Genomic DNA, 72,089 nt, shown 5'->3' on the forward strand with positions numbered 1-72,089 from the left:
AACTATAATAGTGCAGCAAGTTCATACTGGTAATAGGTCTATAGGAAGTTATACACGCTGCCAGGGTTTGTCTTCTGTTCAGATACAGAACAGCCTGAGAAGAATATCTGTGTCCTTACCGGAAAGGAGAAGACACTGTAGTTTTTATTTATAAAAATACCCAAACTTTAAAACAAAACAGATGAAACCAGCACCGAGAGCGAATGGACGGGTTCAAATGATGGGCAGAAAGAACGGATTCCAATGGTGCCATCTTTTAGTGAGATCTCTGAATTCATTCCAGCTGGCACTGATAAAAATCAAAGTGGTTGCTATGGATCCTTAGAACCCACCTGTGAGGAACTCCAGGCATTTGATAGAGATGTGGATAGAAAAGCAAAGGATCTCAGCCTTTCTTCCACATGCCTAGTTGCTGCTGTTCCCTTAGGGAGTTCCTTCCTAGAGCACAGCAGTGTTGGGCCAGGTAGCTGCCTTGAGTTTTTAACGGGGGGCCACTAGCCTCCGTTTCCGGATACACTCCCAGATCCAGTCAGGAGAGACGCGCTTGGCTCCAAGGTTCTCATCAACATCCCCTATTACATGTGTTGCTGAGGCAGTGTCGAACTCTTGCACAAGGTCTCCATCATATGCCACAAAGTACCGGCGGATTTTGCTGAAGTCCTCCACGGAGGGCGGTAGGTACAGCTTCACCCCTGTAAATATGTCCAGCAGCATCTGCATATTGTGGGGAAATAGAAAAAGATAGTGAGGAGAAATAAGATTGGGAAAGAGACTAGAGTGGTCTGGGTGCTTTACTAGATTAAGCGCTCTTTAGGCATGGACTCTCACTACATACAGCTCCCAGCGCAAGGGGGCTGACAGAGGTCTCTGGGTGCTACTTGTGAAAGTAGAATGAATTATATTGAAATTATAATTCATTAAAGAAATGTTGCTTGAAGGGTTTGTTGAAATATGGTTGTCAGGAAGAGAAACATTAAGGAGTGTGAGACAATAGGCCCTCAAACTAATTAACTTAGAGCTCCTACTGAGCTAGGAGATTGGTAAACATTAGTATGCAAATAAGATATGTATGTATATATATTTGTCAGTTTCTGCTTCCTTTTGTCTCCTACGTTAAATTGGCTTTCCCTTATCTGTTTAAATAAGTTAGCTTGAGCTTTTGCAGGAGGCTCACATATCTGGGTGCACTGGCAAAGCGCTTTGCTAATAAACAGAGTGGTCTGACAAATTCAGTGAGTCTTGAATCTGACTTTGACATACTGCAACACAAATAAGGATGCAGCTTATTTAATACAAGCTTTGGGAACAGACTCTCTTTCCTCCATGCTGAAAATGTTCAGTATAGTTTCAAATGGGACCTCCCAGCAGGAGGTGAACAGGGAGCACACTGAGGAAGCAAGATGCTCCCCAAACTCAGATGGGTAGGAAGCACAGGGCGTTACCTTCTGTGTTGCCACTGTGCAGTGTGAAAGCTACACAACTCTTCTGAGACACGTAGTGGTGGATTAGCAGGTGGTGCTGTAGGTAGGGGTTAATAGAGCCAACCCCTTACCCACTCTGCAGCAATGCCTGCTAAGAACCCAGCAGGACCCCCCCAAGCAGACACTGTCAAACTGAATAAACGCCCTCCAGCTCCCCAATCTCAGTTCTTTGAAAGCATTCAGCAGGTTCCAAGCACAAGCCCCTCAAGTACAGAGTCCTGTGCGCTCAGAAGAGGGGGCTGCAAACCAAGAGGATCCTGTTCTAATCCCAGTTCAGAGGCTGTCTTACCATTGTAAATCCCTCACTCTTTGGGCTTCAGTTAATCCATCTGCACTGGGACCTCTCTCACACAGACACACTCCTGTGAAAGTCAGATACTGCAGCTGAACTCTACGTCCATAGCTAAGTGCCTTACCAAGAGCTACAGGGACACGATTAGCCCCAACGGCTACCTCTCGCCGGCTGCTCTCGGGGCCCAGCGACCAAAACATGTCTGCTGCTGAGGCTATGTCTACCCTAGACACTTCAAAGCGCTGCCACGGGAGCCCTCCAGTGGCCGCACGTTGAAGTGCGAGCGTGGTCACATGCGAGCGCTGGGAGAGAGCTCTCCCAGCGCTCCACCTCCACGTGCTGGGAGTGTTGTTTCTAGCGCTCGGAGCCTGGCCACACGAGCGCTTTGAAGCGCTCCAACTTGCTGCGCTCAGGGGGGTGATTTTTCACACCGCTGAGCCAGCATGTTAGAGTGCTATAAAATGCAAGTGTAGCCAAGCCCGGAGATGCCCGGTGACTTTGGCAGTTGGTGTTTTTCAGTTTATCTAGTGCAGCACGGTAGCCCTGAGAGTTCGCACTTGCTATCCCCATCAGGAGTGTTCCAGCCGACACTAACCCAGGGACTGCTCCCACAGGTTTCTATGTATCTGGTCCCGCACCCCACCCACAGCTCATACAGAGCGAAGCAGAGGCGTTGCGCTTTCTCCCTCTCTCCACGCAAAGGCCACAAAGCTCAAACCTTCCACAAAGAGCTCAGCAGGGCCAGCACAGCCTGCTACAGGAGCCAATGCACTTGCTCGTTGAAGGATTTATTGCTGATTGGCATAGCAAAGCCCAATTTTTCCAGCCCCTGTTCCTCATCTACTGTGTCACATGAAAGCTCCTTGTCCTCACCTGCAAGTTCCTGATCAGCTCTGCCTGCGTCTCCTGTCGTACTGTCCCCACTGCCAGTCTGTCCAGGGCATCTCATGGGTGGCTGTGCATTCCTCCACACCATGCTCTCTGCATGGAACACCTCCCCAGACTCATCCATGTTGCGATCGCTCTCCTTCTGCAGAGCCACCTGGCCTATGATTCCTACTGGCAGTCACCCAACTAATGGCTAGGGCTGAAGATCAGTTGATTTATTTTAAACCCCCAAACTCTACAATCCTTTCGGGGGCCTAGGCCATATAGCCATGTGACTTTATCCTCCCAATGATGAATCACTTACGTAAGCCGCACAGGTACACTCGTTAATGCAGAAACTGGAATGGCTCAGAGGCTTCATACTGCAGACACAAGGTGATCCCCAGCTGGGATCAGGACAGATAATTCCTCCCCGTGCAACCCGACCGCTTCCACACACAGCACTGCACCAGCGACCAGGTGCAGTAACAGTAGCCGTGCCTTCCGTCACAACATCTAGTCCAGCCCACTGCTGGAGTCAGGACGATGGGCACCGAGCTGCTCTGGGTTGACAAGCCCCGTTATCTCAGCCACTCTGTACTCAGCGTGACAGAAGGGGGGGAGGCAGAGGCTCAGCCGGAGGAGCTTGCTGCTACCAATTCTGCTTTTACCTATCACCAAACTCAGACTGGCTTACAACCGATCCAGTGGGCAAATACTGAGCCATCACTGCTTTGCCCAGGATGGAGGGCAGAGGCGGACTGAGAATGCACACTGCGTAACAGTGCTCCCTGGAAGAGAGCTAGGCTCTTGAATGAGCCAACATGCCTGCTCACCGCATCTACGAGAAGCCACAGCCATTTCCTGCAAACCCCAGCTGCAGTGCAACACATCAGCGGGCTCTTTCGCGACAGAAAAATCCAGTCAGTTCGTTTCAGTCTTTAATGACTAGCTAACAGGCTGCTCTACGAGTGTGCCTGGGAAAGGCTCTAGCTCTTCTACATGCTGATCTGCTAGCACCTTCCTGGGTGCCCAGCTCACCTTCTGGTTCTCTCTCCAGGTCTGCTCTGCAACAACAAACAACAGCCCCTCTGAGGAGCAGTTCTGCTTGCTCCGAGTCTCCTTCCTAGCCAAGACTTGGGTCTGCATGTGCCTGGGGGTTCGAGGCCCCAGCTCCCCTGGAGTAACTCACTCACAGCACATTCAGATTCCTTCCTCCTGGCTCCTTCCCCCCACCCTCCTCTCTCTGACTGGCTTCTCCAGAAGACTGAATGTACCTCCTCCTAGCCTGAATGGACTGTTGGCTTGGCCCAGAGATTGGGTACGGTTCTGGCAGATCTTCCTCCACTGGGTGCAGTAGCCAAGGGCAACCTGATGCTCAGGTTGAGGCAGGGAGGCTTAAAGCACCCACCTGCACATGCCAGGCCTCACGAACTGCAGCATAGCAACCCTTGTTTTCCAGACAGCTGGCTGCTGCCATGCCGGGGAATGTGTCCCAAAGCAACGGACTCCACTCTGCTGCTCCCTGGTGAGCCCACTGTACTGTGCGGAGAGCGAGCAGACCCCGCAATGCTGAGTTAGAGGACGTGCCTCCTTTCTCTCCCAATCTCTGGATCAACTGCACAGGGGGCAGCTCTGGAGCCCAGTCTCCCTGAGGTGGGGCTCTGGGTCTCCACAGCTCCTTGGGCTGGATGCAAGGCGGCAAAGCTGGAAGTGAACCGATGATGGTGGCGCCCCCACTTGGCAGTGGCATGCTCCAGGCCAACCCTTAGCCCTTTTCCCCAGGGCATGGCTGGCTATTGCTTGCTGCTGGGCCATGCTGAATTTGACCTGCTGGGAACAGCTGCTTTACTGCTCACCTGAGAATACTACTGCTACCCAAGGTTCAGGGGAAGGTTACATCAGGCCCATAGACTCCAGTATGGCAGACACCTTAGCAGCCTAGCTGCCCCCTGCACAGCACATGGCCTCTGCTTCAGATCTGTTCCGAAACACTAATGCGTTTAATGTTTTCCCTGTCTCTTAACTGCCCCGCAGCTCCCGCACTGCTCTGAAGCCAGCCCCACCCAGCCCTCCATACCTTCTTTCTGTTTTCGTCCGGCTCAGCTGCTTTCCGTTTCTCCCCTCGCTTCTCCTCCGCCTTCTTTGCGGGAGATCTAACAACTGCTTTGCTGCCTGTCAACAGGAATGGCCTGGGTTAGTGCATTTTGCAGAGACAGGTGTGTTTTAAAGCAGGTTTTGATGCGCAGAGGGAGAGAGCAGAATAAGTTCCCTGCTCTAACCACTGTATCAGGGAGTGCTTTTATTATTGACCAGTGTGTCTCAATACTGGGCTGTAGGACCACATCAGCCGGGCTTCCACGTCCTCTCACTCCCAGTAGGCCTCAGAGCCACAGCCACTCACTTTACACTGTGAATTGCCACGCCCAAACCGCAGGCACTCACACCTTTGCACAGTGCAACTGACACGAACGTTAGGTACACGGTGCTGCAACACATACACCAGTGTTAGCTGAAGGCAAACGAAAGCCCAGCCACCAAACCCAAATCCCCAGAGGCCCTTAGACTCTGTGGAGGGCACTCTTACCTTCTGGCTTCTTGGCTTTTGCAGGTGACTTGCTTGGGGGTGTCTTAGCAATTTTGTGGGGTGTGGAAGACCTAGAATTTCCCTCATTCTCACCACTGCTGCTGGCTGTGGACCCCTCCTCCTCTGCTACGATATTGAAATCGGACTTCTCCTTGGAGAGCTGGTATAGCTCCTGCCCCGCAAGGAAACAAATACTGCCCGTTAGCCACAGTGGAATTCCCTGACATCAGACATGAAATGCCCAGAGAAACGAGACACAAGTGATAAAACCAGGCACCCCCTTGGGATCCTCTCTCCAGTACCTGCTCCACATCCTCCACCCTCTCCTAAATTCCTAGCAGCTGCTCCACACAAGACACTAGGAGAACATAAAGGGTCATGATTAAACACCGAACGGCAATGGTGAGGCTGAGAACAGAGCTGACCAACGGATGACTAGTGAAGGCAACCAAGAACCCATTTCCATCAGTCAAGGAAGTGACAAGTACAAAGACACAGTCAGCTTGTGGCTCAAGGCTCTTGGCAGATAGTCTGACAGCGAGGTCAGACTGGCAATGATCGCCCCCCCTTACAGTCAATTCCCAGATGTCTCCCCATCCTTCACTGGGCATTGGTTGAATGTGGTAAGACTAGCAGAACTCAGGGGTTGGAGGTTACCCCTTTCCAGAAAAAAGTCTTCCTCCATCATCATGGCTGTTACAAGAGCTAATGCAACTTGTTGCCAAATATTTCCCAACAGTACACAAATGCTCTAGTAACTCGTATCCAAAAGCTCAGGAAAGCCTATTGCTGTCCAGTATTATTATTAATCAGATTTATTATGGTAGTGCCTAAGCCAACCAAGAACAGGGCTCCACGGTGCTAGGCGCCGTACAAACAGAAGCACATGGTCCCTGTCCCATATAGCTCACAATCTAAATAACCAAACCAATCCCAGAAGCAGTGCAAAAATGCAGCCTACCACCACGAACACAACTTCCAGCAAATGTCTTTGTACACACAATGCAATCTGAATTTGCCTGCAACTTTATGAAGGGGTTTTCCTTTGGATTGATGTCCTTACTATGCTGCACCTGGGAATATATTACAAGTCTCACCTTGAGCTGAGGGAGGTTGGTGGCCGTCTTCCAGTCTTTGTCATCTCGGATCCGGGTGCAGCGAGGGAAGCGGATGGAGATCCCATCTGCAGTGTGGGCTTCTGCTTTAGAGAACTCAGCACCTGTGATCTCCCACACTGGGGCTTTCTAGACCGAGAATATAGGAGATCCATCAGCAAGGAAGCCCTACATTATTTTCCTTTGTAATCCTCCCTCTCATCTACTAACTGAATGCGTGTCTGAGCCCTCCCCCCCCCCCCCCCACTACAAGAGATCAGGCCAAACAGAGCTAAATACACACAAGTTAATTCATTGAATGTTGCCATTAGATCTTCTAACAAACACCTACAGGCAGCCATATCTAGTAACTCTGTTGTGTTTTCAATTATATGACCAGAAGCATCACAGACTGGGTTTACGTGTGTGTCAACTTTGAGATAATAAATGTAGCAGATATGCATGGCACCGAAGCGGTCTGCAAAATTATGGAGTGACAGTAGCAACTTCATATTTAAGGTTGCAATTCAATTTTCACCAGCCCTTTAACTTCGTGAAGCTCCTTTCTGCCTGAGAGTTCATGTGAGGTCCCTCGCCAGGATGGATTTGTTGGGAAAAGTGAGTTTGCTAAGATCAGGGGTTTCAGAGAAACAGGATTTTTCCAGAAGTAAGCGAGTCCTCTAAAGCAGTGGTTTTCAAACTTTTTTCCTGGGGACCCAGTTGAAGAAAATTGTTGATGCCCACGACACAACGGAGCTGGGGCAGAGGGGTTTCGGGTGTGGGAGGGACTCTGGGCTGGGGCAGAGGATGGGGTGTGAGGGCTGCAGGGTGGGGCCGGGAATGAGAGGTTCAGGGTGCAGGAGGGGGCTCTGGGCTAGGGCAGGGGATTAGGGTGTGGAAGGGGGTCAGGGCTCTGGGCTGGGGGTGCAGGCTCTAGGGTGGGGCTGGGGATGAGGGGTTTGGGGTGCAGGGGGGGCTCTGGGCTTGGGGGGAGTGAGGGCTGGGGCAGGGGACTGGGGCACAGGGGTGGTGCTAAGGCAGGCTTCCTGCCTGTTCTGGCAGTGCAGACTCTGCTGCGCCCCAGAAGCGGCCAGCAGCAGGTCTGGCTCGTAGGTGGAGGTGCGCAAGTGGCTCCACGCAGCTCCTGCCCACAGGCACTTGTCCCGCCCCCCCCGCCCCCCAGCTCCCATTGGCTGGGAACTGGCCAATGGGAATGCAGAGCTGGTGCTCAGGGCAGGGGCGGTGCACGGAATCCCATGGCCCCCCGCCTAGAATCATAGAATATCAGGGTTGGAAGGGACCCCAGAAGGTCATCTAGTCCAACCCTCTGCTTGAAGCAGGACCAATTCCCAGTTAAATCATCCCAGCCAGGGCTTTGTCAAGCCTGACCTTAAAAACCTCTAAGGAAGGAGATTCTACCACCTCCCTAGGTAACGCATTCCAGTGTTTCACCACCCTCTTAGTGAAAAAGTTTTTCCTAATATCCAATCTAAACCTCCGGCCTAGGAGCCGGACCTGCTGCTGGCTGCTTCCGGGGCACAGTGCGCTGTCGGAACAGGTAGGGACTAGCCTGCCTTAGCCGGGCAGCACTGCCAACGGGACTTCTAATGGCCCGGTCAGTGGTGCTGACCAGAGCGACCCAGTGCCTGACATTCCACGACCCAGCACTAGGTCTCAACCTACAGTTTGAAAACCACTGATATAAAGGTTTTTGTCAATTCCTCTCTTAACAGCAGCTTGGGCTGGAAACCTCAATTTTAAAATATTTTAATCTTAGATGAGGTTTGATGCACCGGAATATTTTTCCCAAGAAAGGCTGCAAATGCAACATTAAGAACTTATGCTTCCTCTCAGTGCCCCACCACAGAAACTACTCTGTAGCACAGAAAACCTCTACCTTTACTAAGAGATTAGTGCATTGCCGCATGCCACCCCTGGAAAGCATGATCTGTCCATGGAAGCACTTGCCTTTGGGTCTGGAACAATGAAGTCTGGATAATAGATCTTGTTAATTTTCAGCCAGCTTGGAATTTTACTGGGATCCTAGAAGTCCAAGAGGACAGGATCAAACATAGGAAGGGTGATTATTACAACAACATGCCTGTTAAAATACGAACCTGCTCCAACAGCAAATATGTGTTGAAGGGAGGTTAGCCCTTACCCTGGTTCTTGTCATGCAGACAGAAAGCAGAAGACCAGAAGTCCAAAGTGCAGACAATGTGATGTTTATTGGGGTTAATCAGGCAAGCATATCCATAGCACTGCATACCGGCAGAGCCTTTATCCCAGTGTCCCCCCTTTCCCCTTCCTTAGCAGGCATAATTATAAAGGTCCCACCCCTTACAATTTATGGTCATGTTCGGTTTTGAAGGGTCTTGGGACTTCGGCACCACTTCTTTTGTATCCCATGGGAAGGCTAAGGAGTGAGGTTGTGCTTCGGTCAGAGACAGGCATTTCTTTGGCCTTTTAGTGTTTCTTATACCTTTCCCCCCCACCCTCCTTGCCCCTCCCGACTGGTTGCTTGACCTTATCTCAAGAGAGGAGTTTGAGGCAGGACTGTCCTTCAAGTGTGCGTTCGTATATTACACTCCCATTCTGCCCAGCAACACTTTAACTCTCTCTCTTGTTCCCCCCTAATCTGCTTGTGGGCAGATGTAAGTGTCTTTGTTTACACATTAGTAAGAATATAAAAATATCAAAAATCAAATGGGCACACAAGACCCAAAATTCTATCTCAGGCAAATATACAGGCCTGAATATGACATCATCATCACCAACACTAGCACTTGGTAGATTAGCAACAGCTCACTGCATCTCCACACAAGGGATCTCTACCACTAAGAGCCCAAGGTACTCCCTCATGCCCCAAGAAAGCAGGTACTGGGAGGCAGTGTATCCTTTAGATCTGCAGCAACCCCTCTCCTGATTTGGGAGAATTGGCTTCCATCTGTATGTTCATCCCATGTGAACCAAATCAGAGCCAGGTAAAATTAAGCGTTTCCCCGAACAGTTTAACTCGCTATAAACAGATTTTAGTCTACACAGATTTGCCAGGCAAAATGAATTCTCAACCTTCTAAAATACGAGGTAAATGCTCTAAGCCCAGTATTTGCAAACTTTCTACACCTAGATGAGACTTAAAGTGGCCTGAGATATTGGATTTCAGCATCAAAGGCACTTGCGTTTGAAAGTCAGGCCTTGGTGTTTCTGAAGTAACGCTCCCCTCTAGCGGCTAGTGAGGTAAAGCACACCACACCAACTGCCATTTGCTGCTGCTCATCGGAATGTCTAGTAGCCTAAATGGGAATCGAATGGCGAGTAGCCTCCCACGCTGAGCTTGGATCCAAATATAAGATGTGCCCACCCAGGCACATGCCAGAGCCCCCCTCACCTTGCTGATCTTCACCATGTCCAGCTCCTTCTGCAGGCGAGCCAGGGTGGCATCATCGTGCCCACCCGCGCACTTTGTCACCGTGCACCATTTCTGGCTCTTGGGGTCATAGCAGCCCATGAGGAAAATGGACATCATCCCACCTGGAACAGGGAGCAGGGGTTTCAGCATCGGAGTGCCAGGAGGAGCCCACCACTTCACGGCACACAAAGAGCCATCAAGCTGAACAGTGGGTCCCAGTCTCTGTGATTCTTGGGACTTTAGGCTTGTGACTGGGATTCCAGCCAGGCAAACCCCAACCCACAAAGCTTAACAATGAGCATCTGTACATTGGGCCACAGTGCGCCAGCTGCCAACTCATTCGGCTCTGCGCACTCTAGCTCACAATGGAGCCGGGCTGCTAGCTGTATTATGGGTTACAGTACACCCACCCACACAGAGGAAGTGGCAGGCAACAGCTGGTACAGCCAAATCTTAGCCAAGTAAGAGCACAGTAGCCTGGAAACCAACGAGCCAGAGATTTTTCTCCCACCTGAAGCATAGGCAAGTTATCGACTCACGTTAGTTCGAGGAGACACACCTTTACTGCCTTGTCCATAGAAAGCTCCCAGAACCACCAAGTCTGCCGTGTCAGCCATGGCACCTTCATTCAGATAATCCTTTTTCACTTTTAGCCAGTGACGTTTACCAGGCTCGTACGTACTCTGCAAACAAGCAAAAACACTGAATCAGAAAGGAGCCTATTCAGATTTCTGTGGGGAACCATTTAAAAAAGTGGCCCAGGACTTCTATTTGGCCACACTGTACTTGAGCTGTGTTTCCACGACTGGTCTTTGGACTGGGCTGGTCCCTGAGATCTCCCTGACACAATTTAGGAATGCAGCAAGTCAGTCCCTGGTATCCAAAAGGTTGAGAAACATTGTACTAGAGCACTTTGATACTCCAGTTCACGGGGAAAGGGGAAAGGCTTCCAGTGTTCATGAAACCAGCACCTACCAAAATCCAGCATGACATGACACTTCAAAACACAAGCTAATAATAAATGACACGTAGTGTTTTCATCCATAGGTCTCAAATCACTTTCAAAGGGGATTAAAGTATCATCATCCACATTTTACAAAGGGGGAAACTGAGGCACGGGGAAATGTAGTGACATGCCTATCGTCACAGAGCCACAACTAGAACCCATGTTTCCTGACTCCCAGTTCAGTGCCCTAGCCACTGGACTACACTGCTACAGGCACATGAGCGCAATACAGCCCTGCTGCAGGGACATCAAACGCATTTAGAAAACCAGGAGACCAGATGGCAGGAAAACAATATGCGAGCGGGGAAGGAAGTGAGAAGTGGTTTAGGTAAGAAGCAGTGACAGTAATCTGGAGCTCAAATGAAATCGACTGTAAGGCATTCTCGGCATAGTTCAAAGGCTTTTATCTACTTAAGAGTAGAGTTCAAGGTAAGATTAGATTAAAACAATTTAACATTACATATAGTGAAATCTTATCCTGAGAAATTGTTACTCCAAGATTCCAGAGAAAGTCTAAGCAAGGAAAGACCACGACCATAAGCAGACTTGCCTTTATATCTTTCAGCACCAGTCCTTCCAGCCCCTCACGGATGACTCGATTGATCATATCTGCCAGATCTGAAGCTTTCTGGAAGAGAAAGGAAACGGTTGTGTTAAGATTACCCTACCAGATGGGGCTATGTTCATGGACATTCCTGTGCCGACCGTTACAGCTCTCAGGCAGGAGCAGAAATGCATAAAGAATACGAAGTGACTGCAAGGGAAATGAACAAGAAGCTAGTTTCAGCAGGTGATTTTCAGAGCGAACAGTCCCACTTTTGCTTTTGTCTACTGTCTGTGCATGCAATGACGACTGCCACCAATGTCTCTAAACACAAAGAACTGTCATTGACCTTACAGTCAATGTGGTTATTCTAGATGCGTCATCCAAATGGATTCCAATTCTGGTGCACACGACTCCACACATGCGAGAGCAGATTCTTTTGGCTGGCAGTGTCTTTTGGGGCTTTACCTAAGTCTTTGACATCCTTGTGCTCCTCACCTACGGGCATAAGACGGTGGAGCAGACCCAACTGTCCCTCAGTTCCTTCACCATACAGCATCCAGATGATATAAGACTCTGTTGTAGAGGAAGAGGAGGAAGGCTGGTTGTGGAATCCATGTGGACTACAGAGTCACTGAGGTAAGTAACTGTTCTTTTGTCAAGTGATTGTCCATATGGATTCCACTTCTGGTGACTAAAAGGCAGTAATCTCATTCAGGAGGTTGATATTAGGAGTCCTATTTAAATAATGACAGCAGGACAACTCTACCAAAGCAGGCATCAGACCTTGATGCCTCAGCTAAGGTATAGATAGTGCGGTGTGAAAGCATGGACGGACCTCCACCTGTTGAGACATCTCAAATCTAGAATCAGGTGCTAGCTTCCCTTCTTCTTGGGGATTAGATAACATCAGTAAAACCTCTTCCCTCTGAGTTCCAAATGCACCTCCTTCCACTGCTCCAAGATTTCGAAGGAAATCCACTTTTTTAACAGTTGCGACAGGGAATGAGGTGGGAAGGAAGAAACTGAAATGGGATGGAATATCCTTTGTTATAATTTCTAAGAACCATTAATCCGAGTCCAGGTCTCCCAAAAATAAAAAAGATGGTTGCCAAAGGGGGAGAAAAAATGGGGCATAAATCTTGGAATGGTTCTGATTGGCTCTCAACGATGGTGACCAACTTGCTGTGAGGTAGACACAGGGTGTGCAGTTGGTGAAAAAGAGGCACAGGGCCTCCTGTGCTGGAACCCGTTTGTCCCTCAGTGGCTCCGATGTCCTTTATGGCTTGTAGCAATAAGCAGAAGGTCACTGCTTCCTCCTAGGAGCTGGTGTGCAAATGCCCAGTGAGTGGTTCTTGAATCTTTCGAAGCATGCAGGGATTCATCAGTAAATCCATTGAACAGATCACAACCTTCAAATGGAAGGTCCCCAATCGTCATTTGGACCCCTCTCTTTCAGTATTTCCAAAGATTAGAGCCATGAAGCACCGCTTATGTTGATGGAAGGGGACACTGACCGAGCTGCTGTATCTGAAGCATCTAATGCAGCCAGTAATGATGTTTGGACTACTAAAGATCCCTCACTCACAATGGATTTCAGCTGCTCCCTATGTTCTTGCAGGAGCTTTTCTAACTATACTATTAACTAGCCTACGAAAAATTGCACAGTGCACAGAGTAAGCAGACACTACAAAGGTTCCATATTGCTGCCACAGATAGTAAGAAGTTAAAGAAATGATGAGCCCACTCCAATCTTTATTCCCTCAAGTAGGAGAATGTGAGGACATGTAGGGTGCAGGTGCAGCCCTAGCCACTGAAGGCCAAAAGAATCTGAGCACACCAGAAGCGGAATCCATGAGGACAATCACCAGGATAAAAATCACGACAGTTGCAGAACTATACTGCTGCTCCATTAATCATGGGGCAGCAAAGTGCCCAGGTCATAGGCCAGAGAGATTACTATTTAAGGTGCCTTTTTGCTAGTTGAAACTGAACTCACCGTGACATGCTTCATCTCAGAGAAGAGTATCCGGTTGGGGATTTCCACCATGTTATCATGGAGAAACTTTCGACGCTCACGCAGGGGCCTAAGGAACACAGTACACACACATCAACCAAGGAGAAGCAAAAGATCCCCACAGACACTAAGTACTAGTCACACGAACATTTAAACAGCACTTAGCAAATGCCTTCCTACATTTATTTCTACACAGAGAAGTAGAAAGTTCCATTTTTAACAACTTGCACTTGTAGCACTGATAACGCAAGGAGCTCAAAGTGCTTTGCCAATGCTGAGCAAGCCTCACAACCCCTCTGTGAATTAGGCAGTCTTCATTACACATAATATATTCTGTATACATTATACAAATGAACTGTGGCACACGGGGGTGACCTGCCAAAGCTCACAACAGGAGTGTTAGTGGCAGAGTTCTGAACAGAACCAAGGAGTCCTGGCTTCTACTCTTTTGCTCTCAAATACTGACCACATTATAAGCAATACTAAAAATTTAGAGAGTGTTTTATTTCCTTCCTAAAATTCTGGCTGGAAATCGGTGTCCTACATTCCATTTGCCAGTATGTCAGCCAGAATTTTGGGGAGGAAAATGTGCAGAGCTATCTTCAGACTAGGGTTGCTATTTTCAAAAGTGCCCCACTTAAAAGCTCAAGTCCCATTTTCAAGAGATACTTAGGTACTTAAGAGCCTAAATCCCATTGTCTTTCAGTGTGACTTAGGCTCCCAAATGCTTAAGTCAGTTTTAAAAATGGAACTTAGGTGCTTTAGAAAATGTTGCCCTAAACCTATTTCTCCATCCTGAACCTCAATGAAGCTGTCTGTCAAACTCACCTGTCCATCAGGCTGGTGTTATTGAAATAGATGCAGTCAAACACGAACAAGCAGACATTGGCATCCTGGAAAGCAGCTTTCTGCAAAACAATTAAGATCAAAGAAATCAATCTGTTTGAGCATCAAACTCTATTATGCAAGCAGGAACACAGGAGAAATGTGACTATATGCAGAGTGCTCTCAAGCGTACAAAACACTAAACAGAAAAATATTTTCCCCTCTTTGATCTTTCATGCTAAAATTGTATTTTGTAACAGCCATAAACATTCTTACAAAGCCTGATTTAAATTTACAGTGTCTCTTTACACATAAAATAGGAAAATAAAACATGTTAATAATTCCCAAGTGACCTGGTAGTAAAAGCTACATGATATTAATGGCTTAAAGCAACCCAAGTATAAGGAGTTACTGCTATGGGGAAAACCCAAACTAACCTTCCATTGATTTCAGATAAGCAGCTCCTCAGAAATCAGTAAAACAGTTCCAATTTAATTTTCAGTTTATGGCCCTGATCCTCACCTCAGTTTAACATAGGTCTGAACTTTAAAATCATACTGATGTGGACCTAAAGCTCATGTCAGTATCATTTTGTCCTTTTCCACCTACTAAAGAATGTTGCAAGCAATCCTGAATACTCAATGGCAGAGAAGCCTGTAAGTGACTGATTTGTCCCTGAAAAATTTTTTTTTCCTTTTTTTAATATCCATCCTGGGTTGAAGTTTCCCAAACATCTCGACCACCATTTGATCAGATGATCTTCTGATAATCTGGTGCACTATGTCTCAGCTGAAACTTCTAATTTACACTATCACATCCTTGGGCCAGGGGCCAGATCTTCCTCTCATGTTCTGTTCAGCACTGGACAGGTGAATGGCCCTAAGTGATAATGAACTGCATGATAAAAATGTTTAAGGTGACAGACTAATCACATCTAAACCACCAGCTTTAACCTTCAGACTGCAGCAGCAACACATGGCAAGTGCCCACTTTGGTACCTTATGCACTCCAAGGGTCCCGAAGGGTAGCGGTCTGCCTGCTTTGTTGTCAATCAGAAGAACTTCTGCATCCAGGATCATACTATGTCCACCAGGGAAAGCCTGGGGGATGAAGTCCTTAAAATGGGCTACCTGAAAAAGCACATAGCAATGACTTACTTTCCTTACACTCTCTAAGTCTGCCTAGGGGTCTATCTCACTCCTTTCGCAAAGATGGGGGCCCCCCACCCTTCATGAAGTCCTGGGAGGAAAGCAAACAGCAATACACACAATGTTTTCCACTCAGAATGCAATGTGCTTGGCTGGACAGCTTCTCATTACCCCAGCAGCAAGCGATCGTACACTGGAGAGATACATAAGCCACAGCTAACTGAACCAGAGCTTTAAACACATGGGAACATACCGGCAGTAGCCTGCAGGAGGAGCAAGTTCCCCCTTTCAACTTTGTGTAGCAGATAAGGCTGTAGTATTAAACACAATGCCATTCACAAACCCCACCACATCCTACTGCAACTAACCCACGCCATGGTGGCAGGCAAAGCATCCCTGACAATGAGAGGTGTAGGCAAGAGACTGGGGTAGGTACAAAGGAGGGGCAGAACCATATTCCCGCAGACTTTCCTGGGCCGGGAGAGGGAGTTATGGAGAAACATGGAAAGGAGAGGTAGGAAGCAGGTTTGTATAGGTGGATGTATTGTTTCTTGACTTTAGCAAAGCTTTTGACACGGTCTCCCACAGTATTCTTGTCAGCAAGTTAAAGAAGTATGGGCTGGATGAATGTACTATAAGGTGGGTAGAAAGTTGGCTAGATTGTCGGGCTCAACGGGTAGTGATCAATGGCTCCATGTCTAGTTGGCAGCCAGTGTCAAGTGGAGTGCCCCAGGGGTCAGTCCTGGGGCCGGTTTTGTTCAATATCTTCATAAATGATCTGGACGATGGTGTGGATTGCACTCTCAGCAAATTTGCGGATGATACTAAACTGGGAGGAGTGGTAGATATGCTGGAGGGCAGAGATAGGATACAGAGGGACCTAGACAAATTGGAGGATTGGGCCAAAAGAAACCTGATGAGGTTCAATAAGGATAAGTGCAGGGTCCTGCACTTAGGATGGAAGAACCCAATGCACAGCTACAGACTAGGGACCGAATGGCTAGGCAGCAGTTCTGCGGAAAAGGACCTAGGGGTTACAGTGGACGAGAAGCTGGCTATGAGTCAGCAGCGTGCCCTTGTTGCCAAGAAGGCCAATGGCATTTTGGGATGTATAAGTAGGGGCATAGCAAGCAGATCGAGGGACGTGATCGTTCCCCTCTATTCGACATTGGTGAGGCCTCATCTGGAGTACTGTGTCCAGTTTTGGGCCCCACACTACAAGAAGGATGTGGATAAATTGGAGAGAGTCCAGCGAAGGGCAACAAAAATGATTAGGGGTCTGGAACACATGACTTATGAGGAGAGGCTGAGGGAACTGCGATTGTTTAGTCTGCAGAAGAGAAGAATGAGGGGGGATTTGACAGCTGCTTTCAACTACCTGAGAGGTGGTTCCAGAGAGGATGGTTCTAGACTATTCTCAGTGGTAGAAGATGACAGGACAAGGAGTAATGGTCTCAAGTTGCAGTGGGGGAGGTTTAGGTTGGATATTAGGAAAAACTTTTTTACCAGGAGGGTGGTGAAACACTGGAACGCATTACCTAGGGAGGTGGTAGAATCTCCTTCCTTGGAAGTTTTTAAGGTCAGGCTTGACAAAGCCTTGGCTGGGATGATTTGATTGGGGATTGGTCCTGCTTTGAGCAGGGGGTTGGACTAGATGACCTCCTGAGGTCCCTTCCAACCCTGATATTCTATGATTCTATGATATAGGACATGAATTCTAGAAGATGGAGACTGAGTTCAGACTCAGACTTTCAGAACAAGGTACAACAAGTCTGAGCCTCTCCACGTGCCTCACAGCAAGAATCAGTTCTCTTGCATGCCATAAATACTCCTCCTAATGGAAATCTTACCAAGTGCCCAGCATCATTCACCTGCTTTCACGCACGGTGTCTTTGAATCAACCACTGAACGGGTGGTGTCAAAATGACCCTCAACCCTCAGTTCCCAGAAGTTCCTGGGCATTTCCCACAAATTACAGGATTAGAAAAAACACTTTATAGTGATAGACTCAAAGAGCTCAATATATTTATCATAACGAGGGTTAAGGGGTGACTTGATCACAGCCTACAAGTATCTACATAGGGAACAAATATTTAATAACGTGCTCTTCAATCTAGCAGAGAAAGGTATAACATGATCCAATGGCTGGAAATTGAAGCTAGACAAATTCAGACTGGAAATACGGCATGAATTTAGAATGATGAGAGTAATTAATCATTGGAACAATTTACTGAGGATAGTGGTGGATTCTCCATCAGACAATTTTTAAATCTACATGGGATATTTTTCTGAAAGATGTGCTGTAGGAATTATTTGGGGAAGTTCTCTGGCCTGTGTTGTATAGAAGGACAGACTAGATGATCACAACGGTCCCTTCTGGCCTGGACTCAGGTCTCACACATCCATACTGCTCTATGCAGACCTTTTGACTGGGATGTGCAGCTTGAGCTGTATCCAAACTGCAAAAATCACAGGGCTTGCACCCAAGGACTCAGGCTGTGACCCAACCCCCTAGAAGGTTCCTAAGGACCCAGGTCCTGAGTGCTTGCTGATCCAAGTCAGGCTCATTTGTGTGTGGAAGAAAGCAGGGCTTAGGCTCAAACCTGAGTCAGAGCCCAGGCTTACTGTGCAGTGTAGATATACCCCAAGAGGTTAACAATGAATTCTGCCCACAGTGTTGAATGCAGTTTTTAAAATTCATAGAATATTTAATATGGTACACAATGGTCTGCAACAGACACTGGGCTTCTTGGCGCCAGGAACTGCTGGGAAATTCACAGTTTATCACACAAGCCTGGAGAGGAGAAAAGCAAACAGAAGGCAAATTACAAAAGGGTGCTTAGGACTCTGCTTACTTTGTGAGGGAGGACAGGTTTGAGGCTTCGGCTGAAGTAGCTGAAGTGATCTCCATTCTTGTGGACCTGGACTCGCTCCCCATCGTATTTGATCTCTGCATACATCCCATTGGGGCACTTCTTCATGGCGTATTCAATTGACTTGCAGGCTTCAGCCTTACAGAAGACAGGAAAGAAGAATCCCATGAAAACTTCACTTGTGGAAGTAGTGACTGGAATTACTTTTAACTAGTTTCTACAAAACTTCCCAAAGAAAAGCCAGAACAAACAGGAGAGAGCCAGAGAGATTTTTGCTTGTGTGACATCACTACAACAACACTTATACAACACACTTAGTACATGGAAGAGCAGTTTAAAGCCAGGTATTATATCAGTGCCTCACACCCCATCACCCCAATCTTGCACAACCATTTATGCTTCTGTTGATTCTTAAAGGTCAGGATATCTCAGGACAGTTTGTATGAGGATCCTCATCTCTGCCTCCTATGTAGGGTACTGAGGAAATCCATATTACCAGCATGGGCTGAACAGGGGTCATCAGTGAAGCCTGGACGCTGAGGGTTCGCTTCAGACCTGGCAACTTGTCAGCCTCCTGCTGGTTCCTCAGCACTCGCTCCACCACATTCTGGAGATTGCGGGAGGCTTTGAATGCCTCATAAGCATTAGGATCTAAAGCATCCAACCTTTAAACAATTAAGGGGGAAAAAAGAAAGTCACTCTCTCAAGCCAAGCCTTCTACAGACAGTTAAGGAGGTTGCTGCCAGCTACCGTTTTTACTTCTCAGACAGTAAATGTGGAACTCACACATGCTTTGCACCAGCATTCATTTTCAGATCATGCTTTATTAGCCTGATGATGCATTTCAGGTCATTCCCTGTGCACCTAAAATGAAAAGAGGATTCAATCAGAAGATGTTCATCTGACCTACTCCTTCCCTTGATAATAGGGAAAGGAATCTGCTCCAAACCTCAGCACCACGGGGTAAACCTGCAGCAGAATGAGAGTATGACTACACAGAAGCAGAAGTTAAAGATGGGGACCCCCTCTGAAATTTGAGTCCCATAGAGTTTTTAGCTTATACAGTGTCACTACAATAGCAGTTACATAACACAAGGTGGGCCTCTCTGCAGAAGAGCAGCTTAAAGCCATGCCACCAGTCACTGCAACGTACTTTTTACAGCTCTGAATGACTGAGGAAATGGGAGCTCCCATCACTTTCCCTAGAAAGCGAGGTGTATAATCGATCTCACTGTTACATGTGTGTTATGCAAATCACAAGACAGATGGCACAGCTGCATTTCAGCAATATCACCACTGTCTAGGCAGGAGGTATGCCCACTGTCTGCTGAAGTTAGAGCAGCTACAAGCCACACACTCAGCAGGTCACAGTACGGAAATCAGGGTGTCTGGTATTGATTGAAACACTCACTCAGCTCCCAACAATCTATGCAAGTAATCAAAAGAAATGCACTCAGGAGATGGCTCGCCAGTGATCTAAATTTTAAGATAAGGCTCTAAAACTCTCCAGAACCATAGAAAGAATGAGGAGGACTTGTGGCACCTTAGAGACTAACACATTTATTTGAGCATAAGCTTTTGTGGGCTAAAACCCACTTCATCATTCAAATCCCAGCAGGGTCAAAACCTTTCATCCTTCAGCAGCAAACTAAGTTCCATGCAATTTACTGCATGTGGTGGTGAGGGGGCTTTTAGAAGAGACCTTGTGTGAAATGTCTAGATATTAAAGATGCCATAGGATTTTACACAGGGATTTGCCCTTTTCTCACTGTTGCACAATGGGTTATTTAGCTGATACAACCATCTCTCGGAGGAGGGCTATCCAGTACTGTTTTACATAGCATCATTGCAAACTGCTTTGCAAATTATATGCATAGGAGGTCAGAGGAGAGACTTCTTTGCATCAACCTTCTAGACCAGTGTTTTTCAAACTGGAGTCTTGTGAGGGTATTCTAGTGGGTCCGCCAGCCCCGCTGATCAACTCCTCCCCCTCCCTCAACTCCTCTCCGTCCTTCTCAGTGCTTCCTGCACAGTGGGGAACAGCTGTTCAGTGGCATGCAGGACGCACTGGGAGAGAGGGGGAGAGGTTGGAGGGGGAGGAGTTGATCAGCGGGCCGATGGACCCCCTGGAGTATCCTCAGTTCCCCGGTGTGCAGGAGGCACTAGGATGGAGGGGGAGGAGTGGGGACGGGGCGTGCTTGGGGGAGGGGGCGGAAAGAGGCAGGGAAGAGGAGGGGCAGGAGTGAGGCCCTGGGGAAGGGGTGGAGTGAGGTCAGGGCCTGGGGCTGAGTGGGGAGCTTGAGGGTCCGTGAAAATTTTTAAATCAAAATGGGGGTCCTCAGGTTGCTAAAGTTTGAGAACTGCTATTCTAGATGTTGAGCATTAGTGTCATCTCAGTGGGATCTTGGCCCTGGCACCCAAGTAAATGGCAGAGCTGAAAATTTTACTGACTTCCTCTACTCCTAACTCAGTTAAAGGATGATTCTCTCAAGTCAATATTTTCCAGTGAGGGACAAAAGAAACCAACTCCTATACAAATTAAAGGAGAGTTACCAAAAAGATTGAGAACATGTAGAATCTGGGAAAATGGAAAAACCCAAGAAGGTGTCGCTGCAAACTCCAAGGAATTCATTCTTTTGGCAATAAGTAGCAGTAGAATAAGAGCATATTTGCAAAAACCAAGAAACAAGCACTTGACACACAGCCATTAGGAAAAGCAAACAGGAAGCTGGCGGAAGTGGAGCTCTTATCACACATCAGTTGAGAAAAAAATTGATGGTGGCAACAGTTCAGTCTCACTGACAGAAAGATTAAACACGGACGTCTGCGCTCTGTAACACTCCTATCCACGTCAGCCGAATCATGAATTAAGTATGGACGGAATGAAGTATCAAATACCTGACTTTAGACAGATGAGTGACTCCGAGTCTGTGTGGCATAGTAAATATCAGGGTCCAGATTTTTAAAAGTGATTTTGGGTGTCCAACGTGAGATGCTTTCAAGCCATCTGATATTCAGAAAGTGTTGCTGGGCACTGCAAAATCAGGCCCCTTTAAGGTATCTCAAAAGCTAAGTACCCAAAAATGGAGGCACTAAAAACAATTCGCCACACTGGAACATCTTGGCTCACGTTTTTATCATTATTCGAGTCCGGAAGGATCAATTCAAAACCCTTACGATGCTCAAAGAACAAAAATGTATGAGATTTTACACTCTTACAGGCCCCAAAACATATGGCTTGAAGAACTTCGCAGGGTCCTTCAAATTTAATCCCCTACAGTAATTCTATTTCTTCATATACAGAAGTTGTAGAAAGATCGTTAACAACTTCATTTTGAAATGTAACAAATTAATGTAAATTAAAAATACGGTAACGGGTCCGTAACCTGACACTTATATGGTGACTGAGCAAGACACATGCCCAGGTTCTATAGGGTTTCTTCCCTCACAGTGGCTGAGAACAGCAGCTTTACATGCAGGTTGGATCTGAAGTTTCTCTGTTAACCTTTTGCTTAGTGCTGGTGCTAGATACCGACTCGATAGCCAAGACTGAAATTCTTTACACACAGCATGAGCAAAAGCAACATGCTCTCCAAGCTGATCAGTACTCAAATGAGATTTAACTCTGCCATTGAAGGACCCTTTATAGATGCGAATAGCAAGTTCAGTCTGTATGGCCTTTTCAGTCAGTAACAATTGTGGTTATAGTTTTTAAGGTGCACACTTATCCACTAGGAACTGCACTGAGACCGACACATTTCACACAGACTGCCAAAAAGCCAGAGTGCAAAGACTACCAATCTGGGCTGGATTCAAACCAGTTATCTAAATGTAAGAGACAGATCCTTATCCCCTTAAAAAAATAACCAGAACCACCCACTGGTTTGTGCTTATGGCCTCAGAGTCAGACTTAACCCGTGTCTCATCCTACCTGCTAGCGATATCCTGCAGCACACTTTGCTGGTCATCCTCCTTGGAAAGCTTTGAAAGTTGAGTGAGGAACTCATCCACTTCCTGGATGGTAAGGAGACTTTTGGCAGCAGGAGGGCAGGACTTGCTGTCTTCAAAAAAGATGCGCACCGTTTCGGAAACATCTCCCTGTCTCCAAGACAAACAAAACCAGGGTGTTTATCAAACCTTTGGCAGGAGGCTAAGGCAAAAGAGATGGGGCACTGGAGATGAAGTATGGGTCAATAACTAGATCTTTAGTAGGAGGGGAAAAGGAGTCTGATGCCAGACCTCTATGAATGGGTCACAACCGAAGAGCGAGGAAGGGCAACAGTGATGCAGCACTGGGATTGTCTTCCCAGCCATTTCTTTTTTAAGTGGTATATGCAAGACACAGACCCTGTGTCCTGCTGTCATCATATTTTCCACCACTGCAATATTTGTGGCCTTTAATTTCCTCGCCGTGAATCCAATCTTGTAGAGTTTATGTGCCATGAACTCTTGCTGAGTTCACTGGAGGCTAAGACACTCTAAGCCTACAGAAGTGGACCCATCATCATCGTTTGTTTTGCAAGGATTTACTTTAAAATAAAAGCAAAATTGTAATCCAATCAGTTAAATGGGAATAAGCCAGACAAAACAAGAACCCCTAGGGTAGCTGTGGCAAAGATTTCAGTGCATCAAGTGCAACCAGCGTATTGTTCAGAACTTTTGCATTAGTACACCTTTAGTCCTGGATGCTGCGGGTTAACTGATGCACAGCATAACACTAGCCTGCATTCTGTTGGAATACCATTATATAAAAGGTCCAGTTTGTGGGAAGCTTCATGATGAAAAAGAATCACCAACTACAGCTCTGAAAACTTATAATCCTTTGAAGTGAAGGCAAATTTGCATGGTTTCAGTATCAAGAGGCTGAACGGTGAGATGAAATGAACATGCAGTCTCCATCCCTATACTGACCTGCTCCAGGTCTCGGACCATCTCCTCCTGGCTGCAGTTGAAAATCCTGCTGAATAGCTTGACAATCTGCTTGTCGTTCAAGTTGTAAACACTTTTAATGACACCTGGTAATAGCAGCTTAATAGTCAGGTAGAGGTCACCATGGAAGCCATCTGGAAAAAGGCAGGTACATCATTAGAAACTACCAGACATTGGTCTCAGCGACAGGCTCTAGATTCATGTACGCAGGGGCCATCAGGTAAGTACTAACTCTAAAAGACAGCAACACAACCATGGCCCACCATGTGTTGCCCTATGGGATACTACTCTACTTTCAAGGGCACCTCCCAGTTGGTCCTCCATAGCTAATTCTGATACTGCAAATTTAGCACCAGCTACAAAAATTTCTCCTGATCCCACCTCGGGACCCAGTCTTATTGAACTTATTATCTAGATAAAAAGACAAGAGCAAGGCAGTCCACACTGTAGGCACTGCCCACATCACAACAGACACAAAAGTGGTGCAGCGCATAACTCTGTGAATCACATCTTACCCATGGACTTGACTGTCCTTTGTCCCCATCCCTGACAAAGCTGGGTGGCCTTTGCTGTTCATTATTTTCAGATGCCCTCCCAACACAGAAAAATGCCAAGCAGGAGTCACACATACTTCCCGCAGTTCCTTTTTGCAAGAAGTCCTGAATGATCTGCGTTTTCACATTATAGCTGGGCTTCTCGGCAACCATGGCGCACAACTTTCTGAACTCCCGCAGCAAACAATCCTTGTGCTTTGGGTCACACTTCTTTGCAGAGAGGCTAGACTTGTGGGAAGAGCTTTCAGGGGCTTCATCAGAATTGCCCGGTTTAGCTGTACAAAAGGAGACACAGCATGTATTTAACTTTTAATAAGTAGGTTGGGATGATATGGTACAAACTTTGAAGATGAGGGTCACTACTGTCCAGGCAAACGAAAAGCAAGAACAATCCCTACAAGCTGGCAAAGCTTCAGATGTGAGTAGTGAAGCCCACATCAATGAGATTTGTAAAATCATGATTAAAAATCTGAATGTGCATTTTTAACAAAAAATTCAACTACTTTAGTATGTACCTTGCACTCAGAGCACATGAGAATTTTCTGCAGTTTATGAAATAAAGTTAAAATCTCAATGAAAAATCATCACGCTGATGGATAATTTCATTTTATTCTCACTTTATAGGCAATTCTCCACTCCAGCATCAGGTTTCCCCAATACTCTCACAGCAAAAGGCAATCTTCAGTGGAAGGAAAAGGCTTGACAAAGCTGCTGGCTCCCTTAGAATCCCTCCCAAACCATTTTTCATTTCTTCCCACTCAACTTCCAGAGGCAGATGCCAAGATGGAGCCCATCCCACGAATCACAAACTGGATCTGGACACCTGATGTACAATACGACCAGTTCATCCAAATAAAATCAGGGGACTTGGAATTTGTTTTAACTAATTTGGAATTTGTTTTACTATGCAAGAGGTGAGGGGAAACAATCTAATTTCCAGTTGCATATTGATAAACTAGGTTCTACTGTAATTACTTTGGGTACCTGGTGAGCATCTGTTTGTCTTGATGTTACAGAGACAAGAGGATAAATACCTTAGCAATAACTTAGTTAACTAAACCCAAGCCTCTTTACTGCTCACGAGGTTCAGGAACTAACCAGCAAATGCTCAACTTATTGCAGAAGCTTTCAGTTAACAGGATACTACTCCACTTGGGAGGGATTAAGAGATCTGCATAGCTTCTGGACAGTTATATTCTGAAAACCATGAGAAATTTATTTCTACACTTGCCAACTCTGTGGTTTCCCTTCCCTCACCCACAAGAAAGACGGATGCTCAATTTCTTAGAGCTAAACTGGACAAAACTAGAAAATAGCATAAGAGAGAATCCTACATGGGCAAGAAAGACTAGGTGAAGTAATGGAGTCTTTCCATCTCTAGCTTCCGTTATACAATTCTGAGCACGATGAAATAACTTACAAAACCAGAGTTTGTCCAATACAATAAAACACATTTACTGAATTTTCATTTAGAAATGAAGTTTTTTCCAGTGGAACCAAGGCAAAGAACAGCTGTGCCCACATTTCTGAAATTTTGAGGGGAAGTGATTTTATTTTAACAAGTGTCACTAAATATTAAAAAAATCCCAGATCGTGCTACCTGATTTATTTCAACCTTTCTTTCCGTAGAAAAAGGTGCAGTTTCCAAATCTCAAAGGCTCTTCAAAGAACCAGCCAGGTAGCCAGTGTAAGTCACAAAATAAAAATGCTCTCCACTTCAATTATAGGTTTCAAAATCACTGTTCATGCATACAACTGAGTCCAGATCCTGCTCCCCTAATGTCAATCAGAGCTTTTCCACTGACAGGTGCGGGTCCTTCTGATTACCGATATCTGGAGTCAACATTCCATCTAGACCAGTGGTTTCAACCTGTGGTCCACGGGCTCCTGGGGGTCCGCAGACTGTGTCTAAGATTTCCAAAGGGGGCTACATTTTTTAGGGGCTCGCAAACGAAAAAGATTGAAAACCACTGATCTAGACATATAAATGCAGTTCTGCAGTCTCCTTACTCTTTCTGGGCAGAAGATTTGGTAGATTTTATCCCTTTTGTACACATCACCAAAATAATGCAAACATCAGTTCTTTTATGACTGACAGCTTAGAAAACACTTAACTTTGTCTACACAAAGTAAATAAAATATGAAGTTTTGTTAGCATTAAATCGTTTCTTATTCACTAGATATAAACTACTGAGGTCTGACTCAAATGAAACTCTACTGCTAATGCTAATATAATAGGAGGAATGAAGGTTCCCCCAGCATCAGCATAATAATTCCCACCTGTGAAGCCAGAGAATTTCTTTGGTGATGGATTGGGGGTAGCTAGCAGCTCCTTCTTGGGACTGGTTATCTGTCCACTGGGGGAGAGCTTCGCCTGGATTGTCGCCTTTTTCTTAGGTGTGTTCGCAGCCTTGGAACTGGCCTCTGTAGAACACAGTAAGAGGCAAAGCATCAGGTCAAAGCAACCCATAATCCCCAACAACAAAATCAGGTAAGTAATTCGCAATACTTTGCAATGAGCAACTTGTGTGAGAACTTACAAACAATTAACCCACAAAACACATTGAGGGAGAGGATAGGTAAACATTTTACAAATAAGAAAACCAAGAGTGGTTAAGTGATATGACAAAGCTCACACACCAAGACAGAGCTAGCTGGGAATGGTAGCAAAGATTTGAGGCTCCAGTGTCTTGCTAACACCATTAGACAACAGTGCTTCTCTCTTCCACTCTTTTAGTGCTTGAATTCGGAGAATAGGTCTTCACTGCAGAGTTAACTCAGGCACTTGTTTAGACATTGCCTCTAACCCCTCTGATCCCCACATAAAAACCTTACATGAGTTTAGGGATGCTTTAAACCTGGGTTAACTGGCCCATCTGGGGGGGGGGGGGGGATAGGCTAGAGCCTGGGTGCCACTTTCACTCAGGCTGATAATCCTCCCATTTTTCAGTGAGGATGCAGGCTAAACTACTTGGGACAGGGACCCTCTTTTTGTTCTGTGTTTGGACAGTGCCTAACACAATGGGGGCCTGGTCCATGAATGTGGCGCCACGGTAATACAAATAATAATAAACAGTTCGAATGCCGATAGTCCTCCAACGCCTTCCCACAGTTCCCCTCAACTGCCCCGTAGGACAGACAAGTCCTCTCAACTCACTGGGAAAGAATCAGAGCACCTCAGCTCACTGCAGTTCAAAGATAAAGTCATGGAGGATAGGTCCATCAATGGCTATTAGCCAGGATGGGCAGGAATGGTGTCCCTAAGCCTCTGTTTGCCAGAAGCTGGGAATGAGCGACAGGGGATGGATCACTTGTGATTATCTGTTCTGTTCATTCCCTCTTGGGCACCTGGCACTGGCCATTGTTGGAAGACAGGATACTGGACTACATGGACCCTTGGTCTGACCCACTAGGGCCATTCTTATGAACCATGGGATATGTTCCCAGAAGTTCTAGTGACACAAAAGTGAGGGTGCAGCATCAGTGAGGACACAATAACTCAGGTATGCTTTGTGGTATGGCTGCTCACACTCAAACTAGGCTAACCCAGGTAATCACCCAAGTTAACTCTGCCATGAAGACATACCCTGAGTATCATGGAGCAATGAGGAAGGATCCACTCCAAAGCCTTAGTTGCCACAACCTCTTTGGAAAAAAAATTAAGTTTTGATTCTTAGATGGTTTCTAAGGTAGCCAGGGTCTGTAACAACTGCAGAAGCAATGCACTCAGCCCCAGTGGAATGATACAAGGCTCCTCCTCTTCCAACAATGACCACTGTCAACTGATTAAACAGCTAAAGGGTATGATTGACTGCAAAAGGTGAAAAGGTTTTCAAGGAAATGGCTTAAAGATGAGAAATTTGTGAAGGGAAGTCCTCAATACAGACTGGGAACAGAAAAAAAAAATTACGACTCAGTGGAATAACTGGTGTTGTAGAAAATAAAAACATAGAAGCAGTACTGATGTTTTAAAAAGCAAAAGCAAATGCAAATACTACCAACTTCAGTGCAAGCAGGCCATTTTTAGGACAAATTAAGTATATGGTAAAGGCAGTTGCAATAAGGTGACAGCACCTGTAAAAGGCTTGTGGAATTACAGCATACAACACTAGCGTCCAATCTTTCTTGAGCAAGTAGATTAATTTAACCAAAGAATTTAGCTATACTTGCTAGCACCTGACACCTCCCATTCACTTGTACATGAGGGAATTGGAGCAACTTGGGCTTCTCCAAATCCACTTCATGATTTCACAGCTCTCAGTCTCCAGGATGGATTACAGCACCACTGAATGGAAAGTGGCCCATCCTGGAGACTCATTACAATGCAGAGGAAGAGCCAGCTGCACTAGTCACAAAGAACTGCAATGCCATTTACTGGTCCAGATACTCCTGGGTAGGAATCACTGACATACAGCATTGCCTAATATTACCGATTATTAAGGCCCCAGACAAGGGCACAGAGGTTCTCCCTCAAGCATCTCACCTGAGATATACTGGTTTATCATATCTTTCTCCGGATCCTGGAGCTCTTCCCAACCCTCCAAGTCTGTGATGTCTTCAATCTTCTTTGTTGTGGCCCGAGCCCTCTCTAGCTTCTCAAAAATGCACTTCACATGGTACCACTCCTTCATCTCCCCGCCCGACTCTGTGAAGGGGTTGGGGACCACCTTCCCAATGCGCACCATCCCCTTCAAGATCTTCTCCTTACATTTCTTGCAGCCGGCTGTGCCGCGCTTGGCATAGTCCACGCAGTACCTCTGCTCCGCCATCTCACCAGGGACTGTGCAGACCCTACGATGCCAAACATGCAAAGCCGAGGGAACAGCAAAGTCTTCAGCACAAGCTCCCTGGTTTCTGCCGGCAGAAAGGAGAGACTTATTTCTTACCAGCAATCGGAACCAAGTAAACGGGCTGGCCACTAGGAGACGCAGAAGACAACTTTCAAATCTCAGTAGAAAAGCCTGTCTCTGGGGCAGGCAAAGTCCTTCCCTTCTGCTGAGCGTCCTGGCAGTCTGTAAGAAGAGGCTCTTGAAAACGGCCGGCATACAGCTCCCTCGATGCCACACTAAGCCAGAGAAAAAGGGGAACAAATCAAGGCGCCTTCCTAAGTCTCTGAGCAGCGTAAGTTGCCCCCCGAGTATCGTCCCAAGGGCTTTCCCTGGGCTGAACCCGGAGAGAGACACGGGAACGGGCCAGGTGCAGGCAACCGGGCAGCGGCGGTTTCAACACCGGCCGTCCCGGGCCAGGGGAGCGGGGGGCAAGACAAGGCCACCGCCTGGGGGAGCGGCCCGCGCCCGTGCCCGGCTGGGGACGCCCTGGGCCGGGCTTTGCAGCAGCAGAGGCAGCGGCGCCGCCGGCGGCCCGGCAGGGAGCGGGGGGGGGGAGGGCCCGGGAGCGACTCGGCGGCCGAGCCGGGCCCGCAGCCCGCGCCGGAGCCCGCTGTCCGCGCGGTAGGGCCGGGCTGGGGGGACGCCGCGGCCCCGGGAGGAGACGAGACGGGCCGGGCCCCCGGAGGGAGCAGAGCCCGGCCCCCCGCGCCGCGCCCCAGGCACCTGGTTCCGGCAGCCGCGGGCAGGAGCGTCCGGGGACTGACCGGCCCAGCCCCCTCGGCCCGCGCCGCCGCCCCCGCGTCGGCTTCAAATCCGGGACTCGCGGCCACGCAGGGCGGGCATCGCGCATGCGCGCGGGCCCGCGAGCACGGGCGGCTGGGCCGGGACGGGAGTGGGGCCCCGCAGGCTGACCCCGCCCCCTGCAAGTGGCCACGCCTCTCGGTACTGACTCCGCCCCCAGCGGTAGCCGCGTTTCTCTCGCGGGAGCTTCACCCCCTCGGGCAGAGACCCTCCGTCCTCAATAGGGTTGCCAACACTCCAGGATTATCCGGGAGTCAAAGATTAATCCTTAATTAAAGATCAAGTTATGTGATGAAATCTCCAGGAATACCTCCAACCAAAGTTGACAACCCTACCCCTCAAAAACTCCGGTCTCAGCCTAGTCCCCACCTCCTCAAGGCAAACCCCACCCCCCTCAGCACAGACCCCGCCCCCTCAAGGCAAACCCCGCCCCCTCAGCACAGATCCCGCCCCCTCAGGGCAAACCACACCCCCTCAGCACAGACCCCGCCCCCTCAAGGCAAACCCCGCCCCCTCAGCACAGATCCCACCCCCTCAGCACAGACCCTGCCCCCTCAAGGCAAACCCCACCCCCTCAACACAGACCCCCCCAAGCAACCCCCCATCAGAGACCCCACCCCCTCAACAGAGACTCCACCCTCTCATCAGAGACTCTGCCTCAGCATTGCAGACTCCGCCCACTCAGCGCAGACCCCCATCTCCTTATGGCAAATCCCTCTCCCTCATGGCAAACCCTCCCTCTCACCCGAGACCCTACTCCCTCATTCATAGATTCCAAGGCCAGAGGGGTCCATTGTGGTCATCTACTCTGGCCTCCGAGCACAGGCCAGAGAACTGCCCCAAAATAATTCCTAGAGCAGATCTTTCAGGAAAACATCTGATCCTGATTTTAAAATGGTCAGTGATGAGAATCTACCAGCGCCCTTGGTAACTTGTTCCAACTGTTAAATACTCTCACGGGTAAAAATGTATGCCTTATTTCCCATCTGAATTTGTCTAACGTTAACTTCCAGCCACTGGTTCACGTTAGACCTTTCTCTACTAGACGGAAGAGCCCTTTATCAAATATGTGTTCCCCAGGTACTGTGGATCAAGTCACCCTTTAATCTTTTCTTTGTTAAGCTAAATAGAGTCAGCTCCTTCAGTCTATCACTATAAAGCAGGTTTTCTAATCCTTTAATCATTCTCGTGACTCTTCTCCAAACCCTCTCCTATTTATCAGCATCCTTCTTGAATTGTGGGCACCAGAACTGGACACAGTTTTGCAGCAATGGTCGCACCAGTGCCAAATACAGAGATGAAATAACCTCTCTATTCTTACTTGAGATGCCCCTGTTTATGCATCCCAGAATTGCATTAGCTCTTTTGGCCGCAGCATCACACTGGGAGCTCAAGTTCAGCTGATTATCCACCATGACCCCCAAGTCTTTTTCGGAGCTGCTGCTTCTCAGGGTATAGCCCCCCATCCTGTAAGTATGGCCTACATTCTTTGTTCCCAGATGTACACCTTTACATTTAGCCATATTAAAATACATATTGTTTGCTTGCACTCAGCTTACTAAAAAGAAAAGGAGGACTTGTGGCACCTTAGAGACTAACCAATTTATTTGAGCATAAGCTTTCGTGAGCTACAGCTCACTTCATCGGATGCATACTGTGGAAACTGCAGAAGACATTATATACACAGAGACCATGAAACAATACCTCCTCCCACCCCACTCTCCTGCTGGTAATAGCTTATCTAAAGTGATCACTCTCCTTACAATGTGTATGATAATCAAGTTGGGCCATTTCCAGCACAAATCCAGGTTTTCTCACCCTCCGCCCCCCCCCCCACAAACTCACTCTCCTGCTGGTAATAGCTTATCCAAAGTGACCACTCTCCCTACAATGTGCATGATAATCAAGGTGGGCCATTTCCAGCACAAATCCAGGTTTTCTCACCTCCCCACCCCCATACACACACAAACTCACTCTCCTGCTCATCCAAACTGACCACTCTCCTTACAATGTGTATGATAACACCATCCTGGCCACTATGGATGTAGAAGCCCTCTACACCAACATTCCACACAAAGATGGACTACAAGCCGTCAAGAACACTATCCCCGATAATGTCACGGCTAACCTGGTGGCTGAACTTTGTGACTTTGTCCTTACTCATAACTATTTTACATTTGGGGACAATGTATACCTTCAGATCAGCGGCACTGCGATGGGTACCCGCATGGCCCCACAGTATGCCAACATTTTTATGGCTGATTTAGAACAACGCTTCCTCAGCTCTCGTCCCCTAACGCCCCTACTCTACTTGCGCTATATTGATGACATCTTCATCATCTGGACCCATGGAAAAGAAGCCCTTGAGGAATTCCACCATGATTTCAACAATTTCCATCCCACCATCAACCTCAGCCTGGTCCAGTCCACACAAGAGATCCACTTCCTGGACACTACAGTGCTAATAAACAATGGTCACATAAACACCACCCTATACCGGAAACCTACTGACCGCTATTCCTACCTACATGCCTCCAGCTTTCACCCTGACCACACCACACGATCCATCGTCTACAGCCAAGCTCTGCGATACAACAGCATTTGCTCCAACCCCTCAGACAGAGACAAACACCTACAAGATCTCTATCAAGCATTCTTACAACTACAATACCCACCTGCGGAAGTGAAGAAACAGATTGACAGAGCCAGAAGAGTTCCCAGAAGTCACCTACTACAGGACAGGCCTAACAAAGAAAATAACAGAACGCCACTAGCCGTCATCTTCAGCCCCCAACTAAAACCCCTCCAACGCATTATTAAGGATCTACAACCTATCCTGAAGGATGACCCAACACTCTCACAAATCTTGGGAGACAGGCCAGTCCTTGCCTACAGACAGTCCCCCACCCTGAAGCAAATACTCACCAACAACCACATACCACACAACAGAACCACTAACCCAGGAACCTATCCTTGCAACAAAGCCCGTTGCCAACTGTGCCCACATATCTATTCAGGGGACACCATCACAGGGCCTAATAACATCAGCCACACTATCAGAGGCTCGTTCACCTGCACATCCACCAATGTGATATATGCCATCATGTGCCAGCAATGCCCCTCTGCCATGTACATTTGTCAAACTGGACAGTCTCTACGTAAAAGAATAAATGGACACAAATCAGATGTCAAGAATTGTAACATTCATAAACCATTCGGAGAACACTTCAATCTCTCTGGTCACGCAATTACAGACATGAAGGTCACTATCTTACAACAAAAAAACTTCAAATCCAGACTCCAGCGAGAAACTGCTGAATTGGAATTCATTTGCAAATTGGATACTATTAATTTAGGCTTAAATAGAGACTGGGAGTGGCTAAGTCATTATGCAAGGTAGCCTATTTCCCCTTGTTTTTTCCTACCCCCCCCCCCCCCCCGAGATGTTCTTGTTAAACCCTGATTTGTGCTGGAAATGGCCCACCTTGATTATCATACACATTGTAAGGAGAGTGGTCAGTTTGGATGAGCTATTACCAGCAGGAGAGTGAGTCTGTGTGTGTGTGGAAAGGGGGCGGGGTGAGAAAACCTGGATTTGTGCTGGAAATGGCCCACCTTGATTTTCATACACATTGTAAGGAGAGTGGTCACTTTGGATAAGCTATTACCAGCAGGAGAGTGAGTTTGTGTGTGTGGTTTTTTGAAAAAAAAGGGGGGGGGGTGAGAAAACCTGGATTTGTGCTGGAAATGGCCCAACTTGATTATCATACACATTGTAAGGAGAGTGATCACTTTAGATAAGCTATTACCAGCAGGAGAGTGGGGTGGGAGGAGGTATTGTTTCATGGTCTCTGTGTATATAATGTCTTCTGCAGTTTCCACAGTATGCATCCGATGAAGTGAGCTGTAGCTCACGAAAGCTTATGCTCAAATAAATTGGTTAGTCTCTAAGGTGCCACAAGTCCTCCTTTTCTTTTTGCGAATACAGACTAACACGGCTGTTACTCTGAAACCTGTCATTCAGCTTACTAAGGCAATGTCTATGCTACCACTTGTCAGCAAAACTTATGTTGCTCAGGGGTGTGAATAAAGACCCCCCGCCCCAAGCAACATAAGTTTCTCCGGCATAAGGGGTAGTGTGCATAGCATTATGTTGGTAGGAGAGCTACTCCCACCAACATAGCTACCGCTGCTTGTTGGGGGTGGTTTAATTATGTCGACGGGACAGCTCTCTCCTATTTGCAGAGAGTGGCTACACAAGAGATCTTACAGCGGTGGACCTGCATGGGTACAGCTGTCCTGCTGTAAGGTCTGTAATGTAGATATAGCCTAAGAGATCTAGATCGCTCTGAATCAATGACCTGTCCTCTTCATTATTTACCGCTCCCCCAATTTTTGTGTCATCTACAAAGTTTATCAGTGATGATTTTATGTTTTCCTACAGGTCATTGATAAAGATCATAGAATCATAGAATATCAGGGTTGGAAGGGACCTCAGGAGGTCATCTAGTCCAAACCCCTGCTCAAAACAGGACCGATCCCCAATTAAATCATCCCAACTAGGGCTTTGTCAAGCCTGACCTTAAAAACCTCTGGGGAAGGAGATTCCACCACCTCCCTAGGTAACTCATTCCAGTGTTTCACCACCCTCCTAGTGAAAAAGTTTTTCCTAATATCCAACCTAAATCTCCCCCACTGCAACTTGAGACCATTACTCCTTGTTCTGTCATCTGCTACCACTGAGAACAGTCTAGAGCCATCCTCTTTGGAACCCCCTTTCAGGTAGTTGAAAGCAACTATCAAATCCCCCCTCATTCTTCTCTTCTGAAGACTAAACATCCCCAGCTCCCTCAGCCTCTCCTCATAACTCATGTATTCCAGGCCCCTAATCATTTTTGTTGCCCTCCCCTGGACTCTTTCCAATTTTTCCACATCCTTCTTGTAGCGTGGGGCCCAAAACTGGACACAGTACTCCAGATGAGGCCTCACCAATGCCGATAGAGGGAACAATCACGTCCCTCGATCTGCGGGCAATGCCCCTACGTATACATCCCAAAATGCCATTGGCCTTCTTGGCAACAAGGGCACACTGTTGACTCATATCTAGCTTCTCGTCCACTGTAACCCCTAGGTCCTTTTCTGCAGAACTGCTGCCTAGCCATTCGGTCCCTAGTCTGTAGTGGTGCATGGGATTCTTCTGTCCTAAGTGCAGGACTCTGCACTTGTCCTTGTGGAACCTCATCAGATTTCTTTTGGCCCAATCCTCCAATTTGTCTAGGTCCCTCTGTATCCTTTCCCTACCCTCCAGCGTATCTACCTCTCCTCCCAGTTTAGTGTCATCTGCAAACTTGCTGAGGGTGCAATCCACACCATCCTCCAGATCATTTATGAAGATATTGAACAAAACTGGTCCCAGGACCGACCCTTGGGCACTCCACTTGATACCGGCTGCCAACTAGACATGGAGCCATTGATCACTACCCGTTTAGCCCGACAATCTAGCCAGCTTCCTATCCACCTTATAGTCCATTCATCCAGCCCATACTTCTTTAACTTGCTGGCAAGAATACTGTGGGAGACAGTGTCAAAAGCTTTGCTAAAGTCAAGGAACAACATGTCCACTGCTTTCCCTTCATCCACAGAACCAGTTATCTCGTCATAGAAGGTGTTAAATAGCATAGGACCAAGAACTAATCCTGGTGGGTCCCAAGTGGAAACAGACCTGCTCGATGACAATTCTCTGTTTACAGTTACATTCTGAGATTTATCAGTTAGCCAGTTTTAAATCCATTTAATGTGTGCCATATTAATTTTATAATTGTTCTAGTTTTTTAATCAGAATGTAATGCAGCACCAAGTTAAATGCCTTACAGACGTCAACACTATTACCTTTATCAACCAAACTTGTAATCTCATCAAAAAAGGATATCATGTTAGTATGACAGGATCATTTTTCCATAAACCCATGTTGATTAGCATTAATTACATTACCTTCCTTTATGTCATTATTAATCGAGTCCTGTATGAATTACTCCAGTATCTTGCCTGGGATCGATGTCAGGCAGACAGGCCTATAATTACCCATGTCATCACGTTTACCCTTTTTAAAAATTGGCACAACATTAACTTTCTCCCAGTCTTCTGGAATGTCAACCATGAACCAAGATTTATGGAAAATCAACTTTAATGATCTAGTGAGTGGCTTAGCCACTCTTTTAAAATTCTTGGATGCAAGTTATCTGGACCTGCTGATTAAAAAATGTATAACTTTAGTAGCTTCTGTTTAACATCCTCTAGAGATATTAGTTGAATGGCAAACTCCTCCTCCTCAACACAGACCCTACCCCATCATGGCAAACCCCTTCCATTCAGAACATACCCTGCGCCCTCCTAGCAAATCCCACTTCGTTAGCACAGACCCCACGTCCTCAGGGCAAACCCCTCCCCTTATGGTAAATCCCATCCCCTCAGGCCTGCCCATACACCTTGTGGCCCTAACTGCTTGGAAATCCATGACCTGGAGATCATTATTGCTGTTACTAACCAGAAAAATAGAGAAGTGTAAAGAAAAAATAAATTAACTTCATACATGCTGGAAAGTTAGACACCTAGAGTGGTTGTTGCCATGGATATAAATAAGGTTCACCTGACATGACTAGCAATCTAAGACCAGTACAGGAGCCAATAGGAAAGCAGGACTTCATTATCAACATTCCATCAGCTTTATAATGGAAGATAATGACCAGGACCCAAATCCCTTAAATCTCAGGTTTTGGCCCAAATTTTTTTCATACACCTATAAGACAGAACAAATTTAATTGCTTCATTTATGGAGTGCTGGAGAGATTATCAAAGCAAAAGGTCACCCTCTCCAAATCTTCTGGTAATCCTTAAATTGATATTTTTTTTGGTCTGAAATTAAAGTCTTGATGCAAGACTTGTTTCAGTTACATTCCAATGAATCCAATCTTCTCGGTATTGAGAAAATGTCCAGAATCACACTATATAAAGGGAAGATGTCTGGAATTTTAATAACTGCTGTGAACAAATGTATCCATGGCCACTAAAGTAGGTATGGAATCTGGGTATTAGCAGGAAAGGGATAAGAGAAATAGACAGGATTACCGAAAACAAGCACGTACGTGGAATTATTATTTGAAGAAAGGTGGAGTAATGCTGGTGAAATAAGGGATCAAGCTGTTGTATAATGAGCCTATTCAGCTCAGTTTTACTCATTTATTTGCATATTATTTGCCAATAGGGTTTATTTTGATAGGGCTTAGAAAGGAAAGCCTATTGCAGCCCTAATGGCAGAGTCACAACTAGAATGGTGTGTACATATTCACTTTGAACGGGATTCATAATTTGTGTGTGTGAGAAGTGGTTTCGAAGACTTTCCTGGGTTCTGAAGTTAGAAAAGGTGTATGTTTGATTGACTCTTCAGTTTATTTTCATGGTCATATCTGTTTGGGTGAAATTCACCTCTGAGTAGAAGGCTAAGCGCCACTTAAGTTCCACTAGAAACCTGTCTTAAATGGGATTAGTGACTTCTAGGGCTTTTGCTGTTCCTCTGCACAGGGGTGAATATCATCTGTTGAGAACTCATAGACAAGGTACACTTTCATTCAGTTCATGTGCATTCACATAGGTAGACAATGGGTTCTCTGGAACCAAAAGTGGAAGTAGGCCTTGGTTAACATGCAAACAAAAGAGCTCTGATCTCAGGAGAATAAATTCCCTCTGCTATTGCACAGTTATTATGGTCCTGATCCAATGCCCAATGACGCCAATGAAAAGATTCCTGTTGACTGCATGGGCTTTTGATCAAGCAAGTGACAAAACCAAATAAAAGTTGGGAGTTTAACTCCCTTAGGCTCCAGCACTCGCTAACAGGCAGCTACTGAAAAGGGCAGACCTCTTCCAGCAACACACAGTCTCTGGATCTTACTTCCGATGCGGCAACGGATCTCGAATCGCAGAGACATTATCTCTTCTAATACTAGTTGGATGTGGAAAAAAATTGGAAAGAGTCCAGCGGAGGGCAACAAAAATGATTAGGGGACTGGAACACATGACTTATGAGGAGAGGCTGAGGGAACTGGGGATGTTTAGTCTTCAGAAGAGAAGAATGAGGGGGGATTTGATAGCTGCTTTCAACTACCTGAGAGGGGGTTCCAAAGAGGATGGCTCTAGACTGTTCTCAGTGGTAGCAGATGACAGAACAAGGAGTAATGGTCTCAAGTTGCAGTGGGGAGATTTAGGTTGGATATTAGGAAAAACTTTTTCACTAGGAGGGTGGTGAAGCACTGGAATGCGTTACCTAGGGAGGTGGTGGAATCTCCTTCCCTAGAAGTTTTTAAGGTCAGGCTTGACAAAGCCCTGGCTGGGATGATTTAGTCGGGGATCGGTCCTGCTTTGAGCAGGGGGTGGGACTAGATGACCTTCTGAGGTCCCTTCCAACCCTGGTATTCTGTGATTCTATGATAGTGTTGTGGTATCATTAAAAGCAACTAAATATCAAGGCTGTAAAATTAAGACACTCCTCAAAATGCAACACAGGAAAATTTCTAATGACATTTTTTGTTTTTGTAATGATTCCCAGGCAAAACTGGACCCTGAATGAAAAAGGCCTTTGAAATCCCAGGTTTAAAGAAAATAAGTAATTTTGACAGAAACGGGGCATTGTGTTTTCCATAACACCCCCACCCCAAAGAAATTAAGTGGGTAGGATGATCAACACATACTGAATATGATATTGAAATATCAAAATGAAGAATTGCTAAATGGTAGGATTAAAAGCTTTGAAAGCTGTATTTTAATGATTTGTAATTATGGATAGTGAATGAGTTTCGATGAGGTAACACTTAGGCCAAGGGTGTGCTGGCATTAAGTAGTTTTGCCAATTTTTATTTTACACAGAATTGCTGATCTGCTTAAAATGATGTTATTGCTGACTGCGAAAAGGTCGCATGTGCTGGAAGTTTTGAGGTAAAAATACACAAACTTGTAAAAAGAAGCCTTTTTTCTGGGAAGTCCCAGGAACACGGTGACAAAAAACAACATGACTTAAAAACTGCATAAACAGCAACAAATGCAGAGATTGTGTAAACTAAAGCTTGCATGTGCATAATGTATGGGTTGCATAAAACCCAAAGGCTTGATGTGCTAAAAGCTGATTGGAGAAAAGTTAAGGAATAAAGATTGTGGAAATTCATAATAATCCAAGTGAACAAGGCCCAAATCAGAGAAACACCTGACCAGAAACTGAAAGATAGGTCTGAAGGAGAAGACCAAGGGATCAGGGCAGGTGATGACTATCATCAAGTAGAGGAGAACTTCTTGGCATACTGGCATGTGGTAACTTGGGTCCTCTACCTATTCCATCTTGTCTGGTATTATTTCCTTGCATAAATGTGTGTTCAGATACTATAGTGACAATAATTCTGTTTGAAATTGTATAAATAAAGGCAAAAATTGATTAAGCCTAAATTGGGTGGACTTGTGACTCAGTTTCCCACTTTAAATCCCAACACTGGCATATTATTGTGTGACCCAAATGATGAAATGACAATTCACAGGTAGAGTTAAGGCTGAAATGCCCAGAATGGTAATTTCTTAAAATATCCTATTCCAGTCACGGAATAAAACAAAAACAATATTTCAAAAGACAGGCAATGGCCAGCTGAGGTCAGCCAACCAACTTCCACTCTGTGCCTGTGTAACAGCAATTTTGCATGCTTCTCAAGCATCACCAATTGCCTGAAAGACCGATGCTGTCATACGTGACTTTTCATGAGGAGGATTTGCACGATAACTTTAAGGAATCTTCTCTCTAATAAATCCACTTTGTTTATCAAAATGTGGTTCCTCTCCTTCCCCTGCAGTAACCACAGTCCCTACTGCATCCCCCTCTTCCAGGGCTTTAACGTCAGCTGTCTCAGATTCTCCTGCACCTGCATGTGCCAGAACTTCAGCCCCTCTGGGACTCTCTCTCCTACCACACACCTTGCACTATCTCTTCTTTCCAAAAACACCAGGTGACTCAAAACAGGGACCTACATTCCACTCCTAGATACCATCATGGACATGAGGAGGGGGACACACCACTGTTGATGTTGTTGCTGCTATGGAGACCCTGAGGCCGGCCTCCATCCCCCAAATTTAACATTAATGCCAGGCTGACGTATAGACCTGCAGAGAGGTCTGTTCCTGCTACCAAGACTGAGCCTTGGCTCCATTCACCCAGATTAATATGAATGCCAGGCTGCTATCTAGCTCTTCAGGGAGGGATCCATTCCATAAACATAATCCTTGCCTACCCAGTTCCAGTCTCCACTTCTCAGGCTTCTCAGACTAGTCCCAGTCTCCTTACTTAGCCAGTCCCAGTTGCCCCCCCAGCCTAGTTCCTTGTCCAATCTGTCTACTAGCTCCCCGCCCCCGCCCCCCGCCCGCCCACTGGCTCCCACTCCCAGTGTTCCTTCCCAGGCCCCTCATCAGGCTGTCTCCCCACCCCCACTCTGGCTTCTTGTCCCAGTCTCTTTACCCAACCAGTCCCAGTTCTCCCCCCCACATCCCTGCTCCTTGTCATAGCTGGCGCTCTTTTCCCCTACCCTTTTCCCCAACTGATTGCCCGTCCCAGCCGTGTTGTCCAGCTCATCCCAATTTCCTTCCTCTCCCCAGCTCCTCATCTGATCTCAGCGCCCACTCCAGCAGCCAACTGCCCCCCAGCTTCCACTTCCCACTCTGGCTCCCAATCTCCCCCCCACCCCCCAGCTCCCAGCCACAGTGTCTTTGCCTAACCATTCCCAGCCTGCCTTTCCCCTTGGCTCCCAGTCTCCTTGCCCAACCCATCCTAGTCTCCCCCCTCAAACTCCCAATCACAGTTTCCCTCCCCTCATTAGACTCCTCAGTCCACTCCTTTTCCTCTCTCCAGCCTGCCTTTTGTCCCCCCTGTATTAAAATCAGATAGCTTCCCCCTTCTTGGTGTCAGCAGGGGGATCACTGAGAGCACAGGAGAGACGGGCTCCCCATTTTCAGTTCCAGTGCTTGGCCCAGCCCTGGTCCTGAGCAGCTGGGAGCAGCCATTGAAGGGTTAGGGATAGTTTCCATTGCAGGGAAAGTCCTCCTGAGCCTCTGGGCTGGAGCAAGCTCAATCGCTCTGTGGGGAGGGATGGCACATGTGCAGGCTGGTCAGCACCAAGAGTTGTAAGGGGCTGGAGCATGCTCAGTGAGAATGGAATTATTTCTGAGATTTTAGCTGTTAAGTTCTAGCAAGTCTCTACTGGCTTCAAGAATTTTTTTAACACAGGTGAAACGATGTACTTTTCCTTCGCTTCATTCTCAGAAACAGCTAAATCTTTTTTGGCTGAAATTTCCCCAAAACAATTAGCCTGAGACAGACGTCCGGCATCAAAATTTTCAGCCTAAAGGGTTAAAATTTGGCAAAAGTGATCAGCAACTGAAAACAGGGTCTTATAATGGAAAATGTTGAGCAACCTAACCAAAGGTCCTGCTGCCAGCTCTACCTATCATAACATCATCCTATCCATCTCCCTTTCTGCATTTCTGGTCTCTACAATGATGTGCTTCCCTATAGCTCATGGTTTCTTGAAGGACGTCTTGTATAATGGCAGAGGTGTGAGTCTGGTGAGCTGAAGATGGCTAATTTATGATTGTACATTGTCAAAGTTATTTTTTAAACAGCAGAGAGTAATTAAACTCCGCTATAAAATAACTGGGGAAGTGCCTGAAATAAATACAATAGAGACAGCTGCATGCTGAAATAACTTTATTTAAAATGACATTAAAAAGAATCTCCATCCTGATCAGGAACATAAATCCAGACTCTCCTCTCCCCTCCCCTCCCCTCCCCGACTGCCTGAGCTGTCTCTTTAACAAAAGAATGTTGTAACTGCCTGAAAACAGGTGTTAACTGGGGCAGGGAGCCTCTCAGCAGCTGCTGATTAAACCCAATTTAACAGCCTCCTCTTGCTATAAAACTCCCAGGGAGCAGGCCTGCTGCTTCATGGCTCTGTGGGAGGAAGGATGTGTGGAGATGTTTGCAGAAATTAGGGCTAGGCATTGGCTTCAAATGCTCTATCTTTTGAATACCCAAACTCTGATAGCTCTTTGGATGGGGAGAGACTATAGGAAGCATTAGCTCAAAATGAGGGCTGAAGTGCTGAGAACATCTGAACAGGGACCTCTCTAAATTAGGTTTAAGTAGTTCCTATAAATCAGGATAGCTTTCTCTCTAGTGTCCTCAGAGGATTATGAAATTAGTCAGGAAGTCTAGAATATGGAGGTTTCCTCTACAAACCTGTAGGCTGGGTCTTCTGGATCTAGTCTCAGAGGAGAAGGGGCTGACTTTTCTTGTACAGAGACTTGAGAGGTCTTCAGACCTCTCAAGCCTTTAGCTCTAATCTACAGCAGTACAGTACTTCAGCTAGACAAGAGAAACCTCTCCTGACTTCTGTCTCCCTTGTTAAATCTATTATGTCAATAACTATTGCCTGATGGTAACTTAACTGTCTTCCTAACCTTACCTACCTTCCTCAACTGAATGAATTGAGTAAAGGGCTTTTTAGAAACAAGGTTTGTTTTAAACCTACTTATTCTTTAATCAACCTGTTCTAAGCGATCTGAGCCAAGATGAATATTGGCACCTGAATGTATGTTGCTATCATCTTCTCCCTCTTAAAACTAACTTGGTTAATATCATGGAATATGTCTGTTATGGAGGGTGAAACAACTTCTGGGAATATCCAAGAAACTCCATTGTGCAATGCTGGGAGGGAAAATTAGGATTTATGAATGGGCAGTCTGAGGTCTAGTAGCTATAATGTCTACAGTCCTACCTACCACAGGAACCTAGGTTAATTGGTATGTGTCTCAGGTGTAAAGCAGGTATGGTGTAAGTCTTTTTAGCTCTGGTGTTGAACAGAATCTAACACCTATTCTTACACTGGCATCAGTAATTAGCTGGAATGTGTGCCTGACAACCATGGGCTCTTCTCTGGATGCTGTGGCAGCTTTTAGGCCCTTCAATTGTCTATAGGACATACTGAATCAAACATTCCCTTAATCTGAATGGGGAACGCTAAAAATGAGATTTAACTGCTTTCTAGAAATCAAGTTTTTAATCTCTTTTCTAGAAGAAAACACTGTAAAGGAAAAGACTGTCTAGTTGCTAGCAAATAGCTGCTAATGCATCCTTGCTCTAATGAAATGCCTTGGAGGAGTAATGCATGGTATGAACATGGTCTGGACTAATACACTGCAGTAACTAAAAAGCAGATCTAAGTAAATAGCGAGAGTTTCTAGTCCCCAGTTTCTTTAGAATCTCAGGTGTGCTTCCCCTTCTGAGCTTAGAAATGCAATGCACTTAAACACATGAGCTGAAATGACTTGTGGCTTAGTGATGAGGGTATTAAGAAATCCTATGGATAAACATTTGCTTAAACTGCTTTTTTTCCCCTCCTCCTGATAGGTTTCCAAACATACTCCTCTGTTTCTGAATCTGAGTTGCCCATTCTTTACTTTGCTTTTGATTCTGCTTAACAGCAAAATATTCTTTCCACAAACCAGTCAGTGAATAAATGATTACACAAAATAACAGGAATCTATCGTCCACTTACACAAACACCTTTATTGGTTCTCACCATTAAAGGTCTAAGTGGTGCTTAAAAAATGCAGACAGAAGTTACTTCTCCTAGCTGAATCACCACAAAAATCTAACTTCTGGGTTGCTGGTTCAGCATAGGTGGGGAAGAGGCTACACAAAGGCACTATTTTGCCATATTCAACAATCCTCTTTTCCTATTGCAACCTCAGATGTATTTCTCTAACTCAATAAAACCATTCCTCATTAGAAGCCTGTCTGAAACTTTTGGGTGTACCTTCAGAATTTTGAACTAAAATCAGGTGAAATGCAGCAGCTATCTCCTTGGGTTGCTTTATTAAAACTAACTTACTGGGTCTTCTAGATGAAGCACCTCTCTAGGCTCTAGTCTACACTAGGACTTTAGGTCAAATTTAGCAGTGTTAAATTGATGTAAACCTGTACCTGTCCACACGAGGAAGCCCTTTTTTCTACTTAAAGGGCTTTTTAAAATCGATTTCCTTACTCCACCCCTGACAAGTGATTAGTGCTTAAATCGGCCTGGCCGGGTTGAATTTGGGGTACTGTGGACACAATTCGATGGTATTGGCCTCTGGGAGCTATCCCACAGTGCTCCATTGTGACCACTCTGGACAGCACTCTCAACTCAGATGCACTAGCCAGGTAGACAGGAAAAGAACCGCAAACTTTTGAATCTCATTTCTGGAGACTGTGGGAACTGTGGGATAGCTACCCACAGTGCAACACTCCAGAAGTCGACGCTTGCCTCTGTACTGTGGAAGCACTCTGAGTTAATGGACTTAATGCACTTAGAGCATTTTCTGTGGGGACACACACACTCGAATATATAAAACTGATTTCTAAAAAACCGACTTCTATAAATTCGACCTAATTTTGTAGTGTAGACATACCCTAAGTAGGAGTCCATTAAGAAGCAACACAAGAAACCAGCTGCAATAAGCTGGTAGACACCAGTTGTGTACTCAGTGTGGGTGTCGTGGAGGATTGACACCACATAGCATGCTGGCAGGCTGAATAGTTGGTCTAGTGGCAATGCAATCTGACCATTTACTAGTAAATCCAGTATCCTCTCAGAGGGCACTCAAACTGTGAGGAGCTAAATGAGCATTTTGAGTTTTTTTCACACTAACTTGAAATCTGGATTGGGTGGGCTTTAATACCCAGCCTGAAATGGCTCTGCTCCATCCTTCAGTGTAGTTGCCACTTATTAGATATGAGATGTAGCAATTTCACTTGAGGAATCTTTCATCTTGCCTCTATATTTAACTTGGGAACAGGTGCCATTCTTTGCTTTCAGTGAAAGCAAGTCAATGTCTCAACTAATCTGAAAAGTGTGGGTGCTTCAAACAGCTAGGAACACCTTCATATTTAAAGACCCAGTAATCTCCAAATGAGATCTTCCCTAGTTCACACAGAGCAGAGTTTGTCAGTGCATCTTTCCCATCATAAGATGTTGGACTTGTACTGCCAAGCCAGGCAGCTTTATAATTTTAGCTTTTAGGAGACTAAGTGCTAGATGTGAGCCAAAATAGTAATTTTGAATCTGCTTAACTCAGTTGAGTCTCAAAGTAGAAGAATGGTGTAACTAAGAAGGCATGGTGAATAACATCCTTGTCTATTTTGGCCTGGTGATACAAGTCAGGGGTATTCTTTGGTACTGTACTGTTTACAAAATATACATACAAGCCTGTTTCCCAGAAGGCAGTAGAAGAAGCAAGTAGTCTTCTTGCCTGGAAATTCCCACGCCTGCCTTTCCAAGTTCTGTGCCCAAGAAGCATTCTACTTCAGCTCAGCATCACACTCACCACGGCTTCTCTTGCTTTCTGCCGTTCACACCAATCCAAAACTTAGATCCTGCCTTTGTAATATTTACTTGGTTTAGGTTTTACTCAGGTCTTGGCATCTGGCAGACTGCCTTGGGCAGTAGTTGCTATTGTTTCTACCTCTCTGCATGAAGCAGGTTAATTGCTGCTTCCATTTAGCCTGAAAGAAAGGTGTTTAACACACCCATTGGCTTTAATCAGGTCCCTGAGTCCTTGGATCAAAGACTCTCTCCATGGCAGCTATTCAATTTCCAGCACAGTACTCAAACTGTAGCTATAGTTCCCTGTCTCTCCTTGACACTAAACAGTGCAGGGGGGGAAAAAAAATTCTGCCTTCAGTTCTATGTAGCTACATTAGCACCGACCGAAAAACCTAACTGTTTTGAGCCAATCCCCAGGAATGAGTCCCATATGGGGATTCTCTGAAAGTATCAATAGAATAGTTAATAGTTTTTTCGTGAAACCAGTCAGAGGCCAAATTAAATCCCTGCACAAGTGGATATTAAGAAATGGGCAACATGAGAGCAGATGAAGTCAACGTTGATATGCAACATCTGGAAGGGATGTGAACTATTCATACACCCTTTTTATGGGGTTCCAAACAGCACAGCAGAGACCAGGGTACTGTAGGCAGTTCACTGAGCACTTCTGCTCAATGTGTAGTAGTGGTTTAATTAAAAAAAAAAAGCCACTTATTTTTAGGATGCATAATAAAAGGAATTAAATGTTACGGTGCTGCTGTATAAAGCAATTGTATGGCATCACCTGGAATACTACTTTAGCTCTAGTCAATCTACATCAAAAGATAGAAAGGGGGCTCATACGGGCTCATACCAAGCACAGAATCCATTAAATACTGAAGATTGGGACTAATCTTGGAGAAGAGATGAATAGAAGAAACATGGTAAAGGTATGCAAAATGAATGGCTAGAAGTTTCTAAGCTACCCTCCCTTATTCTTTAGAGAGGGTAAAGAGAGAACATCTGAAATTGAAGACTGGTAAATTTAAAGCGGAAAGGAAATTTTCCACACAGTGCGCAGTTGGCCTGTGGAACTCCTTGCCACAAGATGTCACTGTGGCCAAGAGCTTAGCAGGATTTAGAAAAAGTGGACGTTGCTTTTATCAATCCAAAAATATCCAAAGTTAAGGCTAAAAACTTGAGTCCTGGAAGGGCTTTATCTCATAACTGCCTCCTGCAGGGCTTCTTGAACCTTCCTCTGAAGCATCTGGTACTGGCTGCTGCCTGATAGCTGTCATTTTGTCATAGCACAAAATCTGACAGATTTTTCAGGTGTGATCTTAATATTTCAGTTTGTCCTTTTCCCCTAATAGGGAATTAAGTCCCCCCCGATGCTCAAAATAGTGAATAGCAAGTTTACTTCAATTTCCAGTGGGAGCTGGTTAGGATTCTAAAGGTACTGCTCCGTCTGGCATCTCTAAACTTTTTTTTATAACTGTAAGTTGAATTGGTAGCTTGAATAAAGCCATCTAGTGCATACCTTAAACAAGATTGCCTAGTTTTAGGGCTTTTCTTTCCCATTGAACTATCAAATCCTTATAAAGAACCTGTTTGGAACTGAATGCAGGCTGGTTTTCCTTCCAGGAATATAAAATGAGCACAAACTCCTAGCAAACGGCACCTTTTGGAAGAGGAACCATCTTGTTAAGATTCATGAAACAATATACTATATGTGGGGTTTCTTTGCCCCGCTACTAACAGTCCGAGTTGAACATCAACTTGCTTTCCTGAACATGCATATTCAATTTAATCTTTGTAAAAATCAAAGAAATTAGATTTAAGACCACTCCATGCATTAAATGAAACAGGCCTGGGTGTAGACACTGTCTTGAATGATACAAAAAGAGGGTAACTGTTCTACCAATAAAATAAAAACCAGCAGGAGCTTATTAAAGGGGAAAAGGCAAAATACCACATTTATTGTGAATACAGAGAATCATAGTAAGCAGTTATAGCTATAACATTCCATTCAATTTCATATTTATATATATACTCACTCACTCACTCACTCTGCAAGGTGGTTGTTATAGTTACCAGCCTTAGAGTTGCTCATGCCAAGCCACTGGCCAGGTGGCCTGGACATGAGGAGGGAGCAGGGCCTTGTCAGATGCTCATCTGATGCTCCTGGAAGTTGGTTTGCAGAATCAGACCCCAAAGTTCTCACTTTCTAGAGTCCATTTTTATAGGAATTTCTTCCTATGCCAGTCTATGGGAATTGCTTCGTCATGCTGTTGCTGAATCAATCAGCCGATGGCACATTCCTGACGGCTCCGTGCTGCTAGATGTTATCTTGTTCTTTGGTTCTCCCATTCTTGAGGCTGTTGGGTGGATTCCAGTCTGCCCTCCAGGGGTCCTCTGGTTATTTCCACTTGACATCTTCTTCAGCTGGTGAACACTGGACTCTTAGGCTGGCACCTCCCTGATCATTCAGTTATTATCCACACCAAGCATCCATCCACATACATCCTCTATCTCTATTTTAATCACAATTGTTAACAAAGCAAGATGAATACAACAAAATGGCAGGGAGTCTCTGGGTGCTGTTTCTATTGTTAGAGTATTGCTTTGAGTCTCTCTCTGTGTGAGTAGTTGTTACAAAGAATTGCTTTGAGAACAGACTGTCTTAGAATGTACTAACACAATTAGCAGCTTGCAAGTTTCACACATAGAGGGAGAGAAACAGTACCAAAAACCAAGAGACCTCTTAGTTTAAATTCCAGGGTATTACTAATTATGGGGAATCAAACTCATTTGTGATTTTAATGCAGAACTTCTTTAATATGATCCAACGTAACAGCATAATCAATGTCTTGTTCATCTGAATTAAGTATGAATGTCAGTGTAATTTCTTGCTCCTTAGAATTGGCAAGGCATTCTGATGTTTTTACTAGTCTCAGAAAATGAGACCATACTGGGAGTCCTATTTCCGTTTAGTATTCTGCCCTTGACAGTTAAAGCTTGATAGATATATATTTTCAAATCGTGTTAATGGTGTTTTTAACTCCTTTCCAATGTCTTGATGCAGGAGTTACCATACACCTTTACACTAGCCTTCTCAGCACCCGCAACACTGCTTCATGATTAAATCATTCTTGCAAACTTGGTTCTCCCATTTCATTTTAATATCTTAGAGTTACAGGGTCTCATAACTTTGATCGATTCACTTCCATACTTTTATAGCTGCCTATATAACATCTGATCCTTAAATCTGACAATTTGTCCCCAAGATGACTGATGGAAGGTAGCAATATATTTTAAACATTAAAAACAAAGATCTAGCAAAGAACGGAATTGTATGGGGGCAATGAAATGGTGTGCGTATGAATCAACTTCAAAACTCGATCTCCAGTCGTAGCTAAATCTGTCCCAAGTCGTCTAGAAACTAACAAATCCATCTCAGGAGCAATTTTGCCTAATTCAAGAGGGGGAACATGAATTCCACCCAAATGTGCAGAACAATGGGCGTAGGAAGGCATCTAAAAGGAAGCATTCTAGATAAAACTAGAGAGCTAAATGAAATAAAGCATGACAAACATCTGTGCCCCATGTTCAAGCCATCTTTAACTTTTTTTTAAAAAAGGCCAAGGAGCTCCCAAAAACCAGACCTGGTTCTGCACATACGTAATCAGAGGAAACCACCAGTTTGGATCTGAAGATGAGTTCTCAACTGCTTCAGATCAGAAACTTAGGTCAGAGACCAGTTAGCATTTACATTGTATTAAAGAAGCACTCTACTGCTAGAGATGAAACAAAGGCTTATAAAATAGAAACCACTTGGGAGCCAGACCTGGGTAGCATGGCCTTGGGGCAACCTGCTCCTATAAACAGGGATACCGGCCAACTCCAGGTATCGCATGGACCAATGTTTGTAAAGTTCTCTGAACATGAGATGCCACACAAGTGTCAAGCATTCAGATTTCTGTGCCTCAAAAGGAAGGATGCAAAACTAATTTAAATGCCAGGGCAAACCAGCCCCATCTTCACGGCTGGCCATAGAGATAGAAAGCTATCAAAAAGAGGGCTTACTCGCATCTTAGGCTGCCTGCTGCCAGGCTGCATAGCCTCTTAGAGCTTCTGAAGGGCGAGGGGGTCAACTCCTAGGTGTTGCCATAGAGGCTGCTGCAACAGCCTTTCCTAGCCATGTTGAGGCTAACATGTCATGTCAGGGCTGGGGGCTTGTGAAGAGAACAAGAGCCCCTTGCTCCTGGACTTTCTGGCCATTATCTGACCAGATGTTGACACATTTCAGTCTAGGCCTAAAGTGGCATCAGTAGAGCTAGTTTAGCTCTTGTGCTAGGAAACCAATGCCGAGAGATGGCTTGAGCAAAATACATTGCAATGAGAATGGATAAACTCGCGTGATGTGCAGCAGCAGCATGCACTGGAAATGTGAACCACTTCAGCACAGAGGGGGAAGTGTCCCACATCAGCATGCTGAAGGAAGCTAGTTGCTAACGTATGCAGTGGGGCAGTTCCTCTAATAATCGCCGTTCCTCAGTTACATGCTAAAGGAGTAGTCAGGTCTCTAGACAGTTAAACGGAGCAATAAAGGTCTCGCTTTTATTGATTCTCAGCTGAAGACTTCTTACCTACTCATTCTGTTGAACAGATGTGAATTCAGACTCCTTTTATGTGCGGCCTTAACCAAATGCACAACCAGGGCACTTGCATTCTTAACAGCAATGAGCAAATAGCGGGACACGCGCTCTGTCAGGCAGGTGCATATGGAGATAGTAACAAATCCTTACATTGCTCAGATCCAAGAAATGAAGATAAAAATCATCCACTCTTCTTATTAGAAGGTGGCAGCTCTTGCACACAGCACATTCCTGAGCTTGAGTCCTCCTTTCCTTTTTTTTAAAGGAGCAGGGTTAACCCACTTGTCCCATTTAGACAAGTTTAAATTAACTCTACTTTTCCAGAGTTAAATAATTGACATTTTGCTGAATGTTGCTTCTTGGGAGCAGCCACATTCCTGGAGTAAATCCTGTTCTGGACACCTTCATTCCCAGAAAGATGGTGAGACTCTAAAGGAAGGATATTAAGAGCTTAATGGGCTTAAAACGGTAGCCATAACTAGCCACAAATCAGTGGCAAAGGATTTATTTAAGGAGCTACAAGGAGGCATGACTTGGAGCAATGGGATTAGACAAGCCATTAGTTAACAAATTGCATTAGAATATTTCCATCAATTTAGCTACATCAAACTATACTGCTTAGAATCTCAAGAGGAGGCTACTCACTACAAAAATGTCTCTCAAATGGCACTTGTGTGTCTGCCGGTGCTATTTGAACAGGTAAATGACTGTTGGCTTCAAATACCTCTACAGTAGTGTAGAAAAGGTAAACCGACCACTCATGTCTCCAGTGTGAGAACTACTTGCCCTGGTTTAGTTTAACTGGAAACGAGACACCCACACTGTCAAACCTATTTAACCTCAACTGAGTTGCTTGAAAACAGAGTAACTGCAGCTGAAGGAAGTCCAGAAAACCACTTATGGAGAAGAACTGTGTGTGGACTCAACGGTTCAGGTAAACTCCTCCTGGTGCAACCTTCTGATGTAAACAAGGCCTAAGAGGGAAATTTTAGCTGAACATATGAAGATGTGTCCTGACCCAAGGCTTCTTGCCTTGCTGCATGACAGATGCCACAAATTGCAGCAACACTGTGCTCTTACTGTACAGCTCTACAAGAGGCCTCCATTGTAGCAATGTTCATTCTCTTTGCACAGTTGAAAGTGCAGGTGACTTCCCTCCCATTAGGGAGGGAATGCAATGGTTGTAAAATAGCCATCTGGTGTTGGAAGCCTGTATAAGCTCCAGAGGTGGCCTTCTGCAATTCATCAGCATAGTTCAGTGTCCTTATGTTGCCAATAGTGCTGTAGGAAAACTCCGTTGTAGGACTCAAGCCAAGGTCTCAAAGTTTCTGGGCAAGTGGCTTTCTTACTGTATATGGAATGGCCAACATTTCAACAGGACCAGATGTTTGCTATTCTCTTGAAATTGTTTCTTTCCTGAGATGGATTCTAATAGACTTTCCAAAAGTCCTTCAAGGCAAGCCTTCAAAAATGGCTTCCAGCATCTCCTCCAAGGTAGGCAAACCCAGAGAGGTTGAAACACTCTTTTTTTTTTTTTTTTTTTTTTTTTTTTGTTCTGTAATGGTTTGCTGAACTAGCTTACTTTCAAGAACTCCCTTTATTTGTATCCAGGGTACTTGTATTTTGGATTCTGAGCACCAAAGGCAAGAACTCTGAGAAGTGTAAATGGCCTGTTGGCCACTTATCCCCATTCAGAACACGCAGCTAAATTGGCTCTCGTAGGGTTTTGAGGCAATGGAATAGACACCTCCGTGCTTGCCTGGTTGTTAATGAATTGTGTTTTTTTTCCCTGAAACCCGGGAAGCTACAACAGATGAATCAGCAGGAAGCGCTTCAGCGTTTGACTAGTCAAACGCTAAATTATGGCAAAATAATTAATGGATACCTCCAGCACAAGCATGCTTTTCAGTTTCAAAGCTGAGGATTTCACACTAGAACAGATGGCTTAGGCTAAAGCAGCTGTAGTTGAAACATGTATTTGTAGAATATTTGTACAACGACTGAAGTGAATATGTAGACATCATCATGTCTACTGTGCAGGAAATCTGTTTCTCTATCTCTCAGCATGTATGCATGACCATGGGTCTGTCTTTTAACCATGGCTGCTGGAGCTGGGATGCAGATTCCTGCCAAGTGACAGGGCCAGGAAATAAAGATCAGTGTCTTATTGCTACACTTACTGTACAGATTTATCAGAGGTAACTGGGAAACTGACATGTTCCTATAGCTCATGAAGTTATTAAATGCAGAGCATATCTCGATAAACAGTGACAATACTCCAGTGTTAACCTATTCCCTTTTTTAGGAATGATGGCTGCTCACAAACAGCTTCCAGTATGGAAGTCCCTCCCAGCTGTGCTAGTGGGCACTTATGGCCTGTCAGTCACATCCAAGTTCCTACCAGCCTGAATTATATCGCGGGGTGACCCCAGCACACTGCTAGTCCCAGGTTTTCCTCCACAAATGTGTCCTGCACTGTCCAGCTTTCCTAGACAATATAAGCTCCTATAAAGTCTGCCATTTTATTAATGAGCATGATATCCCTATGTCCTGTTATCCCAAATGTAGTTCCCCAGACATACTGGATTAGATACATTACAAATTTACAAGCCGATTGAGTACAACTAATGAGGCATAAATCAAAAATCTTTACAAGACAAAGAGCAAATGCAACTAATGCCTATCTTAGCAAACTATGTTAAATTCAAAGCGAAGTTTTTCTCACAATGTGCTCGCATATCAGTGATGAAAGCAGATTTCTTTTTCGGTGTATCCTTACCTATAGGAATCTGCCAATACCCTTGAGTTAATCAAAAACTGAGATTTAGTTTTGCTTTAAAATGTCCAGCATGTCAATTCTTGGCATGGAATACACATCTGATACTGTGCCAGCACTGAGTTTTCTATAATCACCACAAAACCTTAGTGTTGTCTTTCCTAGGGACCAAGACCACAGGTGATGCCTAAGAGCTGTCAGACTCTTTAATTACTCCTAGGTCTAACATGCTTTGTAATTCTGAACAAATTTGTTCTTGAACCTTGCCAGTGGCCCTGTAGGGTCTGCTGGGAGGTGGCTGTGTGATCCTTCTGTAATGATTTTATGAGTTAGCAAGTGTCTTCCTGGGCTTGTTAGAATACACTTGTTTTCTGCAGCACAGGCAACACCTCTGTCCTTTTGACTGGTATTAATGCCCTGCAGATACTGATACTTTCCAGAGTTGAGTCTGTTTGGCATTCAGCCATCAAAACAATGGTGTGCTTTGGTTTCCCCTTTTATACAATAGATCATGTTTGCCATAGCTTCCCTGCTGGAATAGGCTTTGTCTGTTTACATGGACTAGCTGGGGAACAGCATTACCATGAGCTTTTTTAACATTTACTACCTCAAAAGGTCCTTCCCAAGAATCTTGCATTTTGTACTTTTTTCCCCCCCACAGGGCTTAACACCAAGAAGTCTCCTTTTTCAAAACAGTATTTACAAGTATTTTTATCACGCCAGGCCTTTTGTTCGGATTGACTCTTGAAGGTTAGCTTGAACAACATGCATCATGTCTTTTATTATAAAGTAGCTTTTCTCATGGGCACTAGGCCCTGCAAGAATTACAGAAAAGGGGTGTTTGCACCATGTGTCCATGCCCCAAAGCCACAGGGCAGGGTTTCAAGCCCTTCTGTGATGCCTTTCTTGTTTTTTTTTTTAAATGGACTTTGTCTCTTATGATAGAAGGATGCTGCACCTCTGCCTTTTTAGGGCAGTTCTCCCCTAGGTTTACACAATAGTCTAGGACTAGACCTTTCACACACTGAATTGATTTCTTTGTGGCTTGCTACAGTCATGGTAATCCTTTGACTTCATACAGATCTTTCCTCCTGCCACTAACTCCATGATGTGTTGATTTGGTGGGATCTCACTTGTCCCATGAACACCCTCCCCATCCCCCAATCTCCCTCCCATTTCACAAATATCTCTGAGTCTGGCATGGTACAGGCAACGCTCTTGGGACCTGTCTAGCAGGTTGCACAGTTCTAAGCCAGAATAAGCAGTGATGAAACCAGCTGTGAAGGTGTTTGTATTGCCAGAGATCATGTAGTGTTTCCTTGCATGCTCCCAAGATGCACAAACTCCCTGAATGAAAACTCCTAAATGGGGCGGCAGTGGGGGACAGGTACTGAAAGGGTTCGTCAGGGTCTCACAGTGCTGGTATTAGGCAGGTTTGTTCTTTGTCTGAATTTACCCCACAGAGAACTAAAAACAGTTTAGCAATTTGGCACTTTGCGGGGTTCATCATGATCTCAAGCTGGTGTAGAAATCCATTAATGTATGTATTTTTGTCTTTGTGCGTCAGTTGGGATATCCTGGCACCTCTGGTTTCTGACATAATTTTATGTACTCAGAAAAGTCAGATTTTTCTTCAAAATGCCAGATTTCCTAGACTTTCAGCACCACATACCCCTTTGCTGTGGCATTCAACTCCATAGTGCACCGAGTCCCCAGGATGGCCCTCTCCTCAGCAGTATGGATGCATGTCTCTTGCTGCTCAGTTTCCACACACACAGTGGCATAGGGGGAATATAAGTTTCACTCTTTCTGATAGATAACTAGGGAAGAGAGGCTTCGGGTGGTACACTTCAAGTTTTGCAATTCCAGAGTCATTTGTGAGGGAGCCAAATTTTGTCCGGAATGTTTCTGGGGTGTTGGTATGGTACTCTTTTCCACCCAGAAAAATATATATTTTACTATTTTGAATGTACACAGGGTTGCATGTGCCCAGTTGCTTTTTTGCAATGTGCCTATAGCCAGAAAAATGATGATTTAAGGGCAAGGAATGTCTCTGCCTTTCAGACTTTTATTGGCAAAATGTTCCAGGATTCCACATTCATGCTGTACAGTTCCAAAGGCTGTGAGGTGTATTTTGTCGATAGTTAGTGACGGCAAATATAGTACAGAGAATGGATCACTCAGGGTAGTAAACTAATGGTCTTAACTTTCACAAACATGGGTATATGTTTTATAGACTCTTGACTCAAGTTTAGAAAGTCCCAGAGGCAATGGGGTTTGCCTGGATCTTAGTCTTTCCCTCAAACTCCCCTTGCAAATTCCCACTCAAAACTCCCCTGTTTACAGCTCTGTTTGCTGGCTCCTGTGCCCTTGCAGTTGTCTGGATCTCTGTTACTTTGTTGCAATTTAGTGGGTTGATTTTAAGAAAACTTCAGCAGACAGGTCACCCTTAGTAGTTCTTATGGATCCACAGGTCCAGGGCTCTTGAACAGCTCTGGAAGAGTCCCTGGGAAGATGCCTTCTGTGTGTCAGTCCTGTTACCTTACTCAGAGGGTAAGCCACTTGGGGGCCCCACCTCCTGGGACTGAACCTTGGAGGGTCACTCCTGCACCCCGGGTCATGCCATGAGCTCCCTGCAGCATGTTCATCTCTGTTGGTCACCAGAGGGAGACTTGGACACCAAAAGGGAGCACCCCCCCACCTTCCTTAACTGGCGTGATTCTCTGCCAGCGTTGTGAAAGCAGAAGGGTTCATTAGATGTCTGGAACATAGAGTAAAAAGTCCTTAGTTAACATGGAGAAAAGTTTACAGCATAGTCCATCTGAGTCAGATCAGAGCCTTTAGTGCCAGTCCAGAAGCTTCTCTCGGCCCTCAGCAGCCCACACTTACCAACCCCACCTGGCCACTCCCCAGCCCTTTGTCCTCCAGCTGGTTACACCTAGCTGGCCTCCTAAGGAGGGTGGGCCATCCATGGTCATCTGTTGCTAGGTGCCATGGGCCCCCAGCTAGCTAGGCATCAGTCACGCCTGTATCACTAGGGAATTTGACAAGGGTTCTCTATCCCAGAATGTCCCCACTCCAGGAACATCTTCCCATGAACCACCACCTGTGGTTCCGGTTCCAGTCGCTTTGGGGATCAGAGGTACTTGGGCCTGGGGGAGTACAAGAGGACATGTATTCTGGGGCCTGGAGTGAGAGCCAGCCTGTTTGGCTCCAGGAGTGAATTATGTGACTGACCTTGCTGAGGGAAGCAGTCACAAAGCCAGCTGCTCAGGGGGTAGTGACAGAGCCACAGGTTGTTTCCCTGGTTGAACAGAGGATGCGTTAGCCCCTCTTTGAGGGATCCGTTTGGCCACCATTTCCTTTACCTTTGGGCATTGTGCCCACTTACACCCTTTTTGTCCTCAGTAATTACATCTCGGTTCTCTGTGGTTCCTTAGAGGAGATTTGCTGCCCTCGGCCACTTCCCACAACTCTGGATTTACTGGAGTCCCTCTTCTGGGATGCCTCCGTGGGTTCCCTTGCCCCGGATCCATGCTTAGGCCAGTCCCCTTTGAATCTCTTTTTTTCATTCGTATCCACAAACTCATTGGCCAAGCTGCCTGCACTCCGCAGGTCTTTAGGCTTCCTGTCCACTAACCACAGTTTCGGTCCTGAGTACAGATTAGTAGTATAAGGGCCCACCATCAATCAAACGTTGGCCCTGTTCCCTGACTTATCCGGCCCCACCCACCTGCCACCCTAAGACCCGCCCCAGGGGTCTTACTTCTGGGATGAAGATGGACACATGAATGGAAGCAAGGGGTGTCATGTGACACCTCTAAGAACTCCTCCCATGGACTTCTACCAATTGGGTGGGTTTTGCCCCCTGTAGGACTGCCCCAAGAGCATTAGCTTTAATTGTGACTTTCCCTGACACAATGCATTTTGAACTATATACATAATGCTCGGGTTCCTGTGGTGCACATACTTGGTAAAAGCTTTCTCAATTTCATCACTTTCACAAGCAGAGTTCATCTTATCGTCTGAGAATCATTTACTTTATTGGTTAGGAAACAAATGGACATAGTCAAAAGCATGGGGCAGCCCCTCCACAAAACTGATAAAAGGGATGTTTACCGAGCAGCTCTTTATACAGAGGCTGGCAGTGATTGTGACATCACACAGTGTTCTCAGGCGTAACAGACAGTGTTCGTTCGGCATTATCCAACACACTTTTTGTAAAGTAACTTTTCCTGCAGTTGCTGGGCCCTGCGAGAATTACAGAAAAGGGGTGTTTCCATCTCCTATCCGTTTTCAAAAGCCATAGGGCAGGGGTTTAAACCCTTCTCCGAGGGCCCTCTTGATGTAAACTACTTTCTGCGTTTTCTTAAGGGCCTTTGTCTCTATTTGCCACTTATTTTTATTCCTTATGATAGAGGGTTGCTGCACCTCAGTCTTTTAAGGGGTGTTCTCTCCCAGCTCTGCGCTATGGTCCAGGACTCGATCTTTCAAACTGTGTCAAAGTGGATCTTTTCACAGTTGGTTACATTCAGGGTAATCCCTTTGACTTTCATACAGGCCCTTCCTCCCTACGGCTTGTATCTGTATGTTTTCGGGTCAGCTGATGCACACTCCATGATGTGTTGATCTGGCCGGATCTCGCTTGTGAGGTCCCCTAAATAATCCCCCGAGAGGAGGGCCCCAGTCATCCTCCCTTTTCACAGATATCACCGAGTCAGTGTCGTGGTCCAGGGACTGCTCTTGCAGTCTGTCTTACAGATTGTATAATACGAAGCGGGCGTAAGCGGTGGTGAAACAGGCTATGAAGATGTTGGTATTGCCAGAATCCCAGTAGCAGTCTATTGCATGCTTTCAAGACACGCATGCTGTTTCATTGTCTATAAACTCACAGGATGAAACCTCGTAATTAGGGGCAACCAGGTACGGAAAGAATTTGTCAGGGTCTCTCTCGATGCTGGTATTGGGTAGGTTTGTTCTTTGGACAAATTTACCCCACAGAGTTTAAAAACAGTTTAGTGATTTGGTGCTTAGGGGGGGTTCAATGTGATCTTGTGTTAACATAAACACATGCCTTCTTTCCGGTAGAAATGGTTAATGTACTTATTTTGTGTGTGTTTGTCTGTGCACCAACTGGGATAACCTGAAGCCTCTTGTTTCTGACGGAAGTGTAATTTTATGTACTCTGAAAAGTTTCAGATTTTTCTTCAAAATGCCAGATTTTATAGATTCATAGCCACTGCGTATCCCTTCACTACAGCCGTGTTCAATTCCACCGTGCACCAAGTCCCTCGGATGGCCCTCTCCTTGTCAATATGGGTGCACATCTCCCACTGCTCGGTTTCCACACAGGTTTGGCATAGTGGGAAGAAAAGTTGGCCTCCCGCTCTGACAGGTAACAATGGGGGAAGAGATGCCACTTTAACTTTCGCACTTCCAAAATAATTTGGGGTCCAGATTTGTCATGAACTATATTAGGGTGTCCAATAAGGTATTCTTTGGTTTTGTTTACAAAAGGGTACATGCTGGCAAAATCATAAGTGGATTTCTTCACCGGGGTTAAGTTTGTAATACAGGAGGATAGCGTTAGTCCTCCCCCGAAGAAGAGCATCCCTGGGCATGAGACACTGAGGCGACTGGGCTCTGTTTAAGAACTACAAGCTCCCTATCTCTTTCTATCCTCACCTCCCACTTGTGCTCCCGAGGGTGCTCACTACATAACCAAGTCCTGCAGATAGTCCATCTTCTAATAAAGAAACCCAAGAGTTGTCCCCATCATGGGGTTCTGTGTTTTTTCACAACAATAGGTGACGCAGTCGTGGAAAAAAAGAGGCTTCAAACACAAAGGCTGGTGCGTACCCGATCAACGATGGTGTAACCGTCTTGAAAGTAGGAGCCTACCTGTAATTCCCTACCCCGTAAAGGATGCTGTAGCTGTGTATTTTCTTTGAGTAGTACTCAACAGACACTGAATAGATGGGGTCGAATCTCTCTTTTTCCGTCTGTAATAGTTGACCGGAGGGAGAAGAGCTACTGTGTTAGGCTGCAAAACCATAAACCTGTACATAGCCATGCAGACAGTTGCCAGGCTTATGTACAGGAAAGGATCTATACACAATTTTACCTCTGAATTTCAGGGCACCGCTACAATATCTCTGTCATCTGTCATTTTCATGATCTCTTCTCTGTACAGGATACAGGCCCATCTCAAAACTTTGACATCCTTCTGACAATAATATGCAAGCTTTTTCTGCAAGTCAAACATCTCATAGGTGTTGACCCGATACCAGTCAAGAAATTCTGCTTTCTCCCCGGGCATCATGCTGTCGACACCATAGTGCTTCACCCCAGGCATAGGCCCCACATAAATTTGGCTTTCTAAAGTGTTAAAAAATGTGGGAAATACCCTTTGCAACCTTCAAACCCCATTGCCTGCGGCAGCTTGCTAAGGTTTATGGGCAAGATGTTTCAAGTGTCTATAAAATGAACGCCTAGGGCCTTAACTTCCACACACATTAGTTTACTACCCTGACTTATCATTTCTACGCACATCTTTTCCTTCAATAACTGTCTAACAACAAAGTACGCATCGTAACCTTTGGATTTGTGCGCTATAAACATGTAGTCCTGGAACTTTTTGCCAATAAAGGGCTTAACAAAGGTAGGTAGACCCATTCACCGCCATTAAATTCCTAGGATTTTTCCAGCTTTAGGGACCTAGCAAATATGCAATTGGGCACACGCAACCCAGTCTCCTGCGTGCATTCAAAGTAGTAAAAAATACTTCCTGGTGATTCAGGCTTCTCATGCCGTCCATAAACACAGGTGGCTGTCTGCAGCACCGGTGATCAAACCCTGACCCTGCTTACAGCGCCTCCCTTTACACCTGTGCCCCTTGTCCACGTAAGACCCAGACTTATCACAAAGTTTTAGACAGGCATTCGACTTGCTTTTTGATGCCCAGTCGACATGTCTGTCTAAACACTCTTCGGACCGACAATACAGTCTACAGCTAGGACACCTCACTGCAGGCCCACGCTGTCGGAGCATGTCCCACGCAAGCAGAGACAGTAACACCTGCAAGAGTGGGCGTGACTCTATGCTGCCTGGCAAAACTCAATCATTTTTCACACTGAACAAGTTTTTCACATCCAGAGCCCCACAGTAATGCTCATCGTGCAATGGGATGAAAAGAGTCTTGGGGTACACCGGGCCCCCTGGTTTAACCCCCCCCACTTGCTTGTTGACTCGTAAATGCTGTTCAAACTCTACCACATCTCAGCATAATCTTTTTTTGATCTGACCACCCCCGTTTCTCATGCAACTTTCTCGCCCCGACTGACCACTTCCCTCTGTAGGTTTACAGTCGGACATGACAGCCAAGAGCCTGCCCGCAAAACGCAGATTGGTACCGGTGTAAGTCAGGTCCACTAAACGCTCTTTTTATGGACGATTTGACTACTGAGAATGGAACTTAAAACTCTCTACGGCCACCCCCGCCTGTGTTTTTTACAACCATCACAATGAGGCGCAATGTCCCATTGACTTGCATCTCTCTAGTGCTCTGTAGCAGCTTTCAGGTCTGATTTAAAGAATCTTCAGCAGACAGCTCCTCCCTAGTTCTTATCAAAAACAAAGGGTTAGTTAAATTACGACGTTCTAAAACATAACTGAATGCAATCATCGGGGCTAGCCTACTGTTAACGTCATCAAGAACTAACTGTATCCCCCCGTGTACGGCTTCAACTACCTGCTGAGCTGAATTTATTCACTCAAGACTGACAAAACAAAATTCCTCAATACACCAACCCCCCCGCCCCCCCCCGGCAGGTAATTCCCATTGGCAACTTCTCACTCGCTCCATATACAAGTCTGTTTGGGGGTCTGCATCTGCATTTTCAGGGTTACTTTGGGGTTCCTCTACGGGATCATCCCCTGCGTCTTCTACATCTGACACTATTTGAGAGTCAGACTCCGAGGGAACACCGCGAGGATCATCAGGAGTAGACGGGGACCCATCTAGAGAGCCTTCTGGGGAATTTTTAAAATCACTTTGAGAGTCACTCCCGCCCCGCAGGTCAGATTGTGTCTCCCCATTCTCAGACACCAGTTTGAGCGCCCCCAATGGGGGGCATCTCGTTTGTTTGTGTCTTTTTGTTTTGTTCTCATCTCTTCAGCCTCTTAAAAAAATTTTAATAGTGACCTTCGCCTGTAACTTTTTGGCAGCCACCTATGTATCCCCCAAACACTGTCCCCCGCCTTTGTTTATGCCTCAGCTGTTGTGTACCCTTGAGGGTGCCTCTCTGATCCAGGCCCCTTTCCATGACTAGTCAGGCCCGCTCAGAATCCCCCTCTGGAAAAACTGAAGTATTTTTCAAAATCACCCGCAAGAGCTTTTGTCTTTGGTGTAATTTACAGTCCTCCTTTCTTTTAGAACCCATGGGGATATCAGCTTTCTGAATGAAGTCCTATATTCCCCAAACTTTTTTTTAGAATACTGAAGACGAGCTGTGCCTAGCTTAAGGAGGTGGGAGAAGAGTTCGTAACAATTGCTAGATACTTCATAAGGAGAAAGCCCTGCACTGTAGGAGCTTTCAGGGTTTTTTTATTCACAACCCCTAAAGCGCATGCTTTGGGTTTGTGAATGTGTGGGGGTTTTTTGCACAGTTTTCTCAGGGCTTGGTTTGGTGTTGACCGCTGAGGAACTGGAGGAGTTTGCGTTGTTGCTTTTTACCGGTCTGTTTTTTGTTTTGTCCTTGGGCTTTATGTATCTGAGTGTTGGACTGCTCTGATGCTTCTGCTGTTTTGCATTGGGGTTGTTAAAGGTCTGAGTGGATTCGTGGAAGAATCCCTAAGAAGATCTCTTCAGTGTGTCAGCCCTGTTAGGGTCAGAGACTCACTAGCGTAAGCCACTTGGCTTCCCCGTCTCCTGGGACTGAACCTTGGGGCCTTCAGAACCCCTGGGTCATGCCGTGAGCTCCCTGCAGCGAGTCCATCTCCGTCGGTCAACTGAGGGAGACTGGGATACCCAAAGGGAGAAATACCCACCACCACCTCCGCACTTTCCTTAACTGGCATGACTCTCTGCAATTGTAAAAACAGAAGGGTTTGTTAGATGTCTGGAACATAGCGTAGTAAGTCCTTAGTTAACATGGAGAACAAAGTTACAGCATAGTCTGTCTGGGTCAGATCAGAGCCTTCTGCCCCTTCTTTAGTGCCAGTCCAGAAGCGTCTCTCGGCCCTCAGCAGCCCACACTTACCAACCCCACCTGGCCACTGCTCAGCCCTTTGTCCTCCAGCTGGTCACACCTAGCTGGCCTCCTAAGGAGGGTGGGCCATCCATGGTCATCTGTTGCTAGGTGCCATGGGCCCCCAGCTAGCTAGGCATCAGTCATGTCTGTATCACAGAATTTGACAAGGGTTCTCTGTCCCAGAATGTCCCCACTCCAGGAATGTCTTCCCATTAACCACCACCTTCCAGTCACTCTGGGGATCAGAGGTACCTGGGCCTGGGGGAGTACAAGAGGACATGTATTCTGGGGCCTGGAGTGAGAGCCAGCCTGTTTGGCTCCAGGAGTGAATTATGTGACTGACCTTGCTGAGGGAAGCAGTCACAAAGCCAGCTGCTCAGGGGGTAGTGACAGAGTCACGGGTTGTTTCCCTGGTTGAACAGAGGATGCGTTAGCCCCTCTTTGAGGGATCCGTTTGGCCACCATTTCCCTTTAGGCACTGTGCCCACTTACACCCTTTTTGTCCTCAGTAATTACATCTCAGGTCTCTGGTTCCTTAGAGGAGATTTGCTGCCCTCGGCCACTTCCCACAACTCTGGATTTACTGGAGTCCCTCTTCTGGGATGCCTCCGTGGGTTCCCTTGCCCCGGATCCATGCTTAGGCCAGTCCCCTTCGAGTCTTTTTTTTTTCATTTGTGTCCACAAACTCATTGGCCAAGCTGCCTGCACTCCGCAGGTCTTTAGGCTTCCTGTCCACTAACCACAGTTTCGGTCCTGAGTACAGATTAGTAGTATAAGGGCCCACCATCAATCAAACGTTGGCCCTGTTCCCTGACTTGTCAGGCCCCACCCACCTGCCACCCTAAGACCCGCCCCAGGGGTCTTACTTCTGGGATGAAGATGGACACATGACTGGAAGCAAGGGGTGTCATGTGACACCTCTAAGAACTCCTCCCATGGACTTCTACCAATTGGGTGGGTTTTGCCCCCTGTAGGACTGCCCCAAGAGCATTAGCTTTAATTGTGACTTTCCCTGACACAATGCATTTCGAACTATATACATAATGCTCGGGTTCCTGTGGTGCACATACTTGGTAAAAGCTTTCTCAATTTCATCACTTTCACAAGCAGAGTTCATCATACCGTCTGAGAATCATTTACTTTATTGGTTAGGAAACAAATGGACATAGTCAAAAGCATGGGGCAGCCCCTCCACAAAACTGATAAAAGGGATGTTTACCGAGCAGCTCTTTATACAGAGGTTGGCAGCAATTACGACTCTCTAAAACATAACTGAATGCAATAATCGGGGCTAGTCTACTGTTAACGTCATCAAGAACTAACTGTATCCCCCCCCCCCCCCCCGGTGTATGGCTTCAACCACTTGCTGAGCTGAATTTATTCACTCAAGACTGACAAAACAAAATTCCTCAATACACCGACACCCCCCCCCCCGCCCCAAATCTAGGTAATTCCTGTTGCCAACTTCTCACTTGCTCCATACATATATGTATGTTTGGGGGGTCCAGATTGACAAAATGAACTTCTTCCCCAGTGCCACTCCTCTAAATCTAGGTAATTCCCAATGCTAGCATCTCGTGCTCCTTTACACATCTGTCTGGGGGCTGCCCATCCCACAAGTTGTTTGGTGGTTCTTCTGCAGAACCATCAGATGCCTTCTACATCAACATCAGACACTATCTGAGGGTCTGCCTCCAAAGAGCTATAACATGGCTCATCAGGAGTGGCTGAGAACCCCTCTACAGACTCTTCTGGGGAATATTCTAAATCACTCAGTCACCACTATCCCCTCCAAGCCCAGGGACAGACCCACGTTTCATTCTCTGGCATGTCAATTTGAGCATACACCAGGGGGCAACTTTTTGGGGTTTTTTCTCATCACTTTTTAGCCTCTTAAATTTTTTTGTAGTAACTCTGCTACTAATCAGTTATGGGCCAATGTTTGTTCCCCAAATGCTGATTTCTCCCCCCCCCCACAATGTTTTCCCAGTAACTCTTGTGCAACCCTGTTCTTACCCCTAATACTCCCCAAACCCTGAACATTCAAACCCCTTTTACAGCCCCTTGTCTGCACAACCTTGATACCAACGCTACAAGTTAACCTTTGGAAAAACTTTCATTTTTTTTTTAAAGCTTTATATATATATATGTCTTGTGCCCTCTGGACATCTGGCATTGCAACGACCAAGACAAAACAATCTATCGCCTCTCTTGGAAGAATCCTAATCTTCCCAAAGAGCTTTAGCAATTTTTGTCACTATCTCTGAAGAGAGACCATATGTCATCAATAGTTTCAAACACTCCATGACTCTTGCACTGTGTGAACTTTCACATCTTTTTGTTCGCAATCCCTGAAGTGCAGGTTTCTAAATCTGTGTTTTCACTCCGTTTTCTCAGGGCTTGGTGTGGTGTTCGCTGAAGGACTAGAGGTGTGTCTGCTTTGCCTTTTACCAGTGTGTTGTGTTTTGTCCTTTTGGCTTTGATGGATCTGAGCACTGGACTGTCTTAAAGCTTCATGTTCTGCGGCTGCTTGTTAGTGAAAGGGTTCAGAGCCGATTCCTGGTTATGCTGGCTGTCTCTCTGTTCTGACTATGGCATTGTCAGAGGTAGAGGCGTGAGTGGTGCTAAATTGGAACATCTGTTTTCTTAAATACCTATTTAATTTTATTCTCAACAAATGTAACTCTCTAATCTCACCCCAACTCTTCCCCAGCTATGTGTTTGTTTAAAAACAAAACCAGTTAAATGACCAAACAAATACTCAAAATATATTTCCTAGGCTTCAATTGTCAGCTGCCCCGGGAGAATTTTCCTTTTCAGCTTTCCTTTTTGGAGCTTGTTTACAACCAATTGAAGGCAATAGTCACCCTGACAGCTTTCCAGACACAGGTCAGCACACAGGGCCTGGACTTTGCAGTTTATCTCCTCTGAAGTCCAGTTCACACAGCTGCTGGCCCGGCGCATTTATAGCGCAGCCCTTGGTCTTCAAAAAGTTTATCACTAAGACAGTGATTAAGGACAGCATAAGCAAATGCAAACAATAGACCGCATAACTTTTATGCTCATGATGTAGCATAGGCACCATTAGCTTCATTAAATTCACAGCCATCGTCCTCGTCACACTTGGGGTTCTCTTGAACAATTTGTGTTGAGAGAGAAAACAAGTTGAGCCTGATTCATCTTTGCTCTCGGCAATGCTGTCCAGGGGCTCTAGAAAGGTGGTGGTGAGCTGTCGAAAGATTTGTCAAAAAAGAAACAGCGGTAAGTTCCCACTGTTTTGTGTTTAGATTTACACAACCCTAGGATGGCTCCTACCCCTTTACAGTCCCCCGGCCTTCAATTTTTTATATTTACCTGAACATTTTCTCTGTTCACCTTGTCCACCCCGACTCCAAACCATGGTTCCCCTCCTCCATGGGCGCGGAGGAGTGGCCATCACAGTTGTCAGCCCTGGCCATCATGAGCACTTGGGTCTCATGGTCAGGTTCCAGCATATTGAACAACAGCTGGGCCTGTGGCTGCTTCCACCTTCTCAGAAGTGGTGCTGATGTGTAGTGCCTTCTTCATTGGTGACCAAGCACCCTTGGTGCTAAAAATGAATTCCAGGGCAGGGTTTGTGTGAAGGAGGCTGTTTCCTCTGGTTTTTTCCAGAAATTGTGGGAACATTCTTGAAACAAGGCCTCTACCACACGGCGATGGAATTAAGCTCCAGAGGTTGGGGTTTGCAGCCTAAACCCTTGTGCTATACCTATTCTGACTGGCACACATTTCCCTTCTGGGAGGGCCTACAGTAGGGTGACAGCCTGTCCCTAATTAGGGGGGACAGTCCCAAAATGTACATTTCAAGTCCCAGTCCTCTGGGAAAGCATTCGTCCCTGATTCCCTGTAGTGCCACTCCATTCCTGCCTTAGGCTCAGGGGCAACACCAGCCTCTTCCCAATGGGGGTAGGTGTGGGATCCGAGGCTCCCCACAGTGGCTTGGGCTCCCTGAGAGGCTTGTAGCATGGCCCACAGCTCTCCCTGGTCACATCCTTTCCCTGTCCTGAGTCAGGGGAGAAAACAAGACAGGCCACATTGGCACGACACCTGGATCAGTCTCCACCAGCCTATGAGAGGGGAGAACTTCTGCCAGATTCACCTTCCTATCTTGCCTAGCTGTTTGTAAGACAAACCTAGAGCCTTTAAAACACCTCCTGTCCTTTGCACAGGGAAGGCATCTCTTTACAGGAGCTCATTGTTCAAGGGAATTCACCCAGCAGAGCAGCACCCCAGTGCAGAACAGCTGGAGCCTTCATAGCAGTTCTAGGGTCTTAACATGCTCAACATCTGTATGATGATCAGACTAACCTGGGAACCTGCTGATCATTGATATGTACATTGCTGAAGAGGCCTGCGACAGGGTCCTATTGGGTTTCATGGTGGGCACAAGCCCTCCCCTAGCTTTATGGGGGGAATCCACTGAGCCTGGGACAACAGGAAAAATAACAAGGACAGGTGGGAAGGTCAAAAAAAGGGGACACTGAGCTGAGAACCCCAGACAGCACTTGCTGCTCTGTGAAGGTGTCAAGGGAGCCAACAGATGCAACCCAGGGGAACTGTGCCCACAGCCAGGAGAGGGGCATCCCCAGAGCTGGTGGAGGGGACAACGGGGGGAGGAGGAACTAATGTCACTGCCGATGGCAGGGCCACAGCAGAGGGGGGCAGTCCCTACCATGGCGGATTGGGCCTTCCCAGAGAGGCTTTTACCTTTCTTCCCCGGCCCTTTCTGCTGGCTGTGGGGGACTCCCCCAAAATTTGAGGAGATTGAAGGCATGGGAGCAACTGAGTCCGCACCTGTGCCCGCTGCTGCCCCAGCGGGGAGGATGGTGGGCAGCCCAGCAGCAGCTGTCAAGAGGATAGCCATAGGGGGGACAGGTGGAGGGGTGGGAGGGAAGCAGGATCAACGTGGTGGGCCCCATCTACTGTCTCTCCTGTCATTTGGTGGGACTTGGATGAACACCGAAGGAGGGGAAAAGGCTAACCACTCCTCCCCGCCAGGCTGCAGGTGGGCAAGAGGACACCAAGTGAAACGTCTAATCAGGCAGGGACCCGGGGTGGGGGGGCAGTCACTGACACAATGTGGAAGAAAAAGCACCCGTCCAATTTTGCTACCAATAGCAGCTCCCGCCACGGAAAGGTAGCATTTTTGCTTCCACCAGAATTTGCTACCACCTGTCTGGGGTAGCGAATTCGGAGGGACGGGGTTTGCCTTGACACCATTTGCAATTGATTGATTTGATTATTGCAGGGTCAGAATGAGAGAGACTTGTGCATTCAACCATGGTGTGCTGTGCTGAGTCACCTTTGCCTTTCTATAGGTCTCATTTTGTCTGTGACCTAGTGAAGTGAGACGTGGGGCACAGAGGGTAGCAAATTGTGGCAAAGTGGCCCCCAGCCATCATACTTCACTACCAATGCACCCCTCACAGGCCCAGGGGTGCTTTTCGCACCCTCTGGTCTGGGGCAGCAAATTCAGAGGGATGGGGTACCTTGCTAGCTGACACAATTTGCTACCTTCTCGCTAATTTGCAATTGATTGATTTTTGATTATTGAGGTATGCTGTCTACTTGTGTGTATAAGTACGTGTAAAGTGAGGTAAGACTTGGGGGTATGGCGGACAGTCATGACCCCGTCAAATGACTACTTCCAAGGGTAGCAAATTGTGGCAATGTGGGTCCCCATCCACCAGGCTTCGCTACCCATGCGCCTGTCACCGGTCCAGGGTTGCTTTTCACATCCTCTGGTCCGGGGTAGCAAACTCTGAGGGATGGGTGCTTGTATAATTTGCATTACACACATGCACATACAGAGAATTATTTTTCAAATTTTAAAAACATAATGTTCATAAAAAAATTTGCTTTTTGTTTCAAGATGTTTTGAGCAACAAGCATGTACGCAATTCATTAAAGAACTGAACTATGCACATTCATTCTCATCAGTCATGCTTTCCTGATGGGTTCCTTCTGGAATGCAGGGCATGTGTGCCCACCTCTTGCAAGGCTTGTACTGGACCTTGGAAAAGTAACAATTGAGAAAATGAAATCACAGAAGTTATAATGTTACACAATTTCCATTCCCTCATGCTATTCCTTCCACATGTCAGCATTACCTAAGATATGCCTATAAACATGATGAAAGTCTTTACTGTTGTGGAATTTTTACAAGGATCCTGATCCTTAGGCAGGTTATCGTGTGAGTTTCCGATCTAATTCTGTTTCTTACCATCGTGCAATCCTCCTCTTCCTTTTCACAGTTGACGAGGTTGCAGTATATGCAGTAATCTTCCACGCTGTCTGAAAAACCAACGTAGCTGATTACAACTAACACGCTAAATGCCAATCTTGATTCATTAATTGTCAATATTTTAATCCCGTCACTGGCTTGCGCATATTTGCTTTGAGTCCTATTTTGTCAAATTTTACCTTACTGCAGCTGGGTATAAAAATATCCAATTTCATTTAACTGGTCTATCAATAGCAACCATTCACCCCATTCAAGTTTTTTGGTACTTAAAGATATTATGGCTGCAGTCACCATTACAGAACCAGACCTGGGAGATAATGCCCCTAAAGTGGGGTATTAAGATAACTGTTACGTGACGTAATTCAACTCTTCCTGCTATCTTCACATGTGCCTAATGAGCCCATAGTACATGGGAGAAAGTTATGACCCGACTCCTTCATGAGAAGGATTGCTATTTGTCTTCTAAACGCAGTATTAGCCTCTTGTGGTGTTTCTACCATACTGATGTCTGTCTGTCTGTCTGCAAATATGTTTCTGCAAACACACACTTCTAGTCACAAAAAACATTGTGACAAGAAGGCCCATGTTCGTATGGTGGGTCCTGTGTTTTTTTGGGGGGGGCGGCAAAGACACTACCCTTTGCCCCTGCTCATTAAAAATCACCTACAATTCCTCAGGCATGTTCTTTCATATCTCATCTCATACTAGGGGTCAATTAACAACAATTCTTTTGTTTTCATCAATGCTATCTAAAAGTGTAAATATAATGTACAAATTATAAAATTGTTGAAATCACCACATTGCCAATATAACTTCTCAAAAAACAGTCCATTAACATTCTCATTTGTAATGTCTCACTAACATAAGAAGCATATTGTGAATTCATTGATCAAATCATTAGACTATTCTTCCAAGTCACATTAACAGAATTTCAGTCTTCATGGTAGTGGTGTTCTTTTTTTACAACTCAGTTCTTGGAATGTCAAGAGTTACATTCACATTCCACTTTCCTTTGCATGCACTGAACTCACTGAAAACCGACAACCCGGGAAATTCTAGCACTGCTATCCAGCTGTGTTACAAATCTTATATAATACCACATTTAGTGCCCATAATCCCGAAGGACAATAGAAAACATCTTACCGCAAGAACCCAATGACCTGGTGTGTGGTGAGGAAGCAGTACTATATCGAAGAATTCCACTCTGTATACGTTGGGGGAAAAAGTTAGAAATGCAATGAGTTTCCAGTGATGCAAACCATGAAATGTAGATTATACTGTATTTCCCAGTTTATTACATGGATTACTATTACAGTGCTCATTCCCCATCAAACATAGTATTGTATTTGCTGTTTCACACAGTGTTTAACTGACCGAATGAAAATGTGCTTTGCTCATGCTAGCTAGGAAAGCTTGTTAGCATTTACCTTCACTTCCATTTGTGTTGCTCTGCCTGAGAGAATGCTTACAGAAAGTACGGATGAGATGGCTTGTACTTGTCGACAGTCAATCAAGTTATTAATGCATTAATCATTCTGGCACATAAAGAACGTAATGAAGTTCATATAGACACACGTGAGGGATCCATCCTTAGCGTTACAAATAAGATATGTAAGTCCTGTAAAAACAAAGATTTGTAATCAATGTCAAAACTGACTAAGCTGTTCGCATACTTGTGTTTAATTCATGGACCCACTGAACTGTCAAGGATTGATTGGCCGATATGCACCTCCAAATAAATTTCAGTACATGTTTGGCAACAGTAAATACACTGAAATGTTGCAATTTTAGGTTTATATTGATATTTCAAGGGTATTTGGACTTAAATACGTTGTACCACATATTCATGTGATTTGTTTACTTGATACAATTTATACTTTAATGTACCATCATAGTAAGTGGCCTACCTTTCCACCTGCTTTCTCGACTACACAGCTCAAATTCGCCTCAATAACCTATAACCTCAATAACCATGACGAAATGAAGGGAACAATTTAAATAATAATTGATGAATCAATCCTGTTACCATACATGTTTAGTGGTACTTAAATGCACCTCATCACTTATCCAGCTTCTTGGCTTCAGGCAATGAAAAGAGCCATACAATTTGATTTTTCTCACTTTGGCCTCCAGTCTGCATGTTTACCAGTCATCACAAATTTGACTAGGGAAAAAAAAACATTACATGCATGGTAATAGTTTCCTTTTTTCTCTGTTTTACTACTCTGAATGCTGCCACTTTGTACATGAAAACCTTTAACATACATTGTAAATGGAACTATGTTAAAAACCTGTTTAAGAAAGATGTGGTAACCAATTACCTTTCAGAAACCACTGTTTGTCTTCCCCACCCTCCATAAGCATATCAACATCGTCCTCATCATCACTTGTATCATTGCTTGAAATATCTTGCCCTATATACTCTTCTTTCATTGCTGGGACCTCTGTTTTTCACTGTGCTGTCACGAGACTTGTGAGATAGTGACATTTTCCAATCTCTTCTGAGGGTGTGTGGTGGTCAGTCACCAACAGAAATTTCTATTTTGATGTTTCCCTCATCTGCTTCCAGCAGATAAAACCATTTAAAGAGCCACCAACTTTAAGTGTGCGATACTGTACATGGTTCCTAAGAGTTTCCCTGAGATGGTTTGCAATTTAACTCTTACCCTGAGTCTTAATTTGGTATGGTCCCTGATAGGTAGATTGCAGCAGTCCTCCTTTTCTTGTTCTTTCTCGCATTGTAACATAACATTTTGATGTCGGGGACTGTTATTTCCCCATATTTAGAAGTCTCTTTTAGTATATCTGTTCTTGTGCTTTAGAAATGTTAGAGCCAGTGCAATGTCAGATTTCATATTTATGCTGTATTCTTTGCAGAAATCTTTCCCGAATGTATTCATGTCTGGGATCTTTGTAAACAAATGGCAAGGGGGTTGTATTTGTAAATGAAGACGCAGAATGCCATATGTACATGACACATATGTAAACATATGGTACTAACATACTTACCATGTAACGCTCAGACTTCTGGAAACACCAGGCCATCGCTTGACAAAGCTCTGGCTGGGATGATTTAGACGGGGATCAGCCCTGCTTTGAGCAGGGCGTTGGACTAGATGACCTCCGGAGGTCCCTTCCAACCCTGATATTCTATGATCGCAAAACATTAGTCAAAAGGGTGAAGTTGTTGTTGTGTGTACTTTAATTGGCAAAGAAAACAAAATGGGCTTAAGGAATTCATCCCAATTACTTTGTGTCAACCATCTTCCACAATGCTCTAACAAATTTTTTTTTTGTGGTGGGGGGGGGGGTAGCACATGTACAATCTAGACTGAAACAGATTTATACATAATCAAAAACATTCAGTGTAACACTGATTTTGAAGACTTTGTAGTGGGTTGCTCTTCTGGCATGGTACACTCTACTTGCCATTAGTACTGTAATATTCCCATTCACTTACCTTTTGATGGATTTATTAGCGTTTTCAACCAAGCCATTGGTTTGTGGGTGGTACGGGCTGGTGAAGCTATGTTCTGTTCCCCATCTTTTGCAAATATACAGGTTAAACTAAATAAGTTACACCATAAACTTACATACAGACTTGTCTTAATGAATGTTCCTTCACCTATTTGCCATTACTTTTATGTGTAATTAGCAACAGGAATAGCCCATCTTTTAATATTACTATTGGAAAGAAGTTGTGGGTTTTTTGGTAGATATGAAGACAACCCCTCCCCCCAAAAGCTATAGCAACCCTGACTGTGACGAACAGCAGTGTATCAAAAAAAGTACAGTGATCTCAAACGGTTGTCGTCAATGTGCCTTTAATTAAAAAAAAAATCAAAGGTGAGGTTGAATACACAGTAAAAATAACCTGCAAAATAATTCCCTTATGATTGAATTCAGGACGGACATCTGTCAGTATCCGCCATGGGCATCCACGTCAAACCACCGTTTTGTACATGCTGTTGGCCACCTCTATATGTTGACTTTCTTCAAAGTGGAAAGGCTTCCAACCATCTTGAAAGAGAATCTATGGCTGTCGGTACAGACTTTGTACAGTAGATACAATCCATTCGTTGTTGCTGGTAATGGTCCTTGTAACAGATCGAGCACTCACCGCCGCGGCGCCTCCTACTGGTCGTCCGGGAATTAGCTCAATTCCAGCACTCTGAGCGCCCTCTGCTGGCCGGTGTCTCGCCTGCCTCAGGCCCCCGTGTCCCTCCTGGACCCCGGTGCCCTTTATCTCAGGGTTCTGCCCCCCAGCAGTACCCCCCACAGAGTCTCCTGCCCCAGGGGGACCCCCAACCCTCTATGCCCACCTTGCCTCAGTGGCTACTGCCAGTCATCACCTAGCCCCCTTTTTCTGGGGCAGACTGCAGTCTGTAATGGCCACTCATCACTGGCAAGGGGTTGGACCAGCTGCCTCTGCCTATC

The 72,089-nt window shown here is 45.7% G+C and overlaps 1 protein-coding gene and 1 long non-coding RNA gene across 2 annotated transcripts; both read right to left on the reverse strand.

Moving 5' to 3' along the window:
- Positions 1-477: 477 nt before the first annotated feature.
- LIG3 (DNA ligase 3) lies at positions 478-29,300 on the reverse strand. The gene is made up of 20 exons (XM_074974420.1): positions 29,182-29,300; positions 28,113-28,694; positions 25,910-26,053; positions 23,707-23,904; positions 23,058-23,209; positions 22,078-22,244; positions 18,933-19,010; positions 18,643-18,811; positions 18,129-18,284; positions 15,124-15,255; positions 14,129-14,208; positions 13,283-13,370; positions 11,290-11,367; positions 10,293-10,416; positions 9,713-9,855; positions 8,290-8,364; positions 6,325-6,471; positions 5,228-5,399; positions 4,721-4,815; positions 478-714 (listed from the first exon to the last, which is right to left on the reverse strand). Exons 2-20 carry the CDS (start codon positions 28,672-28,674, stop codon positions 481-483), a joined length of 2,994 nt encoding a protein of 997 aa, XP_074830521.1. The 5' UTR covers positions 28,675-28,694; positions 29,182-29,300; the 3' UTR covers positions 478-480.
- Positions 29,301-67,618: 38,318 nt separating this feature from the next.
- LOC142000350 (uncharacterized) lies at positions 67,619-69,262 on the reverse strand. Its single transcript, XR_012642215.1, has 3 exons — positions 69,080-69,262; positions 68,796-68,856; positions 67,619-67,698 (listed from the first exon to the last, which is right to left on the reverse strand). It is a non-coding gene; the product is annotated as an uncharacterized LOC142000350 (long non-coding RNA).
- Between the last annotated feature and the right edge of the window lie 2,827 nt (positions 69,263-72,089).

The sequence above is a fragment of the Natator depressus genome, chromosome 17 (assembly GCF_965152275.1).
Source record: "Natator depressus isolate rNatDep1 chromosome 17, rNatDep2.hap1, whole genome shotgun sequence".
Lineage (NCBI taxonomy): Eukaryota > Metazoa > Chordata > Testudines > Cheloniidae > Natator > Natator depressus.

Coding starts and splice junctions, on each gene's coding strand:
- LIG3 (XM_074974420.1), bottom strand. CDS start 28,674: ATGCCGGCCGTTTTCAAGAGCCTCTTCTTACAGACTGCCAGGACGCTC. Junction 18,812..18,932: donor AATGCTGGTGCAAAGCATGT/GTGAGTTCCACA, acceptor AATTGTTTAAAG/GTTGGATGCTTTAGATCCTA. Junction 9,856..10,292: donor CTATGGACAAGGCAGTAAAG/GTGTGTCTCCTC, acceptor TCCCTGTTCCAG/GTGGGATGATGTCCATTTTC.